Below are 72089 nucleotides of genomic sequence, written 5' to 3'. Positions count from 1 at the left end.
ATTTAATAAAATTATATTAATAATAAAAAATTGAGATTTTTTTTAAACATAATTTAATAAAGATACATTAGTGCAAAAATAAATTTAGATATTTTTTCTTAAACATAATTTTATAATTAATTTAATAAAAATATATTAGTAGTAAAAAAATAAATTTTTGAGGTTTTTTCTTTAAACCTAAAAAAATATTTTACTTGCTTCGACCTTTAGCTGTCCTGACTATGATATATGATCAGATTATGCAAAATATGATATTTGAAAGAATAAAATCAAAGAAAAAAAAAAGAGAAAAGTTATCTAAAGGAAGAGAAATAGAAAAAAGAATTTTACACAACACCTTAAAAAAATAAAGAGACTGTTTCCGAGATTGTGACATGAAAAGTGCTTTTTCTATCAATAAGTGAAGAAAAATTACCATACTATACTTTAGTTATGAATTATGACCCTTACGAATATGTGTTTTTTTTAATGGTAGTAAAAACTAAACTATAATTCAAAAATACTATTAAAATATATTAAAGTTATAAAAAGTATTTTTTATAATATTATAATTATATAAAGAAGTATTTGTTGTTGTTGACTGATTATGGTATGAGGATGTGATGCATTGTTTTCCTCCATAACAAAAAAGATACCGTTGAGGATACCAAAACGTAGGGGTGGCAAAACGGGTTGGGCCCAACGGGCCAGCCCGCCAGCCCGTGCTAAAAGGAACGGGCTGGGTTGAAGATTTCAACCCGTCAGCCCGTTCTGGCCCGTCCCGTCCAGCCCGTCAATTTTACGGGCCAAAGTACGGGCCGGCCCGTCCTGACCCGTTGGCCCGTTTTAAAAAAATAAAATAAAATAAAAATAATTAAAAAGATTAACTTTTTAGATTATATATTTTAAATGTAGAAATATATAATAGTATTGTAATTTAAATCATCAACACCTACAAATTAAGTTTGAATTATTAGTTATAATTGAATAATTTAATATGTAAATTTAATAATTATTTTAACTTATCTAATTAAAAACATTAACTAATCAATTAAAATTTAAAATAATATTTTATTTGATTAAATATGACTTTAATAATAATTTATATGTATATATAAACAAATTTAAAAAATAAAACAAATTAAAAAATTTGAAAACTAATTAAAAAAAATAAAAAAATTAAAAAAAAAACTAGACGGGCCAGCCCGGCCCGGCCCGTTAGCCCGTCCTATACGGGACGAGTTGTGATTATTGGCCCGTTTCTATTTGACGGACTGGCCCGTCCCGGCCCGTTTTTTGACGGGCCACATACGGGCCGGGCCAAAACGGGCCGGGCTGGCCCGTATGCCACCCCTACCAAAACGTTTTAAAATATGAAAAACATAAATATAATAGTAGTGTGTGTGTTTTTTAATTATTTTCGCTTTCTCATTAAACAATCTACAAAAATTTCTTTCTTTTTTCTCCCGATCAATCACGTACTAGAAACCATATATTTTATTTTTCAGTTTCTTATATAACACGTTCTTCATAAACTATATTATCTTGACTAATCTATCTGTAATATTTTCTATTAACAAATTATACATATATATATATATATATATATATATATATATATATAATAAAATATCATATCTTCATTTTATGTTAAAAATATTATTAAGTAAATATATAAAATTAAAATATAAATATAAATAAATTTAATACATTTTTATAAAAAAATTTATTTATTTTATAGTAAGTAGTTATAATTGTAAAATTATTAAGTTTAAAATATGTCAAATTAAAAAAAAAAACTTAAAGAAACTTGAAATTGATAAAATGATTATTTTTATTTAGAAATTTTTTTATTTAAGAACTGTAAGCCTTTTTTTTCAGTGCTATAGAGTTTGGACCTGGCCTTTTCGGAGGCCCAAGGCCAGCCCTTCTGTAGGACCCCTATACCCTTCCAACTCACTCATTCTTCACCCTTCTATTTTCCAGAGCTGCCCTCTTCCTCAAACACTCTATCCTTCAGCAAGGCTCTGCTAGGGCACAGTCTTCTTCCATCCTGAGGTAGCAAAGATCGACCCTGTACTCCCTGGTAAGTCGAACTCTAGAGCCTTTGGTCTACTTTCTTCCCCTCCTTCCACTGTTTAAGCACATTGGTTAAGTTAGGGCTAAGTCTCTTAACTTCGTGTTGTACGAATCTTTCTGTTTCAGCTCTCTAATATAGTCCTTGGAGCCGTGGTATTTCTGTTGCGGGTCAGTGTCGTTTTGTTATCATCTAAGCAAGGTAAGGGAAGCTAGATTCATCGATCTTGAACTATTCTTGGCTGTTTTTGGTCGTTTTTATGCTTATATGCATGCATAGTGTGCTTTTGTTGAATGAAATGGAGTTGCATGTGTATTTGGGAGTGGATCTGAGCTGTTTCCGCCACTGCATGTGAGTTAACAGTGGTGAACTCTGCTATTCTCGCCCAAGCGAGCTCGTCTCGCCTAGGCGAGAGTATCAGAATGTTCACCCTGGTTCTGCCACGAGCACTCGCTCAGGCGAGGGGCTGCGTTTTGAGCGACAGGCCAGCTCGCTCAGGCGAGACAGCGTCGCCTGAGCAAGAGATCGTGAATCTTCCAATGACCCACTGTTGTAGGCTCGCCTAAGTGAGAGCCAGTCGCCTGAGCGAGACAACTTCTCTCGCCTGGGCGACGACTCCTAGCTTGAGCGAGGTTGCTACAGCGGGTGGTTCCAATTCTGTTTTTCCCTTTGTTCGATGGGTGAATTGTGTGATTTATTTATTTACCCCTTTTCTTTCAAAACCTAAAGCATGTGAATATATATATATATATATATATATATATATATATATATATATATATATATATATATATATATATATATATATATATATATATATATATATATATATATATATATATATATATGGTCGCTTGAATCTTATGAACTAAAAGTTGGTATGTTGGCATGATTAACACATGGATTTTATTTGGTTGGTTGGTTGAGAACTTGCATGAGAATTGGGTGTTTCGAGATAAAGGTGGTGGATATGGTATGGAACATGAATTTGGTGTGATAGGCGTAATTTCATGAGTCTCGTGGGAGACTTTATGGTGGCGTGTAGTGTATATATATTAAGATAATGATTCAAGTAAGGATCGCATCCCGAAACTTTAAAGGGTCAGTGAGTCTCAAGTAGAGCAAACTGACCCAAGTGGTGAGAGTAGCGGGAGGCCCTAGTCTTTGGCAGGATAATGGCCTTAGACGCTTAAAGGCTAACCTTGTGTGTGGTAGGGTGAAACCCATTGGCAATGGCTCTGCAGAGCAGTAGAGGCCACCACAAGTGCAAGCGTCCAGTGAATCCGATCTTAATATATTTATCCGGATAATTGAGTCATAGTGTCCTGCTTGGCTGCTATAACATGATTTTCTGTGCCCACTGTGTTACATGCTTGAACTGTTTAAATACTTGCCTGTTATACTATGTTGGTTCTAAGTTACACTAGCTTACCCTTGCATTTTGTGTTGTTTCTGTTATGTTTTCTCTTTTGCGATGATCACCTTCTGGTGGGAGCAGATGAGAGGGAGGTTCGAGATGGATCTGGGAGACGCAGCGGTGCGGCCTAGATTTCCTTGCTTGGATGTCTTAGGAGTAGTTCGTGGCCATGAGGCCTTTTTTGTATTAGTTGCCTTGAGGGCAACCCTTTTGCAAGACTGTTAAACTTTTAGAATTGTGTTTTCTTGTGGCATGGTTGTATGCCCAGGTTTTCCTCTAAGTACTCCTATGGATGACTGTAATAGTTACTTTTCGTACGTTTCATGTTAATCTGATTGGTTCTCGGTATCAAAATTTTGTGATGCTTTATTTGGTAGAGTAATCTATTAAAATGGGACGTCACAAGAACTGATCCTAGTGGATTCACTTCACCAATCTCCCTTTATTATATATATATATATATATATATATATATATATATATATATATATATATATATATATATATATATATATATATATATATATATACACACACGAAAACAGACATAATAGTGTGTGGGTCATATGTTTCTATTATATTATTATTTTCTAAGATAAAAATTAATATTTAAATTAATTTTAATTTTGTATATTTATTTAATAATCTTTTTAACATAAAATGAAGATATGATATTTTATTATATATATATATATATATATATATTAAATTTTATAAATGATTTATATTTAATTTTATTAATAATAATTTTATTATGTTTATTATTATAGAAAAGTGAGCTAGTATTTATAAATATTAATGGTGGATCACACTTCTTTGTTTCATACTCTATTCAAAGAAAACAAAATTTATTATTTTATAAAAAATCTTGACAAATCTTTGAATTTGTTTGATGTATTACAGATCAAAACGTAAATAATTGTGTCAGTTTAATAATTTATGGAAGATACTTGTTTCAAATATCGTGAATAAGTAATGTGTGTTTTTAAGATTGACAGATGAATAAGTATTAATATTTAATTGAAATATTACTTTTAAAATAATAATAAAATAATGTATTTATTATTTTTTTATATATTTTTTTATATATTCAATAAGTCTCACATCGTTAAAGAGTCGAAGTTAAGTACACTTTAAATACTTCTTTTTTTCTCCATCCTCCAAAGTATCTTTTAAGGACAAAACTGTGACGGAGCTATCGATGACTGTCTAGAGCAACCCTGTTTCTCTCCAATTTGAAACCAAGTTTATTATTTATATAAACCTCATACTGATTTTTTTTTTATTAAAAATGATTGTTTAACATATTACATTATTGTATATTATTAATCTATGTATTGTTATTTTTTTTAAATGGAATAATATTATGTTTCTCAAATTTGAAATCAAATTTATTATTTGTATAAATTTTATATTTATATTTTTTTATTAAAAATGACTTTTTAACATTTTACATTATTTGTGTATTATTAATCATATCTTTTACCACTAAATTTTAATATAAATATTATAACTTAATTTTTTAAAAGTATATACTTAATTAATTTTCATTTTATAAAAAAACATGGATTAAAAAAATATATTTTAATTATTAAAAATTTTGGAACAAAATTGAATCAAATATACAAATATAATAACTAAATTGAAATCAAAACAATGATATTTGACAGTGATACTTACACTTGCCATTATCCTGTCACGTGTCAGGACCATGAACTTGATACATGACAATAATTTTTTTTCAAAAAAGAATTGAAAATTAAAAAATAATAAAATTTAAAAATTTTCAAAAACCACATATTGACATGTGGATGTCGTTATCATCCTTATTAATTTTGTTTCTGAAAAAGACATAATTGAAATATTTTTACGCAATTGAATTTTTTTAAAAAGTTAACCAAATTGATACACTTTATTAAAATGAGACTATCTGACTAATTAAACCTAAAAATATCAAAATTTACAAGACTTATAATTTAATTTAATTTATAAATAAAATTTCATTAATTTTTAATAAATATTGACATTTATATATGTTAATAGCATAATTTCATTAAAATATTATATATATATATATATATATATATATATATATATATATATATATATATATATATATATATATATATATATATATATATATATATATATACTCGCGCACGTTGTTTTTTAATTTTTTAAAGAAAACAAAAGGTCATGGGCCAACCCCATTCCGAGAACGTGCGTCCGTCCTTGAGGGGAAGAAGAGGAACTGCATTTATTGAAGATTCATCATCGAGGGTCCGTTTCTTACCCCTTAAAAAACAAACTTTCAAATCGAATAATTTCTTGTGAAAGCTGCCGTATTAAGAAAAAATATAATAAATACAAATATAAATATTATACTAATATGAGAAAAACACAACTTCATTAATAAACACGCTTAGCATACAACTTCTAATTCAATCTTCATGAGTTTATTAGTACAAACTTCAAAAATACAACTATGAAATAGATGATTTTAATTTTAAAGACCTAATTAAAAATTAGAAAGTTCATAGGTCCAATTAAACCTTCTAAAAATTTAGCATACATATTTCAATATGATTTATATATAAACTCGGTCAATTTTAACGATATATGTGCGGATCAATTTATGAATTGAGTTAAGTTTGCGTTGTTTTTTCTTTAAAAAATTTGCAAATTAGAACACTAATATCAACATATTTATTACGTTATTGGCTCCGCTCCGATAATCCATTACCATACTCCATCATTGATTATGGAGGACCATTTTAAAATTTTCAATGTCTTGGCATGGCTGAAATAATGTCACTGCATGTGGAACAACAATAATAACAATATAATAATAATAATAATAATAATAAATTTAAAATTATTTTTTAATTTAGTTTTTCCCAACCAAACAACTTCCATTTTATTATATTCTTCCTTTATTTATTTTTTAAAGTTTTCTTTCTTTACTTTCTCTTCCTCTGTTTTGTTTTCTCTGCTTAAAACTACCAATAACTAGGTTGGTTATCTTCGCCATTTACCTTTTAAAAATAAACTACTACAAATGTTTTTTTTTTCTTGCGTCGTGTCATGGGGAAGAGTCCAGCGACAAAACTAACGTGAAAATTATTGTTATACAAATAAATTAAATAAAACAAACTTCCAAAATTTGTCGAAGTGGTCGTGGAAGCACCACAGTGACCCTTGAAACTTTTCTGCAACAAAAATATGGCTCCAATTTACTCTCCTTTTCGGCTTATTCATCCCTTTAAGTTTTGCTCCAATCTCCTTTTTCTCTTGTAGAAGCTGCATCGTGGTTATGTGATTTTTACTTTTCTCATTGTTAACCAACATTTACAGTTGCAATTCTTTCTCACAAAAGTTTACTTCTACATATGAAATATTAAGTAAATTCATTGAATATTGATTAAATATGGGTATGATTCCTATAATGTTTTAGTTTTAAATTATTTAAAAACCTTTTAATCAATTTTACCCTTTTATATTTATTTGATCGATTAATACTTTATACTTCTATTTGATATTTATGTAATTATAATTTCTTACTTTCAAGAAAGAATGTATATCATTTTATATTTAATACTTAATATATAATATTTTTTTGTAGTAACTTTTTTATGAAAAAAAAAAACATTTGATTAATGTCTAAAACTAGACAAGTCTAGTCATAAATATATAATTTTTTGGACAAAAAATGAAAATAAAACAAAAATTTTATACTTGAATTTAAAGATAAAAACAAATTTTTATTTTGCATTAGGATTCAATAATCCGCGTATATATACAATTAAAATTTTATATATATATATATATATATATATATATATATATATATAAAAGACTAAACCTAAACTAATCGCAATTATAGTTAATTTGAAGAATTATAAGATTTTACAATTTAATATAATATTTTCGATTTATATTTTTTATATACACAATAAAATAGTTAACAAAATCATAAACCTGTATGAATCACTATTTTTTTCTTAAATTGTTCGTTGCATCACTTGCTATTTTATTTTAGTGGATGAATTCAGTTCAAATAAAAGTTATATTTTTTACTGCACCCTTCTTCTTGACTAAATAAATTTTAATTAAAATAAAACTTAATATATATATATATATATATATATATATATATATATATATATATATATATATGAGTAACTTACTATTTGACAAAAAATACATTTAATGAATATGGCATAAAATTCTATAATCTATTACATCTATTTGTATTCCCATAATTCACAAGTTTATACATATAATAAGTGTCCTTTATATTTAGATGAGAAATATAGAAGCTTGTATCATATTTTTACATGTATTCTAAGTTGTCAAAGAATTTTGTGTTAAAATTTTGAATAATTGATAAAATTTTGACTAATTGATAACTGACATTATCATATTTTTTATTGATATTTTATTGTTATTTTTTTAAATAATTAAGGATTCATTTAATATTTTAAGAAAAGATAAGTATTTTATCTTTTATTAGATAATTAAGATTTTATTAGATAATATTAGAAAATATAAGTATTTTAAATTTTATTATATAATAAGATTTAATTAGATAATTTTGGAATAGATAAGTATTTAGATTTTATTTTTGAAATATTTTGTAGTTAAGTAAGTGAAAATCTCATAAGATTTTAATATATCAAAGATATGGAAATCCTAGAAGAACGACTCTTATATTAAAGATATGGAAATTCTAGAAGATTGAAGAATATATCAAAAATATAAGAATCTCATAAGATGAAAAAAAAAACATATTAATGATCATCAATTACAATTTTTTTAAGACCCAGTTTAGTTCTGAAAAGTCTATAAATAAAAAGTCTTACAAAGTAACAAAAGATCTAGAGGCTAGTTGGAGGCATTTAATATATTTTTTTTCTAGGGTTCGAAATATAGTAGTAACTAACTCTCGTCTTCACGGAAGTTAGACATAATGTATTTTAACTCTTTGTGATTTATGTTATTATTCAATATATTTCTTTTCCATACTCTCTTTTGTGTTTTATTCTCGATCTTAATTGCATGATAATTATTGATTGCATATTTATGGATATCTAATCATTAAACACGATATTAGAACCTAAACTATGATAGACAACTAATTGATTATGCATCTAGACATAGAGTACATTATTGATCATTCTTGGCATCCAAACTTAAGGCTTAATGTAAACTTTTAATAAGGAAATGTCTAAGATATTAAGGTTCTTATTAAAGTTTAGACTTGTCGCTAAGCTATTAGATCTTGTTACATGATGTGAATGCTAGAGTTAAGAATTAGAAATATATTGTCAAAGTTTTCATATTAATTTGATGCATGAAATTCTACCACATAAGAATTTATATTGATTTAATTCTTTTCTAGATTTTAAAATCTTTCGCACATTCAATATTTATTTTATCACTCAAAGTTTTTGTCTAAATTAATAAATAATCATGGTTTTCCAAACAACGCAAGTCTCTTTGAGATTATGATATCTGAATTTTCTATTTTATTACTTGAACGATTTAGTATGCTTGACAAAAAACACTTGTTAACTATAATAATCACTCTCAATTGAGAGTCTCTATTATCCTTTGTTAATAGAAAATTCTGCAACATGTATAACATCTAACACAGAAAGATGTATGTATATATGGATGAATCTTCTACATGACAAGGAGGAGCGAGAGTTCCACCAAAATTTTCTCTTTCATTATATATATTATATTTATAAATTATTATATTATTTATATTAATTTTATTTTTTTTTAAACCCATAAAAGTATGAATCCCCCTCTTTTTTTTCTTTTTTTAGTTTTTGTCTCTTGTACCTCGTATCTTTTTCACTTTTATCTTTTTATCTCAATTTTCACTCGTAGTCTCTAATTTTTTTTTTCAAAATCAAATTGCATTACAGTGAAATTAAGAAGTTAAAGAACATTTTTGACCTATCAATTTCTCTCTATGAGAAAGTTCATTTTCTACATTTTATTTGAAGCAATTAATTTTCTTTTTGGATGTGATAAGTTTATCTATTGGATATCATTAGACGATGATATAATTATTTTTTCTAAATAGGTGTGAGATGATAATTATATATATTTTTTATTCCATTGTCATATATGCTTGTTTTGAGTAAATGAAATAAATAAATAAAAGTTAATTATAAATAATAATTTATATATAAAAATTTAATTTCACATTACTACTTTGTCCTATGAATGTATACCATAATTAATATATATAACCCGGTAACATCTCTAAAATATCTCCACAAACTGCAAGACTTGTTCACATTTTACGACACCATTCTCATTGTATTATAGACAACAAAAAGACAACCAAATTACATGTACATGTAAGATAGAAGGTGTTGGACCATACTTGATAGATATGTTAAAAAGCATTATAATGGCACAAGCTACCGATTAAATTGACACCAAACTTCCTAATATATTTTATTTCGTATTCAAAGCAATATTATATATATATATATATATATATATATATATATATATATATATATATATGATTTATTTCATACATAAAAGCAATATATAAAAAATAAATAACTTTATTGAAGATCCAATATAAGATGTATTTGTCTCGATGTAAGAAGAATGCGTTGGAAATCTTACATCGATTAAAAATAAAACTAATTTATAATATGTGTGCAAACTTCATTATACAAACTGATTTTATAAGATTAACTTAAACTTAAAATGCACTTTTTACCACTGATATGTTAGAATACAATAGATTTTTTAGATATTAAGAAAACACATAAAAAATAAATTTCAGTATAAATTAAAGTTAGTTTATTTATAAATTAAGTTGTGAAATTTTTTCCATTTATTGTCTTAAACAATTTATCTTTTACTTTATTCATAAAAAATATTAGTTAACCTTCAAATTTATAAATTTTGAATAATTTTAATTAAATTTATATTAATTTTGTTTATTATCTTAAATCTTTTATCATTTTTTTTTAATTTGGTAGTGTTGGGAAAACGCATAATCAATTAAGAATATTATTATTTTTACTCCCAAGGATCACCCTATCAACAAAGAATTCAGATTAACACAAAAAATATAAGAACGTGAAAACTCCAAATACGGAGAAAAATAATCGTCATGTGCAAATTTATACAACATATAGAAAACACACAACTCTTTGATCCCAAATACACTTACACTCTCCTGAGCAAGAACTTAAGTGCACCTCACAACACTCTACCACACAAGAGAATAAGAAAAGCCAAACACTAGCTTAAAGTGTCATGGACTTGAGACAATAAACATCATGAACTGAGAGTCTATTATATAATCACTACCACTCACTCTTGAGTTATTTTATGTGACTTTTCAAGTCCTATAGGTAAATAATAAAATTCAACAAAATATTTTTTTGATATTTTTTATTAATTAAATACTTGCTAGACATTTTTAATTTAATTTAAAACAGATATAATTAAAATATAAATATATTAATTATCTGGTTGGTTGGTTGATTATTATTGATTGTAAAAATATATGATGTTCCCAAGTTTTTTATGCCCTGCTACAATATTTTTACCTACCAGCTCATCTGATTGGCCATAAATGACAAGTTAATTATGAAGGACACTCATTGGAGAGTCGCTGCCATAGTATTGGGAAACTTCACACTCCTTTCATTTTAATAGCTCCCCACGTTCGTGTTGCTGTCAAGGTGTTCAACGACACGACAAGACCCTACTGCCAACAATGATAATACAGCTGTTCTCTTGCAATTCACGTGCATCACAAATAACTATCACACCATAACACGTTAAATTATTATACAGGGACAATAAATAATAAAATACATCACTTAATATATTATATGTCCTACAAAATTTTTTGTATTATTTTCATTTATGAGATTTAAACGTATTCCCCAGATTTACCTAAAATTTGCTCGTGGTTTTTTTGTTAAGTGTTAATAATATAAGAACAGATGAAGAGATATTGAGTGAATGATGGTGCTAATGTGATGGTATGTCCAACTAAAATCACTTTTAATTTTAGAATTTACTTGTTAAGATAGTCACTTGTACTGTATCATTTAAATTGTAAAGAGATACAAGTTATAAGAAACTTCTTTAAATATGTATTTAATATATTTTAAATTCAATAGGATCATTTTACCCTTATAATTTTACATCTTATAAAATTCAAAATTTCAGTACATAAATATCTTTTAAAATTTTGGATATATCATTACACACCATATATCATAAAAGATGATTTCAATTTTAATTTAAATATCAGTAATGTAATTGATAATATGTTTTATAGAAGACACATTGATATTAAACATGATTATTTAATAATCATCTCACTCATAGAAAATCATAACTCTTTAATTTAAATATCTCTTTCCGTTATTCACTTAAATTTTTCATCATTATATGCATATAATTCAATAATATACATATAATACAATAATACTAACCTTATCATCATTATATATATATATATATATATATATATATATATATATATATATATATATATATATGTATATATATATATATATAATACAATAATACTATGATTCTCATTTTTTAACTCTCATCCTTTACTCATTGACGTGACTTAGTGTGGGTCATTGACTAATGTACCACTATTTTTTCCTTTGAAAGAATCAATGACCCACACCAAGTCACGTCAGGAAATAAAAGATGAGAGTCAAAAAATGGTAGTCACAGTATAATTTTTCCTAATTTATTAATATTTCATCAATTACTATTGTGACAATACATGCTTACAAACACACATGTGAACATTTTGTTGGAGTGAGTCCTCTAGTTTGAGCTCATCTTTATTCACATTTGTAATAAACATCCTCAAACATCACATTGTTTAATGTTCATAATGTTACTTGAATGGCATATATATATATATATATATATATATATATATATATATATATATATATATATATATATATATATATATATATATATATATATATATATATATATATATATTCTAGATTGTTCTAACAAATTATAGAACCTTCACCCATTTCAATATTAGTTCTTGAGTGACTAACTCTCACTTGTGCACCCTTAATACCGGTGGCGGGGCATTGTGGGGACTAGAGGGGCCATGACCCCCTCAAAAAGTGATTTTTTTTTATATTATAGGTAATATATTATAAATAATGATAATTAAATTAAATATTTTTATTTCTTTTATAAAACACACTATTTAATGTTAATAAATAATAAAATACAAAATCAAACATAATAAAAAAATCAAAAGACATTTATTTATTTTTCATTATGTATTGAGTTTCTTATAAATTGTTCTTATTTTTCGTTCTCACTTGCTTTCTTTTATTTCTGGAGAGAAAAAGATCTATTATTTTGGCTCAAATTTTACATTTGTTCTTTCTCATTCTCAAAGAAATAAAGAAGGTAATTCTCTCTCTTGTCTCACTTGATAGTGAAATATTAGTTTAATAATTTATTTAACGAGTCTCTTGTATATTAGTTTTTTATTTTATGACTATATACGAAAAAAATATTGTACGGTGTTTTTTTTTATAACTGTATTTCAGTGAGCAAGAGAAGATTAATTTAAAATTTCAACTTCAACATTTTATATTGATGCTCCTAACCATTCATATTTAAAGAATTTATCAACTATGCTTGAATTATGTCAATCTTTGGCAAGACCAAGAAAGTCAAGGATATTCTACTTGATTGATTTTTTGATTCGTCTTATTTTAACTCTTCCTATCTCTACAACTACAACATAAAGATCATTTTCTACAATCAAGATTATCAAAATAAGATTGCAGAATAAAATAAAATGGAAGATGAATTTCTTGCTGACAATATGATTATTTACATTGAAAAATAAATAGTAAAAAATTTTAGTTATAATTCAATTATTGATGAGTTATAGGATCTGAAGGAAACGAAGGACAATTAATCTTTTAGATATGTGTCATTTCTTTTTTAGTTATCGTTATATTAAATTATGTATTCATTTTGATTATATTAGTGACAATAATTAAATATATAATTTTGGATGTATTATTTTGATTCCCCAATAATATTGGTCAAGATCCACCACTACTTAACACACCACCTAGACCTCACTTAAGCTACATGCTTGTAAAAGATAAAGAATTGCATTGATATCTTTAACAACTTGGTTGACAGACTCCATTGATTAAAAGTTGAGAAAGTGTTTAAACAACATTCAACCTAAGAGCACCTAGCTTTCCAACAAACAAAGAAATAATAATAAAAAAACCCTGCTTACATCTTACTTCCAACGAAACTCTTAACTGCACTCATATTCCTTATCACAAATATTTTTTACATCACATATATCTCATTTATTTCATAAACATGCCAATTTATACTTATATTCATGATTATATATATATATATATATATATATATATATATATATATATATATATATATATATATATAATCATATATTTTGCATGGTTTATTATTTGTAGATTTATATTATCTATTCTTCACATTTTCTTTTTTGTTAGTCTGACATTTATATTTTTATAAGTAGAATGTACTCAATATCTTTTGTACGATGCATCTTTTTATTATTAAAAAATTTAACATTTATACTTTTCTATATTATTTAACCAACATTTCATTTAAAATTAAATTTAAATTATTAATTTTGATCAACTCAATCTTAATATATTATTTAAAATAATTATATACAATATATTTATTAAAAATATATATAAACAAATTAAATATATTTTCATTATAAAAATAATTAAATTATTATACTTCAATATACTCAAATTAATATACTAAATACATTATAATTTTTAAAATCCCGTGATAGGTACTCTAAAATTAATATTTACATTGTCCAAATTGAAACTCGAATTTGAAATTTGATACATATAGTAATAAACTTTTAGTTTAAAATTCAAAATCTCAAAAAAAAAAAACTCTAAAAATATGGTAACAAAATTAAAAATTAAAATTCAAAAAAAAATATTTATAAACATAATATCTTTTGAGTGAACTATTTTAATGTTTCTAAACAACTTTCACATATTTATAGACTATTAAATAATTCGCATTTAAGATTGAAACAAAATTTGGAAGATAAATAAATCAGAAAATTTGGTGAAAATATGTGAATAACCAAAATAATAATAATAATAATAATTAAAATATGATACAAAATAATAAATAAATAATTGAATAATGACATTATTAATAAATTAAATAATAAAATATTATAAATAATACTTGATTTCAAGTTGCAATACAATTTAAATAATAATTTTAAGAAAATCAATAATTGTATTATTAAAAAAGTATAAATTATAAATTCTTTGAACTTTTAAATTTAGGCTTAATTACTTAAATGATCCTCTTTTTGGTGGGAGATGGGAGTGTGTCAACTTGGACCTGCCATTAAAAAAATTTTAATTGCGTCCAAAAAATTTTCTAATGACGTTAATAGCATGTCACGTGTCACTCTGTAATTTTTTAATTTTTAAAATTATTATCATTATCATTTTATTTTTTAATATGTTTTTGAGAAAATTTTTTTTGCCACCTGTCAGGTCCCTACTGTGACATATGCCATTGTCACTACTAATGTCATCGTTTTGATTTTAATTTAGTCTATATCTTTGGTTCAATTTAGTCCCAAGATATGTCTCTTTCATTCAATTTTTTCTCAATTTTATTAATAATTAAAATATATTTATTTTAATCCATACCTTTACAAAATTAAGTACTAATATTTATATTAAAATTTAGTTGTAAAAGAAATGGTTAATAATACATGGGTTAATAATATACAATAATGTAATATGTTAAAAAATAATTTTTAATAAAAAAAATACAATTATAACATTTGATACAAATAATAAATTTCTTCCCAAATTGGAGAGACACAATATTGTTTTATTTTGAAAAAAAAAATTATTAACAAAACATGAGTTAGTAATATACAATAATGTAATATGTTAAACAATAATTTTTAATAAAAAAATACAATTATAACATTTGATACAAATAATAAATTTCTTCCCAAATTGGAGAGACACAATATTGTTTTATTTTGAAATAAAATTATTAACAAAACATGGGTTAGTAATATACAATAATGTAATATGTTAAAAAGTTATTTTTAATAAAAAAATAATAATATCAGTATGACATTTATATAAATAATAAATTTGGTCTCAAACCGGAGAGACAACATTGTTCTATTTAAAAAAATTGGGACAAAATTGAATCAAAAAGAGATAAGTAGGAACTAAATTGAACCAAAGAGACATATATATAAGGACTAAATTGGAATCAGGATAATAACAATTGGCAGTGACATTGACAATGTCCTGCCACTACCACGTAACATTGATAATGTCACATGTCATACCAGGAACCTAACACGTGACAATAAAAATGTTTGCAAATTTTTTTTTTAAAAAATTACAGAGTGACACATAACATGCTATCGTCGTCATTAGTATTGAAACTTTTTTTTTTTAAAGCGGACACAGTACTACCAAAGTTGGGATCATCTGAGTAATTAAGCTTATATAAAAGTAATATCGATATGAAACCATGGCTTTAACTTGCCTCTGATACCATGGTAAGAAATTGAACTTTAAGCTTAACTCAACCCCATAAAATTGGCTTGTAAGATAAGGTTTACACCTTATTTATATGTTATGAAATTGTCTTATCTCTAATCAATATGAAATTTTCAACACATTTCACATTCAAAATAAAAAATTGTAAAATAAAGCTTTTTGTAATGATTATGAACAACTTTCACATATTCTCGATCTGAAGAAGAATCACATTAGAAATAAGAAAAATTTCTACCATGATAAGATTTTAAAAGATTTGTCCATTATTAACGATATAATAAAAATTATAATAAATAATAATATTTAATTATAATGCAATAAAATAATATTACTAATATAATAATGATAAAATTTAAAATATTATATAAAACAATAAATACATAATTAAATGTTGACATCATAAAATATTTTATTTAAAATTACAATACATGTGAAAGTTATTGTTTCTTATTGAACTTTAACACTATCTAGTTAATACCTCTTTTAAAATCATATTTATTACCATTAATAAAAATATAATATCTACTTTTAACCTTTTGTTTTATTTCTTTATATAAGTTGAAGGTTGTATACAAGAAAATCTTCCTTTTGACAGTTTTAGAAATCTAAAAAGTCTAAATAAGTTTCAATTATTTTTCAAAAGAGAGTCTTGATTATTTTTCAAACTTAGAAATTTAGAAGATCTAAATTTTAAATAAAATAATAATGAATGTCTATTTTCTATTTTGTATCCATTTAACATATAATTCTTAAAATAAAACTTTAAGAAGAAACTAAATTGCAAAAAGAAAAGATCAAATACTTAATTAATTTAACAATAAATTATTTTTATAAATCAATTTTAAAAATTAATATAAAATTTAAATATTTGCGCTTATCATTATGTTATAATTATTATTATGATTATCATCAAAATATTATTATTATTTTAATGAAAAAATTATTTTTATTATGATTATTATCGAGAGTAACAAATAAATCCTTAACGAGCAAGAATATATGTGAATAAAATTTATGACAAATACTAAATAAAAAAATAGTCTTATTGAATATTTCCGTACAATAGGTACGAATATTTAACTACTACTTGTTAATAATGTGAGTATAAATATTATGATATCCAACATACAGATTTTTTCTATATGCTAATAATTACTAATAAAAATTATTTTAATATGTTTTTCTTTAATTCAAGTGACAAAAACAAAATTACTAATGAAAGAAATATTAATTATGGAATAAACATCTAAATTTTGAGTTCATATATATTTTTTATTTTTTATTTATACTTATAAAATTGAAGTTATTTTGTATACATTATTTTTTTTAAATCAATTTTTTGATGTAATTCATCTAAATTTATTTATTAAAAATACCAGATTAATTTGTATTAATATTTTATTGAGTAATTTGATTTTAATTTTACTTAGAATTTTTTTTTTGAATTTATATTTTAAAGATTTGATTTCAAATAATTTCATTTAAAATTTTAAAAAAATAAAATATAAAAATATCTACAGATATCCATATACATCTACATGTATTTTTTTTTTTTATCTACCTGAGAGATAACAGGATAAATTATTTTGAATGAGACGAGAGTAATGAAAAGACACTACCCAACCTTACCCGTTGCCATAACAATGATAATAATGAAATATTGATTATGTAAATGTATTTGTGATAATAGAATTAAGATAATTAAAAGTTTCATAATGTAAGGATCCTAATTAACAAGTATTATAATACTCATTATATCATTACATAACATTAACAATTACATACTAATAACTCAATACCACTAAATTACTAATGCACAAATATTCTCAGTGTACATATAAAAGTTTTTCTATAGAAATTAACTTGGTACAACCAAGATTTTTTAACACCAATAATACATTCTATTTAAATTTTTCACAACATAACTTAACATAAAACTCTACATCCTCAATGTTGCTCATATATATATATATATATATATATATATATATATATATATATATATATATATATATATATATATATATGATCATTGTATGTGAATGTCAAAACAATACATAAGAAAAAAAAAGGTAAGTTAGTGAAGATTTTTAAATAGTTTTTACAACAATATCTATCTCACTATATCATCATCACAGTACACCCTTATACATACATACATATACATATCAAAGATTAATACATATATTGTCATGTCTCTCAAGAGTTATAGTTATATATTTGAAGATTAAGATCCCCAATCTCATCATGAACATGACCAAGGTAAATTTATTTACAAGTTTAGTTCTTTTCATACTAATCTCTAGAGTATATAAACCTTCCTCGACTCTCACCACTAGAAATCATTATCTACTTGAGTTTGAAACAAACGGAGCCATAATAATTTCCACACGAAATTCCTTCTCAATACATAACCTATAACCTCATCACATCAAAGTAATACTTCCTCCCTAGGAACCGTAACATACACATCATTCACACAAAAATCATATTATTTTTTTATTATTTCAATTTGATTTAAAACACGATAGAAACAAACATAATTCTCTCAAATTCTCGCCTAGTGAGACCTCCCTTGCCCAACTAAAATATCAAAAGGACTCCCTAGAACAAAAATTATAGGTCGCGCCCAATGACACCTTTTTGTTGCCCAACGGTCCTAAGCATTGACGGACCATTGTAATGACATAGGAGAGCCACGGCTCTCCCAATTTTTTTTATATATGTTATATATATATATATATTAAATTATATTTATATTTTATTATTTTATTTATATTAAATTTAGTAAAAATTTCATAGTATTTTCTATTTTATTTATATATTAAAATTTATATATATATATTATTTAAAAAATAAAATAAAAATTAATTTAATGGATATTGGTTGATAAAAGGTAGTAGGATTCTATCACTAGTTATAAGGTTCTTTTACCATAAATGATTAAAAAAGAATGTGAGTTAAAAGAAATGTAAAGAAATAGATTAGGAAAGAAAAGATTAAAAAACACACGATATTTTTCATGTGGTTAGTATCTTATTATGATTTAGGTAATTATGATCATCTATTAACGATGTTTTTCTCAACTTAAATTTTTTCCAAATTAGTATGCCTAATTATGATTGTATGGATTCTTTTATAAAATTGGCATGGACCCTAATTATATTTTCTCAAAATTGGTATAACCTAAATTATGAAATTTAGAAATTTTGTGTTTTTCGCTGTAGATGGTAAAATTTGTAAAATTTTATAGATGTATGAATCACAAATTTTTATACACATAATGAATTAGTTGAATAACCTTGAAATGGAGTAAAAATTAGAATGTTCATGTTAAGTTAATTTAATAAATTAGAAAGATTATAAATTAAAAAATACATACAAAAATTACTTCATGAAAATGATTTAAACAGAAAAAATGAAGAGTTTTTTATTTAATTAAAAAATATAATTTATATATAAAAAATTTAATTTGATACCTTAAAAGTTTTGTTACTTCCGCCACCGGTTCTAAGGCCGTCTAACGCCACATAGAGAGTGCCTGAAGGTGACAAACCTGATGCTCTCTGAATGAACTTTCACCAAGCGATACTATTCTTGCCCAATGTTCTTCTATGTTCACCCAATAGTGTTTAGTTGTAGTCCAATGCTCAACCCCTTAAATTCTCTGGAATCCATTTTTAAGGTGTAGTTCGACAATTTTATGGGACACACACTACTAAGATTATAAAATTTTGAGTAAAATCTCAATTTAACTACAATTATTCTAACGATTATAGTAACCACAATTATATTTTTATAATCATGGTGACACTAATGATAGAAACCATAGAAATATTGATGATGATAATAAAAAAATTGTGATAGTGATAACGACGTATACTTAAGGATAAAATAATGATTTATAATAAATAAAAATATCATAGACTAATTATTTTTTAGATTTTAAATTTTAGAATTAATTTTAAAATTTTGATTTATGTCATATTCGATAAAAAAATATTTATGATTAAATTGTTTAAAAGTGATGTTTAATTTTTCTATATTTTTATTAAAAATATCACATTTTTCATTATTTCCGTGTGACATTATTAGTGAGCGGGAACATATAATAGACGTGTGGTCCTCTTAATAATTTGTTATAAAACACATGGGTTCCGTGGTCCAACGACTTCTACTGATGTCCTAGCATAACTACAAAATGCGGGTTAAGTAACTACACGACAAATACTTCAACTTGCACACTATCTTCTATGCATGCATCGTAAGTACATTTCTAATAATTTTTTTTTTTACTTATTCAGAACATGTAAAAACTAGTATAACAAGAAACTATTCCTGGCGTATTTACAAAATAACATAGTCGGGTATTCATAATTATTACTATTTAACAAATTAAAAACAGATATTTACATGTACTACCTTTTTCCTATCCACACTTGTACTCCTTCTTTGGTTTTATAGTATTTGCGTACCATAAATTCTTCTAATCACTTGTTTAAGAATAAAATAAAATAAACAGCTCCGATACACTTTTATACGATTGAAAAATTAAAATTACTTATTGACAACCAATAGTTTTTATAAGATACTACCATCATAATTATAATAAAAATAAACAAAGTAAACTAATGTTGTTTAATCAAGCACCATAATCAATCATATAAATTTTCATGTTAAATTATTTTTCATCTTTATATTTATTATATATCTTATACACATAGTCATAAATTTATGTTACAACTTTTCAATTATATGTATTGAACATAAAATCATTAGAAATATTTATAATAGGGATGACCTTTCATTGGAGGAAGAATAATTCTTTTAACATCTTCCCCGCTCAAACGTAATATTGATTTTTTAAGTAATGTAATTTATTGTTGGAACATTTTTACTTTGAGCAAAAATATTCCTAGAACACTGAAGTGATAATAATGTAAAAGAGAAAACATTGACATTGATTTTCCTTCGTTCAAGTGTTCAAATTGTTTGGACATTTGAATTATCAAATTAGGGTTTACTTGGATTTGAAGATAAATTTTGAATAGTAAGTTTTGAGAGGAAAATAAGATGAAGATGATATTATTTGGATTGGATTAAGAAAAAAATGGTGTGATCAAAATAGATTTAAAATTAAAATTTGTAAAAATTTATGTATGATATGATAATATGATAGATTCAAAAAAGTTTTAATAGATAAAATGAGATGATTATCATTTTATCTTTAAATGATAAACATAATATAAATTTAAATAATAAATAATATTAATTATTTATCAGGAAAGAGAATCGATTTGATAAAAAAGAATCGATTCTACATCTTTCATACTTTTATATAAAATAATGATATTTTAACTATTAAAATTTTACATACATACCCTCGTTTATAACGCGCTTTCTCTTCACCAACTCACTACACCACATTGGATCTCCTTCGCGTCCACTGTAGCAGTGCCAACATATCAACAACAGGCAACCCTAGAAGGTCATATATCATATTTGCTTTTGCTTACGTGGCTTTCCTTTCAAATCTTTTCATTTTTGCTTAATTTGCAAATCCCGCTCGCTTTTCCGTTCAAATATGTTGAGAACTTCAGAATCGAAGAAAAAAAATAAACTTATTTGAATAAAAAACCGGTTTACTTAAACTTTGTTGTCTTCTACAGAATAGTTTATGAAAGAGAACATGAAGAACAACTATTTCATAAACCTAAAGAGGAGACAAATATTTTCTTAAGTTTGATAATTTTTTTTTAAGAAATGAAAAATCATTTTACTTCATATTGTAACTTAAAGAAATTAAAACATTCATTTTTTACTTATTTTAAACCCTTTCTTTTATAATTATAAAAATAATATGATTTTTTTGAATATTAACAATTTGAATTTTTTTAAAAATAGTTAATGATCTAAATATATATGAATTTATTGTATGTTTAGACTTTTATTTATTTATTTATATTCTTACTTTGAATACAAATATATATATGAATTTGTTGTATATTTAGACTTTTATTAATTAATTAATTTTATTTTTACTTCAAATACCATCCCTTGTAATGTTAGAACTCTAGCCGTCATTTGCAATAACTAGACATTAATAATGTCTTTTTTACACGAGGAGTTGAAGGAAAATGTTTACATGATTTCTCCTTTTGGGTTGAATTATATTCAACCTTCATTTGTTCGTTCCAAAATATTTCATTCCTGGACTCTACTTATTGTGACATTAATGAATTTGTGGTGAGACAAGCTTCAATATTTATCTTGACAATTGTCTCAATTTCATCATTCTGCATGATATATTGCACTTAGTCCATTATTTCATAAACGCACAGACATATAAATAATGGACTAATATATGTACACAAAGCTTTTAGTCCATTTCATTTTAATTTTCACGGGTTAAGCCTTAGAAATATATATCTATCTCCAACTTACGGAGTCTTTTGACTCTAAATAAATATATATATATATATATATATATATATATATATATATATATATATATAAACTTTTCAAAACAAAAATGTAATTCAAATATCATATTTTATTATAAGAGAATAAAAAAAAAATCAATACAAGTTCAATGTGTTTTTAATTTGAGTCCAGAATTACTTTGAAGTTAGAATTTATTATATAATCAATATCATTCATTACGACGTAAAACTCTCTAACTTTTAAACGATGTAAAAATTTTCAAAAATGTATTCGTCTACACCTACATATAAAAGTTTACTACAAGGATCTTAATAAACCGTTCTTACATTTGCTAATTAACAAATTAACCACTGCCTTTTTTGTTGGCGCTCTGCCCTTTTATTAAGTTTTTTCTTTTTCTTGTATAACTACTATCCCCTTATATTCGATTAAAAAAGGAGTTTGTATGTATATAGATGATTTTTTTTACTCTGATAAAAGGAGAGAATGAATTTCCAGATCTTTTCCTTCCTGCAACCCCATATACTATATTTTTCTATTTTTTATTATTATAATAACATATTTGGAATTTGATTCCAAACTCATTTTGAAAATAAAAAAACCGAGATTTTTTTATGTCAAAAGGAAATGATATTTGACCGATTACTACTAAAATTTTTTATGAAGTGACGTATGCCGTCATCTAATTTGAATATAAAATTTATTATTCCGCACGTGATATGAAGTCCGCTATATAGGTATGAAGTTAGGTGGTCTTAAAACGCAATTCATGTCATGTTTTTGTCTAATCTTAAAATAAGACATGATTAAAATTTTAAATAAAATAATTAATAATATTTAGTTGTGCTTTGGTATATAAACTAATCATCACTAGAAGTAATAAAATAACATTAAATGGATATTTTGCTCGGTAATAGTAATAAAGACAAACATGTATTACTGATTCTATCATTCTTGGGTTAACTAAGATGGGTTTGGTTGTTGATAAATGAGGGACCACTAATAATTCAATAATTTACATCATGCAAAATGTGCATCTTTGAAACTGTTATGAATTTATGATGTATCTATAAATTGCCCATTCCATTGAGGACCCTGCAAGACCACACCTTCCCAAGCACCACCAAGTGCCTCTCTAATTGTGTGCCATTTTTTCTCTCCTCACCACATAACAAAACATTTCTTTCCACTTTCCACATTTTACAAATCTACCAACTTATAACATGTCTTCCTTTGTTCTTGGAACTAGTTTCCTTCCTTTCTTACATTCTCATGATAAACACTGCGGCTCCCCAAGTATTTCAAACATCACCACCAAAATCTCAGTCGCCATTCCACAAAGAGTATGGTTAACATATTAGCATCATTAAATTTCAAAAGGTGAACAAGTAGTGGAGTCTAGGGTGGTAACACTAACTGTTATTTCATTCTCATTTTCAGATAAACCAAGTGATAGCTGCTGGAGGAGACAATGTTTGTGAGGAGGTGGACAACACAGTGGTGAAGAAAAGCTATGAACCAAACCAACCGTTGCGGAGATCTCTGAATTTCTCGGGAGAGAAGCCATCCACGCCAGTACTGGACACCGTTAATTATCCAATCCACATGAAAAATCTATCCATTCAGGTACCTACACAGTTATATTAAAATAGGTTATTGCAATGTCATCCAATGCTTAAATAATGAAACTATTTGCTCTAGCATGCAAATTTTAATATCGTTTCGATTTCTCTTGATATTTGTAATTGAGTACAATAATTGTAGCATTATTGTATGATAATCAGGAACTTGAAGAGCTAGCTGATGAACTCCGGGAAGAGATTGTTTACACAGTGTCGAAGACCGGAGGGCATTTAAGTTCAAGCTTAGGTGTGGCAGATTTAACTGTGGCACTTCATCATGTATTCAACACTCCCCAAGACAAGATCATTTGGGACGTTGGTCATCAGGTGGGTACCCAAAAGTACTAAATATACGAATCTGGAGGACCATTAAATAATTGTTATTTATGATATATCATAGTTTTCATGTGTCTAACCAGTGACCAATTTGGATGATTGGCAGACCTATGCTCATAAGATTTTAACGGGAAGAAGATCCAAAATGCACACAATTAGACAGACTGGTGGGCTTGCAGGATTTCCCAAGAGGGATGAGAGTGTCCATGATGCCTTTGGTGTTGGTCATAGTTCCACTAGCATTTCAGCTGGCTTAGGTAACAAACAATATGTAACACTTTTCTTCGGCATAATTGACTATTAAGACACTTATTAGGTCGTGTATAATTTTAAATGTGTTACAAGATGTACAATTTATTTAAACATGAGTAATCATAAGAAATATTCTGCGAAAGCGATGTCACGCAAGAATTATTATTGCCTGCGTATGAGTGCGACATCCATGAAGTTGATATGTATTGTCTTTATTATAGTAGGCCATATTTATTTGTGGCCACTAAAAGTGACGTACTTTTCATTTTTTTTTTAATGATGAATTTTCACGTGAGTTTCAGGGATGGCAGTGGCTAGAGACTTGAATGGAAGGGATAACCATGTGATTTCAGTGATTGGTGACGGAGCCATGACAGGAGGACAAGCTTACGAGGCAATGAACAATGCTGGCTTTCTTGATACCAATCTTATTATAATCTTAAATGAAAACGAACAAGTTTCCCTTCCCACTGCCACCGTTGATGGCCCAGCTCCACCAGTTGGAGCTCTTAGTAAGGCTCTCGCGAGGCTACACACCAGTTCTAAGTTCCATCAACTACGTGAAGTCGCAAAGGTATTGAACTATCAAGCATGTTTTAACCACGGACGATAATAATTATGTTAAAAAATTATTGTAAGCAAGATAAAAATCAGGCATAAAATTATACTTGTACTGGGACTGATATTTAGTGAGAATTGAACAGAGCACGAAGCAAATTGAAAGCGAAGCACGTGAATTTGCATCTCAATTGGATACCTACGTTAGAGGGATGGTAGGTGGAGCTAGTGCTTGTTTATTTGAAGAGCTTGGGCTCTTCTACATTGGTCCAGTAGATGGGCATGACATGGAAGACCTTGTACACATCCTTAAAAGTGTGAAGGGCATGCCAACACTTGGACCTGTTCTCATTCATGTAATCACCGAGAAAGGGAAAGGTTATCATCCAGCTGAAGTTGCTGCTGACAAGATGCACGGTAATTAAGTGACTAAATATCTATATTCTATACTTTCGTAATTATGAACTAAATGTACTTCATTGCGTCCTCTATAGCTTTTACACGGTGTAATGGCGTGATGTGTTTTATTATTTATTTGTGTAGGTGTTGTGAAATTTGATCCTAAGTCAGGGAAGCAGTTGAAATCCAAAACTAGCACCCTGTCTTACACACAGTATTTTGCTGAGTCTTTAATAGCAGAAGCTGAAGTTGATGAGAAAATTGTTGCCATCCATGCTGCAATGGGAGGGGGGTACCGGCCTTAACCTGTTTCAAAAGCGCTTTCCAGAGAGATGTTTCGATGTTGGGATCGCAGAACAACACGCTGTAACCTTTGCTGCTGGCCTAGCCGCTGAGGGCTGTAAACCCTTCTGCGCAATTTACTCTTCCTTCCTGCAAAGAGGTTATGATCAGGTCAGGACTCATGAAACTTTGTACAACTGATCCGAGCTATCTTTTTTTCTTTCTTTAAATTGTTTGCATGGTTGAAATTATTAGTGGAATCAACCCTTTGACAGTTTGGCCTTGTGGTGTTCGATGTGGTCCATGCAGGTAGCACATGATGTGGACCTACAAAAGCTTCCTGTTAGATTTGCGTTGGACAGAGCTGGGTTAGTTGGTGCTGATGGTCCAACTCATTGTGGAGCATTTGACACAACATTCATGGCTTGTTTGCCAAACATGGTGGTCATGGCTCCGTCAGACGAGACTGAACTCATGCACATGATAGCCACTGCTGCGGCCATAGATGATAGACCCAGTTGCTTTAGGTACCCAAGAGGGAATGGTGTAGGTTCCATTCTTCCCCCAAACAATAAGGGCACACCACTGGAGGTGCTTATTTCAACTAGTTCTTTTAAATCTCATAAATTTTCTTGTTTTTTCTCCCTAGATTGCTTGGTTTTTTCTAATTGAGAAATGAAATGTAGGTGGGTAAAGGAAGGGTGTTAAAGGAGGGAAGTAGAGTGGCTCTTGTTGGTTATGGAACAATGGTACAGAGTTGCATGGAAGCGGCTAAGGTTCTTGAAGCTCATGGCATCTCAACAACTGTGGTTGATGCACGATTTTGTAAGCCTCTGGATGGAGATTTGATGAGGCAACTGGGTAGAGAGCATGAGATTCTTATCACAGTGGAAGAGGGATCTGTGGGAGGATTTGGTTCTCATGTTTCTCATTTTCTGGGATTAAATGGTCTTCTTGATGGTAATCTCAAGGTGAGGCTTTTTTTCTGTCCTTCTTTTGTATGTAAATTAGATTGTGTATGGTGTATTAATTAAGCAATGGGTTTTTGATATGATACAGTGGCGAGCGATGACGTTGCCTGATATGTATATAAACCATGGATCTCAGAAAGATCAAATTGCAATGGCAGGGCTGAGTTCAAACCACATTGCAGCAACTGCTTTGTCATTAACCAATGTGAATTGGGATAGTCGTTTGCTTCTCAGCCTACAGATATGAATCTTAACACAAGTTGTGGGCTGAGTCCCCTAAATACATGTACATTAGTAGCTATCGTATTGCCAACAGTATCACAATAAAGTGATAATAATGGTTGGTGTAAACAAACAAGAGATACAGGATATATTTTGTACAATTGTGAAAGTATCAAAGTAATTATGAGATGATTTCTAATTGAGATTTCTAAATTTTAAAAGTTTAACGCGTACATAAAATTAATTTCAATTTTCAGATATAATAATTTAATAGGTAAAATTTAATATATGTACATAATTTCATACTTAGATAAATAAAATGGTATATATATATATATATATATATATATATATATATATATATATATATATATATATATATATATATATATATATATATATATATATAATCTAACCGTGTTAGTTAGATCCTTACCATGCAATAGTAATTTAATACTATCTAGTTTTAAAAGTCTTGTCTCAATTTTAGAGTTACTAACTCCAGCTGCACTTACTGTTGTCACGGATAATCCTAGATCATCGCATAAAAAAGAAAACAAACAACACACCAATAATAAATAACAGGGTAAGTTAATGCATTTAAAGAAAAGTAATGAAAAGTTAATTCACAAATGAAGAATGTATATAAATTTGTAGGGGCGTCATTTATGAAATCAACCATTCTTTTATATATTTTCATATATTTACTTGTCAATTACTCATTCAGTGGACATTATCTTTAGTCTAACATAAAAATTCACAAAGTTCACATTCAGTAAACATATACTATCCAACGTTAAACCACACTACTTTATTCAAACATCTTAAAAAAATTAACCTCAAACAATTCACATTCATCAAATCATATACTAGGTGTTAGTACACGTGACTCAACCTAATGAGTGAAACAACTATTAGCCCAATACTACTCAAACAACAAAAATAATTTTAGATTATGTTCTCGAAAGACTAGTGCATTGAATGGACTTGTGAAACTTTGCACGCACCTCTGAAGGAGTCCAGATTCTCTACTGATTTTTTTGATGCTGTCCTCTGCTGAGCATTCAAAATACACTGTACTGATATTTTAAATATCTTTTTAATATATTTTAAAACGTCAAAATGAGTGGTAATCAGTATATTATGAAGGCACAGTAGAGGAACAACACAAAAAAACCAGCAGAGAATCCAAATTGCCTTTGAAGCTTGCTACCAAATCCTCCAATTAATGTTGCATCACTCATGACCAATGTTCCTAAACCAAGTCATGACAGAGTTAACTCCACTAACTTCTTAAGTATGATCATTTTTCGTATCATATTACCTATCCTGTGTAACCTCCTTCGACTCACACCACCTAGATATTACACCTTATGTGAGTGTGATACTAGTTAAGTTAGGATAGTCTCACCCTAAATATCCCCTTTCAATACACTTTGACATATTAAACAATAATATTTTTCCTTAATAATAGTCACTGAACACCAAACCTTTCATTCTAAGCTAAACAAAACATAATCAATTTAAACAAACAAAAATTAAAGTTTTTTTTTTTACCAGAATATCATACTCAACTTATCAACTATATTCCTTACAAGAATATCAATCTCTCAAATTTACTCATTTCGACCATTTCAACATCACCTTTCTATAACAATTGATCATAACTAAACACAATAACCCATAATAGCTCAACATTTGAGTTTGTATTATCTCAATATCTCTCATTCTATAACAAACAAATAAAAAAATTCATACATTTATTCCTTTTACTAACAATAATTTTCTTCAAGATATATAGCCCCAGATTTTTGTTAAAATTGCAGTCCACCAACATTATAACCACTATATACAGTAACACAAATTCAGTAATCATCAAATAAATTCCTAATCATTATTAATATATAATTTATTATTAATAAAATACACACCCATCTCTAAACATAACACATATCACCAAAAACTTCACAATTTTACTCAATCAAACTTCACCAAATTATTTATAATTTTGTAGTTATCAATTATAATTCTAAAATAATTTTAAATTTTCATCTTCAATTAACTCAATGCAGATTCTTAAAACAGGCTACTCCCTACACACTACACAACTTTTCCTTTTTGAATCTCTCTATTTCAAACAACGATTAGAACGTGATTCTAAAATTGCAAATAGATAGAATATCATCTTGAAGACAAAAAACATAATCTAAGTGAAATAATACTATATAAAAAAAGGGAAAACATATTGTTTAAAAAAAAAAGTGTAAATTGAACTTACTTTATTTCAAAATTCAACTAACTGGTTCAATCTAATCCTTAACCCTTTAACTGTTCAGTGATGCTATCAACTTTTGAAATGGATGAACATAAAGAGAAAATTGAGGGCAGTAAATTGAGGAAGGAGAATTTGATTGAGAATATGACTTCAAAGGAAAAAAAAAAAAGGAGGTGCAACTCCTTTTGTTCACTTTCTCTTCGTCTCTCTTTTAAAAATTATAAAGCTATTTTTTTTATCATATTTTTTTTTCATTGTATTTTCTCTCTTATTTATTAGCCATGTTAGATATATTATAACTATTATTTTTAAACCGTATGTTGATCCAATTTAAAACTATTTGAATTAAAAGTTGAACTGATACATAAAAATCCACCAACTTCAGGTGTAGCTTAATCTATTTTATTAACAAAATAACTAATCATATATTAGGGTACCATGCATTTCTTTACACCAATTTTACTATGTGATTTTTCCCCACTCTGATTCTTTTTTATATTTTGCCAGTAGTTGTTAATCTGCACTAGGCATATGGCAACGGATAAGTGTGGGTAGTAATTGTCCATTACCCCTCATTGGAGATGGCAATGGCAACAGATATATTCATTTAAAAAAAATGATTAATATTCCTTAAATTTCATTTCATATCTCGTTGTTCTTTATAATTTTTTAAGTATAATTAATATGCAGATGCAAGATATATGAGATAGATCTCACAAGTCCACCTTGTAATTGGCTAATAAAATAACTTATAATTAATAGGTATATATAAGCCTTCAAAACTATTATTTACACTAATCTTTTTGCTCATTGCATTTTAATTTTTTTAACAACAACTCTCAATTATTTTCAGTTTATTATCATTAAAAGAAAAAAAAATAAAAAACTAATTTGTGCGAAAGGTATTTTCTTAAATAAATAAATAAATAAAACACTGGTAAGCGGAGTGAAGGGGAAAAAATGAGGTGAAATAGCAGCCCGTGACTTTAATATCGAATCTACGATCAAGGGCCAAAAAATTGAAAACCTGGATTTCTCTTAAAGTACTCTGGGATTTCTTTCACTGGGCCTGCCATCAGTTGTGCCATAACATAAAGGTTATTGTTTTCTGTTACCCCACCATTAATAACTACACCATCACAACATTAGAAAAAAAAAAAAACCTCAAACATTCTCCATTACTGCATCACTCCAACACTGCCGTTGTCACTGTTGCACCACTGCTTGAGAGAAAGAAAAAGAAAGGGATAACGTTGTAGAAGAAGAAAAAAAGGAGACAATGCAGAGAAAAAAAAAACTCATTCCAAAAAGTTTTTTAGACCATATTTCTTATGCTCTGTAAAGCTTTTTCCAGAATATATTTCATGTATGGATATTCCAGAGCACTCATTCTGAAAGGCATTGTCTTTCGGAAAATTTATTTCAGAAATCTCATTCTTAAAAACCTTATTCTGGAATATATTTCATGTTGTCCAAAAATTTTGTTTCAGAAATCTCATTTTGATAATTTTGTTTCGGAAATTTCAGAAAGCTTGTTTCTGAAAGTTTTTAAAATATGTAATTTGAAAATTATTTTATGAAGAGTTAAATGATCATTTTGAAAATTGGAAAGGGTGTGTAAAGAGGTTGTGGAGGTGCAGCAAGTAAAATCCTAAAATAAAACTAAAAGAGGCACAATGAGTGAAAGATTTAGATGGTTAAAACTCAACTACTAATACTAAGTGACCAACTCCAGTCGATAATCAAATTTAATATTAAAAATAATTACTAATTATGTGTGTGTTTTGAAAAGTTATACTTATTTTTCTTAACAGTGTAATATTAACAACACCTGGAAATATACAAAACCCTACCTTTTTTACTATATATTGTCTAAATTTAACTATATATAAATATAATATATGTAATATCTTTAAACCGTGTTATGTGTTACAAATAAACCTTTCTATGGTTAGAGTTAGATTTATTTCCATGGGGTTTATGCAGTCCCAAGAGAGCCTTTATCAGGGACGATATCAAGTATTTTAGTTATTTGGATAGATTCTTCCTTACTGCAAATTAATACAAATATATATATATATATATATATATATATATATATATATATTGATATAATGTTTGAAATATAAATATCCAAAATTGATTATTGTCTTAATCGGTTTTTAATGGCACCGACATGTCTAACTCTTGATCTTTCACTGAAGTTTATGATGATATGATTTGATTTGCTATGGGTGTGTGGTCCTAGTTAACTTGTTATTTATTTATTTTTAAAAATTTAATTAAGTTTTAAATTTAAACATTTTTAACTGAGTTTCTACAAATTTTATATTGAATATTTCAATTTTGCATATTTTGAATTGGGTATTTATCGTTTGAAGTTACTATTATGCGGAATAATGTGACTATATTTATTTATATAGTTACTTGTGATGTGTTTTATATGAAAAATTAAAAAAATAACAGTTAAAATTGAAACTTTTGAACCTTAATATATTTATAAAAAATGACATTGTTTCATTTTAAAAATTAAATATAAAATTAAAAAACAAATCAACCATGTAGGAGAAGATACCAAACATTAGTCCTTGCTAAAAATAATTAAGATGGTATATCTTTAATTTTTTTTTTTCAATTGTTCAAGTTCGTCATATTTTTGTTTGATATTTAAAATCAAATGGCTACGAAACTCTCATTCACACTAAAGACTTCATTATAAAGTATATTGATAATGATTATGGACATTCATTAATAAATTTTTTAATATGAATTTAATTGGAGATACTCAAAATTATATGAAATTAAGACGACACATAAGTAATAAGACGACACATAAGTAATGACGGTATAAAATAACAAGCAAACTTATTATAAATTTATTTTTTATTCACTTTAATTGATGGCAAAATCAACGAAACTTATCTTTTAAAGAAATCTAGTTAAAAATACTCAAACTTATTATGAACTTAAAATTTTACTTAACCTTTTCTTAATTTTAAGAGATTCTTTATAGGCTGCCACAGGACTTTTGTAAAATGTTATTTGGAATAGAACATGCTCCGTTACTCACTAGAAATATTTTTTATTCAATAAAATGATAAAAAATTGTTTTCCAAAATTTATGTAAATTTATTTTTCATGTGTTTTGAATTTAAAAGTTTGATAGTTAATAATTAAAAAATATTCCATAAAAAATTTCTTTAGATTAGAAGGTAAATAAAGTCTATGGACCAAATTAAGAAAGTCTTTTAAATAATTTGCATTTGTTTCCAACTCACTTTTCAATATAGGTGCACCATATGTTTTGTTAACGTACGATAACAAATTACACTTTTAGATATATTTAGATTTTAATACTTGATTGTTAAGTTTTGGGGAATTATACTTTTTAATATTAAAAGCACTACTTTTCGATTTACCTTTTTAATTTTTTAAATAGATTTAATTTGCATAAACTTTGAAGTTTTAGAAGATTTCTATTATCACTTTCTTATACGTTAGAAGCATTTATTATCACCAATGCATCTTAATTTATTTGCGGTATAAAAATTGCCAAACACATATAAATAATGGAGTATTGTGTGAAAAAAGAAAGCAACATAAGGTTTCACAATGAAACAAAAATATCGACAAAGACGTGGATATAGGTTTATTAGGATGTTATTTAATAAACTATAACCTCGTATTTGATAAAGGATTTCAACGATTCGAAAAATTGAAACACCTACTAATTATTGATTTTTTTTTATTTCTTAAATAATTTGTTTGAGTAAATTAATTAAAATATTTTAATTTTTAATTTTTTTATTTAGATAAAATAATTTAATTTTTATTTTATGATGAATTCAGTTCTATTTTTAACTATAATTAATTTATCTTAACCTTCAATTCGATACGACTTGTCTTAATTTTATATTCAAGTCGACTTTTGGTCCAACCTGTCTTGACCTGATCTGATTCGACCTTTGGCCTAGTTTAACCTTCAGCCAAGGGTGGTCCAACTTGACTTTTGGTTCAGTCTGGCTCAACCTTCGACCTGACTCGACTCAATCTTTGACCCGACTTGACCTTTGACCTGGTTTAGCTCGGTTTGACTTTCAACTTAGCTCAGTCTTTAATCCAATCCGACCTAATTTGACCTTTGATCTGATCCAACTCGACCTTCGACCAATTCAACCTTCAAACCAAGTCAACTCAGTTCGACCTTTGATCCGATTCCGTTCAACCTTTGGTCCGAACCAACTTATTAATTACGCATATACTTATTATTTCACATATAAATTATGACAATCATACCATAAAAAAAATGATGTCTAAACTCAATAGAGGAAGAAAATTTAATCAAAATAAATAAAAATACATGTTGATTTGTTGGAAGACTCTCTTACAAAAGCGGGTAGTGTTGAGAAAAATCTTTTGGGAATCTTGAAAACACATTGATGGTCAAATCTTGAAACGTTATTCAGAGATTGGTCATTAATTATTGGAAGTAATGCCGAAAGGGTAATGTGTTTGCCCTTTGGGGCAGGGAAGAGCAAAGCTTGAGGGAATGATGAAGAAAGGTAAAATAGAACATAAATTTACACACAAACATAATAGATTAGTAGAGTCAGAAGAAGACGAAGGTAGCCTTTTATTTAGAAGTATGGGAAGACAATAATTAATGTTATGTTATGTTGGTGGCTTTACCCAAGTTTCTTCTGTCTCTGTCGTAGTGTACGCCATGCCACCGCCCAAGAAAGTGACCTAAAAAAAAAAAAGCTTTGGTGTGCCACCATTATTGCTCTCTCTACTTTCTTTCTTTATAATCCTTAACTTAGAAGTGAGTACAGTAGATTAAGATAGCATAGCATCGCACAACCGACTTTCCATTTAACTAGTTTATCTATTTCTGGACCATTCTTTTTCATCACCTATTTTCTATTACTCTTCCTTAAAATAAGAGTTGACTCCCACTATTTCTAGCAAGTGTTTTGCTTTATCTTTCAAATATTATTAAGTTTTTTTTTTTCTTTAAGGAAAATGTTTTCATTACATCCTTGCACCATTTTTAAAAGTATTTTTATTATTAAAAAAGTAATTTTTATATTTATGAAGAGAGATATTAAAAGATAAAATAATGTAACGTTTTTTCAAAATGAAGATATATTAAACGATTTAAACAAGCTATTCGAAAGTTAGAGACTAACATTTTTTTTTTTAAGTTTAGTTAAGTTTTTTCAAATTTTAGAAGTAGAAGATTACGTAATATTTTAAGCGTTATAAATGTTGTTGACTAATCATAGTTTAATTTTTATCTTTGCAATATTTACTTTATTTATATTACATATAGTCAAAATAAAATTTTATATATTTTTATTTTATAATATTGAATATGCCTCTTCTTCTTTTAAAACACTTACAGTTTGTTCATTAGGTCAAATTCTTTACCCACCACATGGAGGCCATTTTCCCCGCCCCAAACCGATTGTCTTTCTAAATTGAGAAAATATTCATCGTTTGTGGCCCGATTTAAAACGGAAACATATATAATCAAAGAGAGTAAAAGATAAGGCCTAAATACTTTTTTGGTCCTCAATTTCGTAGTGTTTGTTGCGGATGATCCTCATTTTGACAAAATGTTTAAAATGGTCATCATTTTCACAATTCGTGTTTTATTTGATCTTTTACTGGTGGCACGGTTTGTATTAGAGTGTGTTATGTGTACTGTACATACAAACCGTGCCACCTGTACAATGCTCTGTTAATGATTTAAACGGCGTTACAGAAAAGAACCAAATAAAACACAAATTGCGAAAATGGGGGCCATTTTAAACATTTGGTAAAGATGTCAAGACCATTTTAAACATTCTGTTAAAATGAGGATCATCAGCAACAAACACTACGAAAATGAGGACTAAAAAGATATTTAAACTAAAAGATAATATATATATATATATATATATATATATATATATATATATATATATATATATATATATATATATCTTTTTAATTTAGGAGTGAAACTCGTTTGTGCATTTTAACTTTTTACATAGAGCTTTTAAATTAGAGATATTATTTTTATTCCATAGATTTGTTGTTTGAAGACTAAAATCAAATTCAAAAAATTATTTTAATCTTTTAGTGTTTAGGAATAAAAAGTACAATTTTAAAATTTGAGAGATTAATACAATTTTAAAATTTAAGAGATTAAAGTAAACATATAATTAAATATATATATATATATATATATATATATATATATGATAATATATTATTGAGAAATTAAGTATGACTTTCATTCTCCTCATATTTTAACTAATTGATGCTTTCATACCATTTAGTTAAGAAACTCTCTCAAACATCTTAAATTAATTTTCCAAATATTGTGATAACTAAAAGTTATGACTCCGAATCGATCATCCCCTTTTGAATTTGATTAATATTTGCATTAATAACCCAGTTCGGCAAAGGGTGTTTTGTGCCCATACGTTCCATTTATAGCTCTGACCTGAGCAGACAAGCCCCATCATTCGTTGAAAAAAATATTTTTTAGTTAATATTTATTACCTAAACACTTTAAATGTTTTATTTAATTTTCAAATTATCAATATAGTAAGTAAATAATTTTTTTTTTTGCACGAGACATGTTAATAGTATTATAGCGTAAATACAAAATTAAAACTTACGAAAGAGCATAATAAACTCATTTTACTTTAGTATAAATATATAATAAAACTTCGTATTATAATGTAAAATATAAACACACAAAATTTAATCTGGTAAGTCAATTTTTACATCTCTCTAAAGAGCAGTATAAAATAAAAAACGACACAAATAGCATAAGAAACTCATTGGTGAATATAGAAGGAAGATTAACATTAAATAGTCATTATGATTAGGTTCGTTTTTCTCCTTGACATTGTGTATTAATTAAGATTCATTTGTTCTGATCTTTATTGGTCACACCGTGTCCTTCTCTCCACTCGTGTTTCTCCTCGCTCAATGTTTCGGTCATTATTTTCTCTTCTCACAACAATTCTCTGGATTAATAGCTCTGTTATGCTCGTAGTGTTTTCCTATTCTGTTAATGACTCTAACAATTTATTTTCCAACTATACAAAAACTAATAATTATATAATATAATATTAAGTTATAATTGAAAATTGAAAGGACAGGTCAAAGTCAATTAAGTTTGTAGAAAATTAGATTTTAATTTTTATAAAATGATTAATGGTAAAATAAAATTTATTTATTTTATTAATGTTAATTTTGAATTATATTAAAATTAAGAATTTAATCCATAACAATATATAAAAAGGATTTCCTCTTTTTGTTCACATTTCATAATACCAATTCTACCCTTTACAATATAATTATTTATTAATTTTTTTAAAATTAATGGTTATTTTTACCTATTTTATATAAAACTGTTTATTTATTTTTTATTTATCAACAATTAATTTATCTATTCATTTCACTTTATTTTTAATAAATATAAATTTATTTTATATATTAACTTAATAACATTACAATATTATCATCTATTAATATATTATCATTCATATTAAAATTGTGTGTACACATGCGTGATAGTGCTGTGTGTATGCTAGTAATAATAATACTGACAATAATATAATATAATATAATATAATATAATATTTAATCAAATATTTTACTTTTGTTATATTTATGAAAATATCAATTTTTGTAATGATATTTATTATTATTATTATTATTATTATTAATTTGATTTATATTTAGGTTCATACAATAATAAAATTAAATTCATTAATTAATTATAATACAAAATATATTTTAAGTTATATTACACAAAATGATTAATTTCTCAAAATTTTGTATTTAAACAATGTTATCCTTATATTTTAACAATTTCATACCAAAGTTAATAAGTTTAGTGGTGAATTAAATATTTTACATTTATTAACTTTATGTAAACATATTTTCTTTTATAATAACTACATTTCATTCAATTTGTTTTCAAGTTTTTTAAATTATATATATATATATATATATATATATATATATATAAATTAATATTAAAAACATATTTCATCATATAAAATATTTTTTAAACTTTCAGTTAATTAATTAATTTTTTAATTAGATAAATTAAAATAATTATTACATTTACATGTTATATTACTCTATTATAACTAATAATTGATACTTGATTTGTGAGTCTTAAGGATTTAAATTACAATACCATTGTATATTTACATATTTTTTAAAAACATAATATAAAAAATGAATCCTTTTTACAAAAAAAAAAATTGTAAAAATGAATCCTTTGGATGTATAAAATAAAAATCAGCCAAGCATAAAACTAAAGAGTAATATCTAGACTCGGCCTTCCGAAAGAAAGGCTAGTGTATTGAATGGACTCATGTGACTTTGCATATGTCATATTGTACTTATCTCTTCCTTCTTTACAACTTTTTATCATGAATAACTTTACTAGTTCCATAAGTATGATTCTCTTTCATATCATATCATCTATCAAGTGAAGCCTCATTTGACTCTCACCACCTAGTTATCTTCCTATGTGTGAGTTAGATACTAATAGAGATAGAATAATCTCACATAACAAATCTCTTTCAATACACTTGGACTCACCTTATACTAGCATTTTCCTTTAAAAATAACTAATTTGACAACCCAAACACACTAAATCTTCACAATTACTCATACAATATCAACCATAATTCAACATAATCATAAACATAATTGATGGCATACAAAGAAACTATTTAGTAAAATGTAAAATAAAAATAATTTCAGAGCATTATAACAATCACATAAATTTACTACTTTCTTTAATATATATATATATATATATATATATATATATATATATATATATATATATATATATATATATATATATATATATATATATATATATATATAACAGCATGTCACCATAATTCAATGCATTCTACCATCTCTACTTTTTACACACCATAAAGATTATCAGTTTAATCATATATCTAATTAATTCATTAATTTTATAAGAATCACTATACCACATAAAATACATTTAATCTTTCAAATACCAACAATATTGTCACTATAACATCATCAAGGTTACACTCATTCATCACTTCTCTTATAGGTTAGTTCTTCTTTAACTCATTCATCTTTTTGCTTGCAAGGGGAAAAAAGGTTGCTCTCAGAGAATTGGTAGAATTTTCAAACTTACCATTAGGAGAGATTGATTGAGGATTTTGATATAGTTCTTCACATAAATAAATAGATTACTCCGGTGTTGAATCTTCAAAAGAGATGAAAGTTGATTAAAAATTTTAGAAGAGAAAAGAAGTTTTTTTCTTTTTTAGAACTATGTTTACAGATAAGTAAATGATTTTCTGATGAAGGAATTTTTGGATTGTCACACTAACATATAACAAAATTCTATTATATGTTATAATATATAGAGTCATTCTCATCTTATATAATAATAAAAAATAGAGTTAAATATGTTTTTGTTCTCTCAAGTTTCAGGGAATTTCGGAATTAGTTCCTCTTTGAAACTGTATACCAATTTAGTCATTCATCTTTAGAAATGCATGGATTTAGTCATTCTCATCCAATTTTGTTAAGTTTATTTGACATTTTGAACGTATTTTATGATAAAATTTGAGTTAACATTGAAGCAAAAATGTGTCAAACTGCGTAAACAATTCAAATATTATCATGAAATACGCTTGAAATGTCAGATAAACTTAACAAAATTTGATTATAATGACTAAATTCGCACATTTTTAAAGACGAAGGACTAAATTGGTCAAAATTTTTAAAGAGGGACTAATTCAAAATTTCACTGAAACTTGAGGAAAAAAACATATTTAATCCTAATATATATATATATATATATATATAGTAATAATATATAATATAACAATTATTATAATTATTTATAATTGTAATTATAATACTTAAAATTATAATATATAAATTATTACTTAACACAATTTATCTCAATTTTATTTCTATCGATATAATTTTATTTTAGCATAATTTTATCAATTTTAAATAATTCACATTTTATTTTAACATAATTTACACTAATTACATTTTTATTTTAATTATTCTTATGAGCAAGAATAAAATGCTAATCATCTTATTTTATTTTTTAATTTATCAAACATATCACATAAACTCGCTAATTTTGATAATTTTTTATCTTTAATTCTTTTATTTATCATAAGTTTTTTCTATTTAAACGATCCCATCTCTTTCTCAAATTCAGTCAAATGGATCTTCTGAAATAAACACACCCTTATCTGTAACTGTTTCTCTTAGCCAACTACAACCCAGGGATAGGGATAGATCAGGTAGGGTAAACCTTGTCCTCTTATATTTTCAGCTTAAAAGAGTTTCAAAAATGGTCCATTTAGGTAACTTCTTTTTCTTTTACCGATAACTTCAAGAGCAAAAGAATGTTTTTGTATAGTATAGAAAATATTGGCACCTTATCCCATTATCCTTTCTATCATTGCTTAAGGCTAACACTGTTTATTCTTTCATTTTCCCCTCTCCAAACAAAAATATAAAGCGTCCCCACCAGATGATAATTTCTAACATCCTCGCATTGTTTGACTTTGCTCATAATGTCTTTGATGCAATGATTCTGACTCCCACTATACCATATTCGCTTTCTACCTCTTCCAAATTATATCTTATACCTTCCACTCTATAAAACACGCATATATATATATATATATATATATATACACACACACACACGTTTATCTCTTAATTTTGCGGTATGCAGATTTGTTTTTTAAAATGATAAAAAGACAGTTTCAAATAAAACATAAACTAATAACCAAATGTCATAAAAATAAGAATTGCTTTTTTTTGGTGCCCAGCAGTATGACACAACAAAAGAGACAAAGATATGTTTATTAAGATTTTTATTTGTGAATGCTGGGTGGATTACCTATTCAGGTAGTCTACATGGAGCACTATTTAGAAACTTTAGAGTAATATAAAGTATATGATATTATTTTATATTTTTTCATATAAAATATTTTCTCTCGTTGTCTATGGCCATGCTCACCATCTTCGGTGACATCCACATGCATTGTGTGCCCACATAGCACCACACCAGATTTAGACACCATTAAATAATATGAACAACCACCCTCCAATGCTACAATTTTACTATTTATCACTAGACTAAAAATTATATTTGATTGTGACCGATCTCAAAAGATAATTGATACCACATGCAACAATTATTCACTTATCAATTGTTAGAATCAAACATTTACTACCAGGGCAAAAATTATATGTTGAAAAAAACACATCATCAATTAAGAACATTACTGTCTTTATCCCCCAGAATTACCCTATTAATAGAGAAATAAGATTAACCTAGAGAACACATGAATATAACGTAGAAACTGCAAATACGAAGAAAAACCACGACCACAAAGAATAATTACTATGTGCAAATTTGTATAACACAGAGAGAACACTCTCAACCCTTTAACCCCAAGTACACCAACACCCTTCAGAGCAAGAATTTAGTTGCACCTTACAACACTCTATTACAAGAGAATATAAGAAAAGTCAAACACTAGTTCAAAGTGTCTTTGACTTGGGGCAAGGAACATCATGAATTTAGAGTTCTATAGTCACTAACACACACCTCCTTGGTTATCCTATGCGACTTGGAACTTTTCAAGACATATTATTTTCATCAACACAACATATAATTCATTGGATTTGAATTATTTTAGCATGTCAAATGAATATAAAAAGGCTTTCGTCACATTGTTGTTTGAACAATATCCCTACATATGAATGACATGAATGAGTTTGAGATTATAATGTTATGTTGATGTACAGTTTTAAGTAGTTAAATATGAGTTATATTATTAAAAACTAATAATGTGAAAATCTCGTGACTGCAGCTTGTTATGATTTTGCTATAAGACTCAATATTATTATAGTATTAATTAAACTATAAATGCATCAAAAACGCTTGTATAAAGATTACATCAAAATAAAATATAACTTAAATTCATATAAAAAGTATATAAATATGAATATTTATAAAAGATAATTTAAAACATTTTTTTTATTATTTCCCAAACGTTTATTTTCACCTATTGTACATATATCTATTTGTGTATACAGTACTCTCACATCACATCATATCAATACATATAGGTTTAATTAATCGGATGACACTCACTTTAATAATAAGGGTGTGTTAATTTAGTAATCGATCTTAAAAAAATGTCAATTATGTCCCAACTTTTGGAAAGTACCTATTAGGTCCCTTTTAGAAAAAAAATTATTAACGCCATTAATAGCACGTCATATGTTAACCTCTATTTTTTTTTGTAATTTTTTTTTGTTGCCATGTGTCAAGTCTTTTGTGTGTGACATTCCATTTAAATAGCATAATTCTACTAAACAAAAAGTCGCATAGTTATAGTATTTTAGAGCATGAGACAAACAATATATACAGAATCCACTAATCATAGTCACCCATAAATATACTTAGAAATGAAGACAAAGGCACACAACGATGCCATGAATTAAAACAAAAAAAAATTAGAGTTTGACAGTTGTCCAAAAGGCTTGCTCATAGAGCACTGAAATTCAAAGGCAACGGTGTCCCTAAAGATGCTTCATAGAGCAAGATCCAACCCGTGCATACTACACTGCAGCATTTCCATCATCACTACGATCACCAGGGGCTCCCATATCTGTTCACACCAAGAACTTGGTGATCATTACAAAAAGGAATGTCAAATAGAGAACATGCAACAAACAAAAATGGTAAACTAGAGTAAAAAAATAATTTTCAACATGGCAATGAGCAAGCAATATTAAACATTTTTCAAAACAGGCAACATTGTAGGCATTTAAACATGTGATGATAAACAATGCAAGACTCTATGACTCAATTATCCGGATACATATAAAGAGATCAGATTCACTGGATGCTTGCACTTGTGGTGGCCTCTACTGCTCTACAGAACCATTGCCAATGGGTTTCACCATACCACGCACAAGGTTAGCCTTCAATCATCTAGGGCCATTATCCTGTCAAAGACTAAGACCTCCTGCTACTCTCACCACTTAAATCAATCTGCTTTACGTGAGATTAATTGGTTCTTTAGAGTTTCAAGATGCAACCTTACTTGAATCCTTATCTAATTATATACATTACAACACCACCATGAAATCTCACCAAGAGATTCATGGAATTACGTCTATCTCATACCACATTCATGTTTCTCACACCAGAACCACAATTTTATCTCAAGCATTATAATTTCATGTCAATGCTCAACCAACCAATCAATTTGTGATTCATTCCATATCTAGTACAGCAAAGTCTCAGCCTTATTTAATCTCATAAACCATACATGACATCATACTTCATGCCCTTAAGGTAAATCACTCAATCATGCAATCAAACAACCAAAACATAAAAGAGAACAATGCTAGAGCATGTTCCTGCACCAGTCTCGCTCAAGCTATGAGCCCTCGCTAAAGCGAAACGGGCCCTTCGCTCAAGCTAAAGGCTCTCGCCTAGGTGAGATTGCAACATAAAGCACTGCAAGATTTCGCGAGTTCTCGCTTAGGTGAGATCTCCTCACCTGAGCGAGATTGCTCTCGCTCAAAGCGGGAGCTCGTCGCTTGAGCGAGGGTTCGAGCAAAACCAGGGACGAGCTTCTACTATCCTCGTTTAGGCGAGAGCTTCTAGTTTGGCCGACTAACCACTCGCCTAGGCGAGCTTAGCGGATCTCACATGCTCTCACGCATGCAAAACCAGAAATTTATCTAAAAAGAACACACAATTCATATTCACACAATCAAAGACATCAACACAACCTTTTAAGCACGATTCAGAACCAGAAATACCAACATGCAAGACTTTTCTTAAAAACTGCAAAACTCTAGCTTCCATTACCTGAACAGATGCTAGCAAAACAAAACAGGGACCCAACAGATGAGCACCACAGCTCCAAGACGAACTAAAGAGCTGTAAAGCATGAACATAAGGACGAGAGTAAATTTCTAGGGGAAAACCCAAGACAGAACCAAAGCAACAAAGTTTTGAAAGAGTAAAGGAAAAAGCTCAACTAACTAGGAGAAGGATGTGGCTCAAGCCCTAATAGAGCTTCTATTTTCAAAAAGGGTGAAAGGTGAGTGAATGTTGCAAAGTGAGAAGACAAAAAGCTTAGTGGAAAAGTTATAGAGTTTTTCTGAAATAGCTAAAAGATAATGGGTTGACTTGGGCCCCTTACTTACTAAAGTTGGGCCCATCAGTTTAAGACAAAAAAGGGAGCTTACATAGTGTGACACATGACAATGTCAGTGTCATGTGGCAAGATAATTGTCTTGATTTTAATTTAGTCCTCATGTATGTCTCTCTAATTTAATATAGTCATCACTTTTGTGTCTTTGATTCAATTTTTTCCAATATTTTTTAATAATTGAAATATATTTTTATAATATTTTTTATAAGATTAAAACTAATTAAAATAAATATTTTTATAAAATTAAGAGCGAATATCTAAAACATAACAAAAATTGAGTATATGATCAAACAAGCTGAGATTATTACTTTTCTAAAATTAATGATACAAACATAAAGAAAAAGAACAAAAATCTTTAAATCAAATACAAAATTACTTTGTTTCAAAATCTAACCGGATGGAAATGTTCCTTAAATCCTGAACTACGAAAAAATGTGATCAAATTTTGTAAAAGATAAATTATATAAGAAGCAAATTAGAGAGAAAAAAGTAAAATGTTTGAGAGAAACAAAAAATGGAAAACCAGAAAAAGGAAACAATGGCATTACATTTGAAACAATAATGACGTTGAATAGAGATGTAACAATATCTTAAAATAGTTAATTAAAGTGATTTAGAAAAGCACGAGGTAAACATGATATTAGGGGTATTTGGTAAAATAAATTTTCACATTTAACAATCACAACTTTTTAATTAGTATCATATAATTTATGGAAATCATAATTACTATAATGGTTTTACTTGAGTATAAATGGTTGGGAATCGTTGTTTTTTTTATAAAAAATTAAAGATATATTAAGATATATAATATTGTTGTTTTGAAAAATTATTATTTTAAATAAATTGTTTTATTATGTACAATCCATAAAAATATTATTTAAAGTTTTAAATACGTTTTAGTCATCATATAAAAAAATAGTTGTTTTAAATTAAATTGCATTAATTTTAAATAAATATAATTTATAAGATTAAGTTTTTAACTTGAGAACGTGATTTTTCTAAATAAAATTACATAACTTAAATATCATTTTAGTGAGACTACGTAAGCTTAAATGGCTATCATAAATTAATATGTGCTATTTTAAACAATCCAAAAATTCAAAAGAAATTTGAGTAATTATTAACTATAATATGTCTTTGTAGCAAGGTATTTCAAAATAAATTTACATTTATAGTTTTTTTATTAAAAAAATAACTCATGATTACTTTAAAATATAAACAAGTAACAAAATACAGTTTTTTCTTAAACTACAATTTAATGTCCCTATAATATTTTTATCTTAATTAGGAATGGCAAAAATAATCGCATCCGCAGGTATTTACAGATAAAATCTGCGACAGATAATTAATATTCGTGGGTAATTATTACCAGCGGATAGTGGATAATACTCGCTTATAAATGGATCGGGTACAGATATCATACTACTCGTATCTGCACGTATCCATTACCCACAAAAAAAATTAAAATTAAAATTATATTTTGTTAAGTTAAATTTAATTAAAATTAAAAATAAATTTTATTAGGTTAAATTTAATTGAAAATTAAAATTTTATTTATATTATGTTATAATTTTATTTAAAAAATCTATAAAATATACATCTTTTTTAAATATTTGTGGGTATGTAGGTATCCACAGAGACCCACAAGTTTTAAAAGTGAGTATCGTGTGGATTTTTTTTTGCAGGTAGACATTATCCGTGTCCGACCCGACTTGTTATCATCCCTAATCCTAATCATTCATTTCTCCATCACAACTAGTGTCACTTTAACCATCAACTCTTATATATGTTCACGTATATATAAACAATATATATACAAAATATACAATCATCGCAAAAGAAAGGAAAACAAGGGAACAAACAAAATACAAGGGTAAGCTAATTTTTACAAGAATAAATATCAATATAAATATATTATATCTTTTTAAAAATGTTGTATAATTAATTATTTGAAATATACAAAATATCAAATAAGATACTAAAGATCAAACTTAGAACTACCATAATACATTTAAACTCTTGCTTCAGGAAGACTAGTGTATTGAATAGACTCTGCACTTGTCATATTGTCCCTCTTCTCCTCTTTCTCAACAATAATAACTCAAGTGGAACAACCATATAAGTCATCAAGTACTGACAGGGTTAACTTCGTTAACTCACTGAGTATGATCCTCTTTTATATCATATTACTGCTATGTGAAACCTCCTTTGACTCTCGCCACCTAGTTATCATCCTGAGTCAGATACTAATAGAGTTAGGATTGTCTCACATCACAAGTGCCTTCAATACACTTGGACTCATCTTAGATTAGCATTTCCCATCGGAAATAACTAATTTGACAACCCAACACTAAAACCCTTTACACATTATACATGCATTATCAAACATATGGTAATACATTCATAATCACACAGAAAGCACACAAGAAAAACCATTTAGAAAGATATAACCCATTCCTTCACACAAGATAAATGTCATAAGTAAAATCACCTTACTGCATCAAAGTCATTCAAGCAAACAGACCCACAAGAACAATTGAATCATACAATTCATAAAAGTCATAGTCATTTCCCAAAATTTCTACTATAACAACTTTTCCAACATTAGTTTTTCAAATTTCATAACACCAATAGTAGCAACCATAAATTAATTTATCTCATCCAGCAATGTCACTCACACTTAATAATTACAAATCACAAACCAAATTCTATTCTTCTTACAATAGTCTTAACTTTCTCTACACAAAAGAAAATCATCACTATTGCGAACATCATTCATTATAACTTTGTTTCTCTTGGAAAATTGTTTAAGCTTTATCAACATTCACACACTAAAATCAAACCATATTTTATACTTCAACAATAAAGCATTAATTTTGCAAAGAAAATAGTTTCCCTTACCATAAAGTCTTGACCTAGCATTGTTCTTTTCTCCCTAAATAGCTTCACATATCAAAGCACTCTATCTACACAGCAAAAGACCCAAATGACGATCAAAACACAACATTAGGATCTCAACCAAAGAAGAAAATTTCATTAAAGACGAATGGAAGTAACATGCAAAGCAAAAAGGAACTTGAGAAACCATATTGTTACATGTAAAGAATGGACAAAATTTTGAACTCACCGTTAAAAGAAATTGAATGGGGTTTGGTAGAACTCTTTGTATGGATTACTCTAAGGATAGTAAATCTTCAAAAAAATTAAAATTGAATTAGAATTTTATTGTAGAAAAAGAAGAATTTTTGAGAGAAAATAAGGCTAGAGAGAAGAAAGGGGCTTTCTAAGAGAGAATAAGATACAAATTTATAAAAAGGTATAATTACTGATTTGGTACCCCCAATTTTTATGTTAAGTTCAATTTGGTCCCATACTTTTGGTTTGTTCAATTTAGTACTCAAATTATCTAAAAAGATTCAATTTGGTCCTCTCCGATAAGTTGGAGTTAGCACCGTGTACAAGACATGTGTCAAGCCCTGATATTTTTAATTTTTTAAAAAATTTTAATTTTTTTTCAAAAAAATTTAAAAATTGTCACGTGTCAGTTTACCATTGTGCCACGTGGTAGCTTACAATCATGACACGTGGCAGTGATAATAGTTATTTTCAATTTAGTCATCTATTTAAATTTTTTGTCAATTTAGTATCCCAATTTTTTAAAATGATCCAATTTCATCCTCTCTAATTTGAGACCAAATTAGTAACTAAGTTTAATTATAACTTATATATACATGTTAAAATAATTGTTTTGAATTTATACATCAAATCACTACATCTCAATATTTAAATTGTTTTATTTTTTACAAGTGTAAAAAATTTCATGTGTAAAAAGTTACAAAAATAAAAAATGTAAAAAATAAAATAATTTAAGTATTTAGGTGAAATGATTTTATGTATATATTAGAAAACGTTATTGTAACATGTATATATAAATTGTAATTAAGCTTATTTATAATTTGGTCTCAAATTGGAGAGGACAAAATTGAATCATTTTAAAAAATTGGGTACTAAATTGAACCAAAAATTTAAATAGAGGACTAAATTGAAAATAACTATTACCACTGTCACGTGTCATGATTGTAAGCTGCCACGTGACACGATGGTAAATTAACACGTGGCAGTTTTTAAATTTTTTGAAAAAAAATTAGAAAATTGAAAAAAAATTAAAAGTTTCACGGCTTGATACATGTTCTGTACGGACACGGACCAAATTGAATCTTTTTAGATAATTAGGGTACTAAATGGAACAAACGAAAAGTATGAGGATCAAATTGAACTTAACCAAAAAATTGGGGTATCAAATCAGTTATTATACCTTTATAAAACAAAGGATTAATCAACAGGCATAATTAAATATTTTTAAAAAACATAAAGTTTTAACTATATGGTTGGATAAGAATTAAATTTAAAAATGTTGTTAGTAATCACTAATTTATAAGAAAACAATATTTTAATAAGATAATAACTAAACTATTATATATAAATTAAATTAAAAGGTTATAAAAACTATACAAGTTCATTCTTATGTAATTTTTTGTGTAAATAATTTAATATTACTATATCATTCTAAGCAGTCTTTAGGAAAAAATATATATACAAAAAATATGGAAATAATGTTGGAGATTCTCCTATTAATAAGATTAATTCACCATATATTATGGAAATAAAAAGACCCAAATGATGATTAAGACACAACATTAGGATCTAAACTAAAAGAAATTTCATTAAGGACGAATGGAAGTAACTTGCGCAGCAAAAAGAAACTTGCATGTAGAAGAAAACATATTGTTATATATAAAGAATGGACAAAATTTTGAACTCACCGTTAAAAGAAATTGAATGGGTTTTGGTAGAACTCTTCGTATGGATTACTCTAACGGTAGTGACTATTCAAATGGATTAGAATTGAATCAGAATTTTATGGTAGGAAAAGAAGATTTTTTGAGAGAAAATAGGACTAGAGAGAAGAAGTGGCTTTCTGAAAGTGAATGAGATACAAATTTATAAAACAAAGGATTAATCAACCAGCATAATTAAATATTTTAAAAAATATCAAGTTTTAACTATATGGCTGGATAAGAATTAAATTTAAAATTGTTAGTAATTACTAATTTATAAGAAAAAAACATTTTAATAAGACAATAACTAAACTATTATATATAAATTAAATTAAAAGGTTATAAAAACTATACAAGTTCATTATTATGTAAATTTTTTTTTGTGTGTAAATAATTTAATATTACTATATCATTCTAAGTACTCTTTAGGAAAATATATATACAAAAATCATGGAAATAATGTTGGAGATTCTCCTATTAATAAGATTAATTTACCATATTTATATATAATTTTATTTTTTTTATCGTCATTTATTTTATAGATCATTCAAACTTTTCTTCCAAATTTTAACTGTAAATGTTAACATTTTTTCTCTGCTAAGCGAAATACTTAAATTTGTTAGGTAAACTTTATCTTCACTTATTTTTATCCCATGTAATAAGTTATTCATATAGCACAAGATGTGGAGTATGATTGACTAAAGGGATTGTGTTGGAAAAAATAGTTGTAGGACAAGAAATATATGTCCTCACTTTAGGTTAGAAGAAGTTGAACTAGAATAACTAAATGCGTGTTAACTTTCTTATTGATGATCATTTCAAGAAAATCTATATGATATTTGAAGATCAATTAGAGGGAGCAAGAAGTTATGTCATCGTTCCACGATATTAGCATATTATCACAAGGACATGCTGGCATGATAAAAAACATGCTTATGTTGGTATGATGTTGTCTTTATATGAACATCTTGATCGACTTGTAGGGTACATAACCCTCCAGATTTAAACTCTAAGGACACATAGACTTTAATAATGTCACACAATTCATTATTACTTAATAATATCAACATTTGAGCAAGTGATTAGTCTTTTTTTTTCTTTATATTTTATTTTCACTTTCTAAATTAATATTTTAAAGGCATCGGTTAACAACTCCACCAATACACATAATTTATATCCGATGTTTGCGAACAATTTCAGTTAAAATAAGTGCTTAATTATGTAGAACATTCGATTCCTATTTCTATATAAAAGTAAAGGCCGCATCTTACGTTAATGTTTGACTACTACATTTGTTTCTCTATTCTTTACGGTTTAGAAAGCAAGTTCCATAATTCACATAAGATGAATACATCTATTATGGGCTATTGTCTGTTTCCAAAGCTCAAAGTATTTTATTTCTATAATAGAGTCTAAAAGTGTCAGCTCAAAATTCTGTCAATAATCGTATGAAGGTATAAGACACAAATTAAAATCTACTTAAAGTAATTAGCATCTGCTTAAATATCTGTAGGAGATGACCGGAAGTTTACAACTCGACGAAATATTTTTCATTTGGTATAATGTGAGCCACCAATTAATTTCTATTAGTAGTTAATTAGCATCAGTTTAGAAGAAAATTGATATATAACATCCTAAACAAAATACCAATTAAGTCAACAATACCTTAAAATTGTTCCATTTTCTTTTCTCTCTCATATATCCTGTTTTACCCACGTGGGTTTGCTGTTGGCTATTCGTGCCAACTTTAACATGTCTCCCCTTCCCAATTGTGTCTCCTGATATTTCGATTGTTGGATATGAGGCTCTCATTAACTATAGAAGGAGAAACATAATATATGTTTAAAGATTTTACTTTCCATACATTTATCATGAAATAAATATGAATATTTTATATCATTAAAATAATTATGATGAAATAAAAAATAAATTATATTTTGATGATGTAAAATAATTTCACACAATTATTTAATCATTACCATACATGGCAAATCTTTATTATCTCAAAAACTATATTGTTAACATTTTCTGTTAATCGATGATGTAAAAGTAGTCAAAATTATGCAATAGAAAATAGTTTTATCTTTTTTCCGTTTTCTCGAGAGATAACAGGGGTTGCTTGAAAAAGAAAATGATCCTCTTGACTCCTCTGCGTTGTTTTAGTAAGTAATAAAAATGTTAAAAAAGCATAGTGATTGCATCTAATGTCCGTGACGGGCCCACGTCGGCACAGACACAACACGATGACAACTACTACTCCGCAATACATATCTATTCTAATATTGTTGGTCTGAGCGAACCATTTATGTGGCCAAGAGAGAACCACGTGTCCCGCATTGATTCGTCATCACCTAGATTTCCTCTCTGCGACCAGTGACTAATATAGATAATAGAAAAACCGCACCCAAAGAAATCAACTTACTCACTCGTCTCCGCGTGTAGGTGGCTCTAACTCTATTCCATTCCACTCCTCTTTGGGAACAAGAGAGAGTAGTACCGTTAGATTAGCCGCGTTTTTCAAAAGTACTTTTTTCTGTTCAGACCATGGGAATTGAAAGAGGAGGCTTGAAGGGGTTCAGGAGCGGCTGGACCGTGCCGCCAAAGCCATGTGACTCCTGCAAACTGGCTTCGGCGGCGCTTTTCTGCCGCCCCGATTCCGCTTTTCTCTGCATCGCTTGCGACTCCAAGATTCACTGCGCCAACAAGCTGGCGTCGCGCCACGAGCGCGTCTGGATGTGCGAGGTCTGCGAGCAGGCCCCCGCGGCTGTCACGTGCAAGGCTGACGCCGCCGCTCTCTGTATCACGTGCGACTCAGACATCCACTCTGCCAACCCCCTCGCGCGCCGCCACGACCGCGTCCCCGTTGAGCCTTTCTTCGACTCCGCCGACTCCATCGTCAAGGCCTCCGCCGCTGCCTCCTTCGGCTTCATCGTCCCCTCCGACGACGCCACCGCTGCCTCCGATGCCTTCGCCCCCGACGACACTGACGCAGCCGCCTGGCTCATCCCTAACCCCAATTTCGGGTCGAAACTCATGGACGCCCCTGACATCAAGTCCAAGGAGATCTTCTACTCAGAAATGGACCCCTTCCTCGACTTCGATTACTCAAACTCCTTCCACAACAGCGCCGGAAACGACAGCGTCGTTCCGGTTCAAACCAAACCTTCCCTCGCTCCTTCCCTCATCAATAACCACCACCAATCAGAAAGCTGCTTCGACATCGATTTTTGCCGCACCAAGCTCTCCTCCTTTAACTACCCATCCCAGTCTCTCAGCCAAAGCGTGAGTACTACCACCTAGTAACAAATTTTAAATCATATATAAATTTTTGGTCTTCCAGTGAGTTGACTTGAGAATTAAATTATGTAACAGGTTTCGTCGTCATCGCTTGATGTTGGAGTGGTGCCGGACGGGAACACCGTGTCGGAGATGTCGTACTCGTTCGGGCGGAACAGTTCGGAATCGAGTGGGATTGGTTTGTCCGGAGTAAGTGGAGGGCAAGGGGCGACGCAGTTGTGTGGGATGGACCGTGAAGCGAGGGTGCTGCGATACAGAGAGAAGAGGAAGAACCGAAAGTTCGAGAAAACCATTCGATACGCTTCGCGGAAGGCTTATGCGGAAACCCGGCCCAGGATAAAAGGGCGGTTCGCGAAGCGAGCCGAAATTGACTCGGATGTGGAGCGTCTGTACAGCCCTGGCGCTGCGTCGCTGATGCTGGACAGTCCATACGGCGTCGTACCGTCGTTTTAGTCTGTATAAAAGAGGGAACGATGGCGGGATGGTGCATGAATCTAGTGTCGGGAAATCTTAGAATAATGATTAGTGATTCTGTGGGATTGATTATTAGGGAAAAAGGTGAAGAATCGGTACGAACGTGATTCTTACCTGGAACGCGATGGGGAAGGTTGTTTCATTAGGATGGAGGAGAAAAGCCCGTTTACTTTTTTTTAAAGAACTTTAAAGGGGCTGCATCTTCATCTTCAGCTCGTGTAGAATTAGAATCTGTACTGTAAACTCTTTTCACTGCCTTACCTTCCCTGCTGTCTTTTTTAGTATAAAAGTCTGTTTTTTCTATCACCCCGATCACGGATCTCTTTCCCCCTTCTTATTGGCTGCCATTTCCAACTCTATATATATAAATCACTTCTTCTTTATTTTATTTCATTGTCATCAAACCCTTTCTTCTTTTAACGCCTCATACGCCCTCAGCTTTTGATTCCCTAATATTCCTTTCCCAACTACTCCTGCTTTAATCTCTTACGTAAATATTGTTTCACCATTTTCATTTCAAGACTATCATATCTTCTTTTGCTTTCTTCATTATCTTTTACTTTATATATTACCAAATCATAAATTTAACAATAATACATTTTTAAATCATAGATCAACAATCAAAACATACGATTAACAATACATTATTTTTAAATGAAAATTATAATCAAATAAATAAAAAATATATATAAACTTATAGGTACTGGTTGTGGCTAACCTAGTGATGGGTGTTTAAGTGGTTGATACAATTATCAACGATATTTACGTTAATACAAGTTAAATGTTGTTGTTATCGTTGTATAAATAAAATCAGGGGAGGACTCAGTGATATCAGATCCTTAATTTTTTTAACATAAAAGGTTTTTCTTTACTCTCCCACTCGAACCAAAAAAACAGTTTTGGTCCCCTGTTGTCTAACTCCACCTCTATCAGTGAATATAATTTATCTTATCAACAAGAAATCAAAACAAATTTATCTAATCAACGAGAAATGAAAATAAATTATGTGATCAAAACAAAGGAGATGAAGGAGGAATAATCATAAGAGAAGAAAAATATTATTTATATTTGATTTTTTTTTTTAACACGAAAAAAGATGTCAATGATATTACGAATTCAATATTTTTAAACTTTTTTTATAGAGTAATTATATTATTTTCATAATTGTAGTGCTATTTAAAAAAATTGTTTAAGAAATTACCTTTTCTTTTAATTTAAAATATTTAATTACATGTTTTCATTTGCGATGATAATACTTTTAATGTTTTTTTTTTTCTAACTTATACCTAAGTTGATTGTGATCAAAGTTTTGTTGTGTAAATTGAAATAGTAAAATAAAATAAAATACATTAATTAATAAGGAATTTGAAGTAATCATTCACGGAAGCTAATTAAAGTTTTATAATTTATATGATTTGTAATGTATTATGATTATAACTTTTATTTTGATAAAATGGATATTTTCTTTATTTATTTGGAACTAGTTGTCTATTTTATTATGCATATAGTTTACCTATTCATCATCATTTGGGTGAAAATGCAAAATACATGCAAAAGATAATATTTAACAAATATTTTATGATATGTACTACCTCAACAACTATAAATAAACAAATATATATATATATATATATATATATATATATATATATATATATATATATATATATATAATGAAATTCTAGGTAATTTTCTAAAAGTTAATATTTCTTTCACCAATAATTTTTTTTAATCACTTTTTTAAATATTTACTTCAAATTCAATAAGAATAATAAGTGGTTAATGTGTATTTAAGAGTTGAATAATTAAAATATCATACTAAGCTCATTAATCATCATATCTAATTAGGGATGACAAAACAGGTTGGATCCCAAGGGCTAACCCATCAGTCCGTGTTAGAAGAGACGAGTTATAGGTGAAGATTTCAACTCATTAGCCCATTCTGATTTGACTTGTCCAGCCTGTCAATTTAACATACCAAAATACGGGTTAGTCCGGTCCGGCTCGACCAGTTGGCCCGCTTTAAAAAAATAAAGAATAATTAAAAATATATTTTTTAATATTATATTTTTTAAAGATGTAAGTATATAATAGTATTGTAACACTTACAAATTAAGTTTCAATTATTAGTTATAATAAAGTAATTTAAAATTTTAATATAATAATCATTTTAATTAATCTAATTAAAAACATTGACTAATCAATTAAATTTTAGAAAATATTTTATATGATTAAATATATTTTTAATATTCATGTATATATAAAAAAATTAGAAAATAAAAAATTTGAAAAATAATTAAAATAATTAAAAAAATGACAGGCCAGCTCGACCCATTAGCCCGTCCTATACGGGCCGAGCTATCATTATTGGTTTATTTCTGTTTAACAGGCTAGTCTAATTCGACCCGTTTTTTATGGGCCATTGACGAGTCTGGCCAAAATGGACCAGACTGATCCATTTTGTCACCCATATATTCAATAAAATAATTTGTATAATATTTATTACATATCTTATACTCAAATATCTATCTGCATGCATTTTTTTATCACTAAACACAAGAGATCAACAAATCACACCATAATGTACTTATTAAATTGATTCGTCTTTAAATATATACCAACATCAAGAGTAATATGTTGGTCTATCTAGTTTTCAATCATGTTAATTGTTTTGACATAGGGATTATTGCATAACTTACCTCAATAATCCTCATTCATACAAATTTCTTGTGCATATAATATTTTTTTCGCCTTATTCAAAATTTTCTCTTTGATCAAATATATTTGTGTCATCTTTGGCAACATCATACCCATTATGTAATGTGGTGTTATTCATGGAATGTTTTTAGCCCACACTTCCCGCATAAAAGAGTAATGATATAACTGGTAGGGAGAAAAAATAAAAACAACAACAATGATCAACTGAGTCAACTTTGAAGGGAATTTCAAATCATTACACTAAGTATTCCACCATCATGTGAGTTTTACCATGAAATTCATTAGTAAACATTCGTCGGTAATTACTAATAGGTTTTGGTTGTCAATAAAATTTATCGATAAATGTTGTGATTTAGTCTTTTTATTCCTTCTTCTTTTCCTCTTAATTTTCTTTCTTGTCTTTCTTCTTCTTCCTCTTTCTCTTTTTCCTTCCCCTCCACCCTCATCGTCGTCCCATTGTTGTTGTCAACTGAATCTACCAATGAAGTCATTATCAACGAAAATATCTATCAATAATATAAATTTTAAAATTCATCAAGAAATTTGGATTTATCTACATATTTATTTTCAATAGTAAAATTTTATTAGTACATACAGAATTTTTGTAGTGTAAATGCGTTCATAAATCAACAAATTAAGATTTTCACTCTTATATTAGACAAAATTTCTTTAGAAACTAGTTTGAGACTCCGGATACAAGTTTTCTATCATAAGTTTTACTTTGTCTTTTGTTTGTATTTGTTTTTATTTTTATTCTTTTTTCTTTAATAATATCATTCTCTTTAAGAATAGATGATTTTTTAGCCATCGAAAGATAATCTAAAATGTCTTAATTTAATACAAATCTATAGAAGAAAATAATATTTCGCTAAAGAGAATTAAGTATAAATTAAACAATTTCATTAAAAGATGTATATTAACGACGTTGTTACACAACGTCTTTTGCATATTATATGAAGAAGAATATTAACAATGTCTTTTATATATAAAAATTAAATTGAGTTAAGTATATTTTTAGTCTCTAAATTTTGATGTGAATTTGAAATTTGTCCATGTCTAAAACCTTGATACACTTTAATTTTTAAACTTAAAAATTGAATATATATATATATATATATATATAGTCTTTTTTTAACTCAATTATGTTTGTTTACGTGTAAAAACATGCTTTCCAACAAATATTGAAGCGGAAACATATTAAATGGTGTAAACAACTCGAATATTAACATGAAACGTGTTTGACACGCCAAAATAATTTAATGTACTTTGATTAAAATGACTATATTCACTAATTTTAAGTTTGAGGACAAAAATGTATCAAAGTTTTGAATAGAGACAAAGTTCAAATTCGTTAAGTATGTTTCTAGTTATTGAACTTTGACACAAAATAATGTGACATCTAACATAAAAAATAAATAATTACAAAAGATAATCCTAAAGACCAACAATTATCTATAACAATATATAAAGAAGATTTCTTCTTTTGTGTCTACTTTTTGTTTTCCAATTATACCCTTAATTATTATTTTAAAAATTAATTATTTTATAATTAGTTTATCTTTAACCATTTTTTTAAATCTCTTTTATTTTGAGTATTATTCTAAAAAACTTTTCTAAGAATTATTTTATTTAACAACTATTTTAAAATTTATTATATATATTTTAAAAATAAATATTATTAATTTTGTCAAAATTAAAAAATCAAACACACGTGACAACTCCTGTCTTTTCGCTAATATCTAATAATTGTCATTATTTTTTGAATTGTGATAATGTAATGAAAGCCGAATCTTACACATATTTACTACCTAATGTAGTAATTAGCCATTAACGAAAATATATGCACTATGTGGTCGAGCGTTCACTTTTTTTTTTATGATAACAAAAGATAAAAATAATTAAGGTTAAGCAATCAAATGGAAAGAAATTATTAAATTTAAAAAATAATCACTAAAATAATAAAATATTTGAATCCTATGTATTAACTTCTCTTTTATAGGAGATGGTTTGATCCGCAAAAGATTAAAATTCTCGATAGAGAAATTGATCGATTGACAGGTCAAATATTTTTAAAAGGCGATGCAAATAAAATTAAACATATTTTGTAGAATCGATAGTAAATTCAAATTCAAATTAAATATTTCGAATCAAAAAATAATATGTGAATATTTGAATTAGTAGAACTAAATAAAATAAAAATTTGGATGAATTAGGAAGTCAATCATCCCTTACCCATGTTCAACCCATTTTTAAGCGGGCTAATAAATTTTAAAATTAAAAATAAACTTAACAAAGATCAAAATTCACTCGTGACATGTAATCAATCATCCCTAAAGAAATAGTCTACGTATCAATTGATCTAACATTTACATAAATGATTACTTGTAATAACTCATAACATGTAATAATTCAACTGTTCTCACTACTATTTCTCAAACATAACATAATTTATATATATATATATATATATATATATATATATATATATATATATAAAATTTATTTATTTATATAATTCAGTACTTAGACTTATTTTTTGTATTGTGTATACCACTGAGAGTATATTCAAATATTATGTGTAAGCTTTATCCTAAATATAAGTTTAATGAGTTTTAATAAGTATGTATTGACTTATAAACTATTCTAAAATGAAATTTTGATTCAGAAAATAAAATGATGTTTTTTTGAAGAAATACTCAAAGCACATTTAACAGCCTACCAAAAACACTGTTGAAACATATTTGCACATAAAAAACGTGATTCTTGTGCGTTAGCAGAGGAGACAGTTAAATTATAAATATGTAATGTGTAAGTAACAGGTCAGACGAAGGTCGGTGTTGTTACCTTCCACCTTGACAAAGTTTGGAAAGGTGCATAGAACCAATACTTATTCTTCTCTTCATTATTTATCTTTACAAACAATCATTTCCTACTCAAACTAAAGATATGAGAATGGAATAATAACATATCTTCAAACCACATTAAATATTTAGCATTATTCAATATGTCAATTTGGAGTTCTAGATCAAAATATGAAATTTTAAAAGTTGCATTGCTAACATTAGAATAAAAAGTTTTTAATTATTTTTTACTGATATTTATTTAATGTAAGACTAATAAAAATGATAAAAATATACTTAATTGTATAGGTTAATGCGATTCCAGTTAGTAACCAAACTAAATTAATAATTCTAAGTCGCGTTTTGAAGACTTTTCAAGTCAACTATCGAAGCTCCCGATCTTTTTACTTAAATAGTTGGTATTGCTACTTTCTTTTGTAGGTTGATAGTTGAAGATTAGGTTCAGAATATTAACAAAACTAATTGAAGAAAAAAAATGTTAAAATTGAGTATGAGTATTTATTTCTTAATTATAAATTGGGGGAAATGTGGTGTTTTGTATATTATGCTCAAAGTTGATTTTAATTGATTTATTTAGTATTAAAAATTGGAAAATTGGTGAGCTTTATTATTGTCCCTTGGTAGAGTTAGCACGGGAAACAGACTACAAGTTGCAAAGATTTAAAATGCACTTTTTCTAGTGGTGTACTTACCACTTGTGCGTCTTATCCCCGACTTGAAATGAAGGGGAAAAAAAAAAGGTGAAAAAATAAAAAGGGAGAAAAAAAGGAATATGCAACAGGAAAAGAAGTTGGAAATGAGGTCAGTGTGTAATATATCACCAATCAAACAAACACATACTTCAATTAATGACTCGCTGTGGAGAAAAGTGTTGATCCAAATCGCATTCAATTAAATCGTTTCCAATTATTTAAATTTCAAAAAACAAACCTTTACTTGAATATAATATAGCGATAAAATAATATTTCATTGATCCATATTTTTTTCAAAAATTTCAAATAGATCTTAAGATTTTTTTTTTTAGTTTTAATTAGGTTTATATTTTTTAAAATACGTAATAATTAGGTCTATTTTGTTAATATGACATCAACGGTGTTAAAGATATACAACATGTTAGCTCCTATTTTTTAAATTTTTTTTATGTTTTTGAATTTTATTAAGTTTGTTTTTGAAAATTATTCATGTCACTTGTCACGTTAATATTGTATCAAGTCAATAAGGTGAAACGTGACACATCCTTAACACCGTTAACACAATAGTAACTGGATGAACCTAATTATTATAATTTTTTAAAATATGAATTTAATTAAGACTAAAAAAATCTTAAGACCTCTTTAAGATTTAAAAAAAAAACATGGACCAATAAAAAATTTTAACTACAAAATAATAGAATGCGTGTGGTGTAACCTGTAATTTCAATATAAACACATATTTTATGAAGTTTCACAAATATTAAGAAAACATTTTAAAAATCACTACAAAAAATATACCTCTACTAACGAATTAAAGTCTACTACAAAAAATATCACTTAATAATTTTAAAGATTATTAAACAAAAAAGTACACTGATCATATCTTATCTTGTTTATATAAAAACATTAAATGTGCACAGTATAATATAAATATAAAGATAAATAGGTTGAAAGATTTATATAAAAAATATCCTTGATTAAATAGAGTCCCCACAAACTCTTGGTCTGGATTCATGCCTGTAGTTGGGCGTTGATTGATCAATCTAACTGCCACTGTTTCCTTATTTTGATTTTTTGGATTTGACTCTTAATACGAAAGCAACAGTGACCACATCACCTTCACACTACGGTCAATGTTATTATTTGTTACTCTAAGAACAAATGCAACACGGTTTTCAATTAAAATATACGACTTTAAATTTTATTTTAATTACAAACCAATTGTGTACATAATTAACCTCAATCTAAATATTTATTACTTTTCACAACCTAATCTGGTAACTTTACCGTTGGGCTTGATTCTTCTTAACACGGTTTAACAGGATAATTAAACACTTTTATGTAGTAGATTTGTTGAAAATTTAAATATAAATCTAAGTCTCTTTAATACAAATAAAAAAGTTGAACAAATATATAAAAATAAATATTTACGGAATCTATTGTCATAATATTTTTAGTGGTGTTGTATATTTCCGATGATTTCTCTTCCGTAGAAACTCACCAAAATTCAATAACAATTTGACATGTCTTAAACTTGTGGGAAATTCATTTTTATTCGTTAGATTTAACTTCGTATGTTTTGAATATTATGAATGGATCTTGGCTATGATTTTAAGGAACTTTTGAAGTAAATGATTAAATTACTTTTTAAAGTAGTTTTAAAGAAAATGACCATTGTTTTTTCCAAAGTGTGAGATATTGACTGTTAGTCTCTAAAAATAGAAATTTGTATAAGGTTCTTTATATTCCATGACATAATTTTTTTTTTAGTTTTTATTATTTATTTATTTACTTTGTTTAGTTTCGTTATTATTAAAATTTTTAATTAAGATTCTTAACTTTTAAAGGTGTAATGTAACTATAGTTACTTCTCATTTAACAAATGGTAACATTATATAATAAACAATGAAATTTAAAGTTACGTACAATATAATTTAAGCGCAGAATTGATTAGTTTTACATTTTTTAAAACTGAATTATTTAACTAAACTTTTTAATGATAGAAATATTAAAATGAAAAAAAAATAATCAAAACATTTATTAATCCTAATTTTAATTAATAGCTATTTTAAAGGATAACAATACCAGGTTGGATATCTGTGTCACTCTCACATACTCTTTAATCAAATTAAAATGAGATTTTTGTCTCTTTATAGTTCCTCCAATTTAAATTTGATATTTATATCATATGGAAACTAAATTGAAACTCTTAAGAGTATAGTTTTTTTTGTCCTTTTATAGTTATTCCAATTTAAATTTGATATTTATCCATATAGCAGTCTATAGAAACTAAATTGAAACTATAAAAGAATATATTTGTTTTTGTCTCTTTATCCCAATACTCTTGAAAGCTCAAGTATATTATTTCTTAGAGAAGTTATATCATTTTTTATTCTCTACTTTTAGTTACAACCATTTGTTCACAAATTAATTAATTCAGTGAAAAGCGACGACGAATTTCAGCATTTTTAAGAGTAGTTTTAGAATGAAATGTCGTTTTCCGTTATTAATTAACATATTTAAAAACATTATTGGTTTAATTTGAGACAAATTTACTTGAGAACAACATTGTTGACGTGGAATTGAAGACGAAAATGTGATTCTTGGAGAACTGGTTACAACGGGGATCCATTCAAATTATTAGCATCAAAACATTTTTATTTTTATTTTTATTCAATTTGATGTTGGAAAAACTGAGAAGTGATACGGACAGTGGGAGGCTGCGTTTTATATGAATAAATAATAATATAGGGATGGAACAATGAAGACGAAAAGGTGTCGGTTACTTGTTTCACGTGGGGTCACTGTCAAATGGGCTAAAGAGTGGGCCCGGCCCATACCCCCTTCACGTGCGCCACTCGTCCAAACCACCCCCTTGTGGGCTCACTTGTCTGGTTGCAGCACCACTGTCCCGTGTGGTCCATTCAACTCATGTTCATCATCACCCCCACTAAACTCCTCTGCAGAGGACCCCACAGTGCTACCGTATGTATGCATAGTCAACACGACACAGCACAACACAACACTTATCGTATCATTCACCAACACTACTGCAATGAAGCACGCAAAAACATGTAAAGCAAATTGGTATGCATAGTAAGTAATTAATTTCCGACAGCAACATGTAACATATGCAGATGTTGATTTGGGGTTAGGACTCCACAAATCTAGTAAGAGATGGCATGTTAGGGTTTGGTCTCTAACTGTTTCTTCTCCTTTTAGAATCGTTATTTTGCCATCACATAGAAAGTTACCACCAACCAGAAAAATGAGATTGGATAAACCCGTTCCTTCATTTTCAACCTTTTATAATTATTTTACTATTCAGCATTAGTTGATAGTGCTCTCAATTCGGTTCCCGATGGAAGAAGAAATGGTAGGCTAGAATCCAACCTAGGCTACATCTTATGTTCGATGTGGTCCTGTCCTTTCTTTGTTTTATGCACTCTTCCATTTTTTTTTTTATTTGCAGGATTGGCCTTAAGTTGGCACCAGTTATTTTCATTTACAAGTACACTGACAAATATCTCGTACGCGGACAGAAAAAAAAATCTTATTTATTTTTAGATTGAAATTATATACGGAATATATATTTGCATATTTTAGATTCTAAGTTAATTATTCCAATAAAATTTTAGTTATGGTTGAAGATATCCGTAACAGTGTAAAGTGGATCAATTTTAATTGGAAAATGAATTAAAGGGTAAAAACTAAGGTTTAAATATATATATTTTTTTAAATACTCTAATTTGATATAAAGTGGATTATATCAAACTAATATTTCATTTTTTTAAATAATTATTTAATGTTATTACGCCGAAGCATTAATTGAATTGAAATAATTATGTGTCAATTCATCGTACCTCTCGTTTGAATAGTATTTTTTATTAGAACTCGGAATCAACAATAAGAAGTTCTTAAAATATAGTTAAATTAAGGTGTTTGAAAAAGAAATGTATGATTAAATATAATAAACTTAGTTAAGACTTATTGCACTTCTATTTGAATATAGGTTTTAGATTTTGGGAAACACATTCGACAATTTTAAGTACGTTAACAAAATGTTAAGAACCTCCACAATTTCGTACATAGGTAAAAATATTAAACATGATAGAGATGATTGAATAACAATTTGTTTTTTGAATTTGATAAGTGTGCTCTCCTTACTTCTTAAATTTAACAGCACAAATAAAGTTATTAACTTTGTAATTTATTAATCTATTTAGTCCTTTGTTAGATCATCAATGTTAACATTAACGAAGCATAAGTGCGAACATCCTACATACATTACACGTTTGTAAGATTTAGTGTACATATTTAAGCTATAATGTGATTGGTACCTATATTTAATATGTCCCATTAGTTAGTCCTTTGTGGTTGTAAGAAGAGACACGAGGAATATGGAAATGTACGACGTCAATTTTGCTGAAATTTGTATGCATTTTTGTGAAATTGAGTCCAATAAAGTATAAGATTTATATGCATTTGCATCAAAATAGTTTAACTAGACGACCATTTAACATTTAATTAAAAAAATAAATTATAACAATAATTTTTACAACAAAGTTTAACTAGACAATCATTTAACATTTCACTTTTACTTTATTTCTCACTTACTCTCACTTTTCACCAATTTTTATTCTCTACATAACAGAATATTAGAAAATAAAAATAACAATCAAACCCATATATGAAAATGGAACGTTTTACTCGGCCGAAACTTGAAAGAACCCAAATAAATTACTTGCCTATTTTCATTTTGTGATGGGCTTTCAACTTCCACACCGTTACCTAAAATGAATGACTTTCAAAGCCCAAAGATGCAAAACTTAAAGTTGTTTACTGGATGGTTCTTTCTGCACCTCCTTAATTTCATTACACCCCATAATACATGAAAATTTCAATTTTATCCTCTAATTTAGGATTTTCATCTTGAGTTCAATAAAGCACAATATAAAGACCAAAATGTATCATCCAGAATATAAAATTAATATTTTAAATTATATATATTCCAAAATAAAAATATTGTATTGTGGAATACAAAATAAAAATATATTCCATATTACAAAGTGGGGGATGGGGAAGAAGAAGAAGAGGAGTGGGGAAGGAAAAAAATGGAGAGAAGAAAATAAAGATAAATGGATTATTTCATAAATGAGTTAGAGGTTGAAATGTAGAGGTATGGGAAGAAGCTGTCTCGTTTATTTATTTTACGTTCAGATTCTGCTTTTGGGCCATCCCTTGATTGAGCCCAAGTAATGATCGCATGACTGGACGCAAACAAGAAATCTATCCAAAAGAAATAAGTAACTTTCTCTCAAATGAGAGAAACAAGTAATGATTTCAAATTCATGAATTTAAATTATATACCGACTGTGAGAGTGTGAAAATATTTTTATATTGTCGTCTAATAATTGAATGTTTTGTATGTTGCTTTTATTAAATTTTATTTAAATCTTAAATTTAAAAACATGTAAAATTTCTTTTGTAGGAAAAAAATATAAAAAAAACATTTTCAATATAGAATAAGTCATAAAAAATATTTCATTCTAATTTATATATACCAGTAGAGATTATCTTAAAAAACCACTTCTAATATTTAATTAAATAGCAGTACGCTTGAGAGTTAAACTGTTATAGACTTTAAAATTATATGTATAAATTATAGACTTTTAAAGTGTAGCAACAATCATTGACATATTGTCAAAGACAATTCGTATTTGATAACATATTCGCTTTTCTTGTTCTGAAAAACCATATATTTCAAAAACATCACATTCACCTGTTTGATCGATCGTATAAACAGGATCTAAGATTGAAGTGATCCTGTTTTTATCATAAATAAATAGGATGACAGCTGCATATTTATCGAAATGCTAGATATTAGGAAAATTATGTGATCCCGTTTCATTTGCCTATCTATTCGAATCGAACCTTCTCTGAATGTTTTTCTCTGGCAAATACCTTATATCAAAACAAAGACAAACTACACTTTTATATACCAAAACTGGGCACAGACGAGAATGTCTCTGGTATTATCAGTATTTCCCTAAAATCTTCTGAAATAATAATATTCTTACCCTCTATTCAATCAATCCCCTATTCAATCCCAAAAAAAAAAAAACGTATTTTCTCAACCAATTCAAACTGGACTAAGGGGTACAAAAAAACAAACTAAAGAAAATAATCGTATGATAAATTACACAAATAAAAAACCAACCTTTACTTGACCCCTACAACCAGAAACCTAAAATATAGTGTATGATGGAAAGAAAATAGAAACTGAAGCGTGCATTTCATCCTCACAAAAAATCCTCCAAAGATAGGTCTGAGGGTACATCGTAGCCGAAAACCATAGAGTAATCGTCCAATTCATCAGAGGTGAACTTTGGGATCCTCCAGCTTTTTCCAACCTCACTGTCTTCTCCACTGGTTAGCAGCTCCAACACCTGTGTAAAACCAAAAACAAGGAAAAAAACATAAAATAAGTGTGATCATGTTGAGACCTCGACAAACTCAAACATGGCCTTTATTCTTCCCTCACCTCGCTCATTGGAGGACGCCACGTGGCAGTTTGTCTCACACAGTATGAAGCCGCCAGCACTACCCTGTACAGTTGCTCTCCATCATATTTACCTTCCATTCTTGGATCAGCAAGCTCGGTAATGTTCCCTGATTCCATTAAAGGCTTTGCCTATATGTAGTTATAAAACTTTATAAATTTCTTGCTTAACCAAATTTATAGATGCATGCATGTCTGGTGATAAATTCCTTATAACTTTACCATGGAACATACCCATAAGAGAAGGTTTTGTTTTGACGAATCAACAGGTCTCCGTCCAGTTACAATCTCCAAAAGTAGAATTCCAAATGCGAAAACATCTGTTTTCTCATCCACGATTCCGTGCATAAAGTACTCTGGCGCTAGGTATCCAAATGTGCCCTCTACGGGGATCACAGCATGGTGAGTCCACTTGTTAGGAAGCCACTTTGCAAGCCCGAAATCAGCAATCTAAATTGAGGTTGAAAATTTTAAAATGTAAGTTGATTGACTTGAACCACGACAAAACAATGCTGTTTTTCCAGTTCCAAAATGTTTGTATTTGATTATAATTCTATTTCTACCTGTGGTTCATAGTCAGGACCAAGAAGAACATTAGAGGCTTTAATGTCACGGTGAATTATTCGGTGTTTGCAACATTTATGAAGATAATGGAGACCCCTTGCAACACCAATGGCAATTTTGTACCTGATTGGCCAGTCAAGTGAATCTCCTCCTTTGCCTGATAATGATTCCAATGCATTTAATCTCAAATGACATAACAACCAATTCTTGCTGAAAAAATAAAATAAAACTTTGGAATACGAGGTTGTTTTTTACCATGCAATGAAGTTGCCAGATTTCCATTTTGAGAGTAATTGAAAATCAGATATAGCCCATTTTCAATGCAGCAGCCCACTAAAGTTGCAGTATTTGGATGACAGACATGTCCAATAACACCCAATTCCATAAGGAACTCTTTTTCCTTGTTAGGATCCTTGTTGTCCTTGGCCAACCTCTTCACAGCAATGGTTCGTCCATCTGAAAGATCACCTTTGTATACTTCCGAATAACCACCTCGTCCAACCAAATTATCTGTTGTTTTCATAAAAGAAAAAGGAAAAAAATTCCCATCAACACCTATTATTTTATATTATCTATCCTACCTTCATTTTTCTCTATTTTTTCTTTATTTAACTAGGCTCCCAGAAGCATATAAGATTGTCCAAAAATCATTTTGAAAGAAATCAAGAGTCCACAATAACATACCTTGGTGGAAGTCGTTGGTAGCATTGGATATCTGTTCGTAGCTGAAGCACTTTAACAAAGGCTGACGCTTTTCACTTCTGTAAATGTTCAAGTTTTTCCTTCTAAATGGTGAAGCAAGGAATGAGACTATGAACCTAAAGGAGAACTGTGGTTTTATCTTGGATCGGCTCTTGATCTTAGAATCCATCGATGGGGTATAAGTGGTGCTTGAGACCCTAGTGCTAAAGGTATCATCTTCTGTGCTGTTTGATTGTCCCTCTAGACCATTCAGTACTGTTCTTGGTGAACGGTTCTGAGCCTTGATTCCTGAGATATAATCCTCCAGAACAGGGGAGACACCCTTTTCACATTGTTTTCCCTTCTTAAACCATCTTGAATTTTGTTGTCTGTTATCTACTAGTGAAAAGATACAAGTTACCATATTTAAGGGACTTGTCCACCATTGTAATTTCTATTTTGTTAAATTATTTCTGAGAACTGAATTACCTTGAAAAGGAGCTGAATTTGGTTTGACACTTTGATCTGTCTTATCACGTCTTCGGACTGAGACCATTGTGCACCCTTCATGTGCATGCTCAAAGCAATACCTGGTAATTCCTTTAGAAGTTCCATTTCTAAGAAATAACAAAAAAAAAAAAACATGAATTTGGTCTGTCTTGCATGATTTTCATACAGAAAATTGACAACTGTTACTATATCATTCAGTTCATACTTATTAGTTTGGTTTCTTGAGCCACGAATAAGAAGAAAGTCAGCGTTGATGGACTTGGTTTCCTCCACTAAACCTTCACCAACTGTGGAATTGAGTGCCACCCTTGCCTCCAAATTAACCTGATAATGATGTTTTCATGATAATTCATTTGATTCTAGACTTAACAAGCATGGTGTACTCTAATGGCTATATAAGATTATTAAAAGATTGACCGATTTTAAAGATTATAATCGTATATTTGATCCTGGCGAATTTACCTGCTTAGACCAACAGGTCTGTGCAAATTCTCCAAGCACAGATATAACATATGCTTTTGCTTGTCTAAGTTGTGATTGTCTTTTTCTGACGGAGACTCGCTTCTTCTTGTCAACAGTAACTGAAATTTAACAGATTCGCTGGCTATTACAACACTAAACATTCACAATATGAACAAATGTATCAAAAAATCGTCAATCATTCATGCTAGAATCTTAAGTTTAGTGAACTTCATCAAAACACCATTGAATACGTGATAACTTGATAATGCAGGAATTAGTAATAAGTAATACAAGGTTAAATGGTTCAAACTTTTCAATTGGGGTGGAAAAATAGTGACTAACCAAGCACATGAACAGCCACAATGGTGTCATTTGGATTGGCCAGAACTGTTATTGCCCATGAGAGAAGGTCCTTGCTGTCCTCCGGGTTTAAGGAGAGGCCAATGAGTATTTTGGCAGGGGAGGGAAGTACCATTTTGAAATGAAAATTGAACAACAGGTTCAGTCACTGTTGTGAATGTGTGCAGAGAAATGAAATTATTTTCTCTGCTAGTTCTTGTCACACACAGATGAATGCACTGTGAGCTTAAGAATAAGTAGCGTAAGGAAGAGCATGATTAAATTCAGTTAGGGGTGTGAGGCCAACGGCCAACCTCATGTCCAATTCTTGTTGGAGAAGCATGAAAAGAAAAGCCTTTAATAGTGGCAATAGGAAAACTGATTAAACTCTATTTCTCTCTCTGGTGACAATTAAGTGTTGTAGTAGTTGGGTGCTTTGGGGTATAAGCAAAGGTGGTGGGCACATATTTGATTTATCTTGCTATGTAAGCCACAAATGAAGCTCCCCTTCAATTTTAGTAAGCAAAGTACCTTTTTCTTCTTTTATTTTATTCTTCTTTCTTTTTTACTTCCATTTGGTGTGAAACACTGTGTGGCTATTTGCCACTCTCTTAAAAAAAGAACTTCACTCATCACTTCAACATCAATGAAACTTCGAGAGGACACTAACTATCTTCTCTTTTCTGATGGATGAAGTGGCAACATTTCTGATAGAATTTTAGCAATAAAAGTTTGAGCCAAAATCTATTACAAATATACTAGTTGGTTCTCATAACATGGAAATTCTCAGAACCGATGGCCCTTCCAGTGTGCTCTGAAAGAGTGGATTCCTTTATAATTTTCTCCCTTCCAAGGAACACAAGGTCATTCTACATCCCAATTATTGCTTTTTTCTGAACAAGAATTTTCCCCTTCTGAATAAGCATGTGCGACTTTCACTTCAAGATTCGTTAAATAATAATGCCGATGTTACACAACTCAGAAGTATAAAAAACTGGAACATGTGATGCTCTTCTAGCTCTCATTTGGATTGCTACAAAAACAAAAAAGAAAACTGGACTTTACATGGTACAAGTAACATTATTTTATACATGAATCAATTAATACGTTCACACAATATACACAACCTTAAAGTAAATGTGGCATATAAAATTGCATTATTTGGTGCTGAATTATTTGATGCGACACTAGAATGTGCTAATGCAGGTTTGGATCACAGACTCAAAATGAAAGTGGTAATGTTTTGATGAATTGACAAAACTTTAAATTCTAAGCTAAAATGACAGAAATTTTGCAATTGTGCTAGCATCCAAAAATGGTGCATAAGACTTGACAACGGATTGCCATACCTAACGTTGGAGTTGTGAAGGCAAGGGATTGGGATTATGGAACTGTCGAGACATGGATAAGCCATCTTTCAAACCCCACACCTCGAAAGTTTAACGACAGTTTCACCTTACTCTTAAGCTCTATGCGCTTCACTTTTTCGGAAAAAACAAAATTAAATTGGAAACATATGAAGAATGCCTTAATTTAAAGCAAAAGAATATACGGTTCAAGTTCGTTAATATATCTTCGTTTCAAAAATCCATCAACAATTCAACGGTTAACATTGTTATTCTGATTTAACATTATCAGGACATTAGTTACAATTCTGGTTGAGTTTATGGTTTCAAAGTACTGCAAAGAAAAACTTAATTGAAAGAGTAAGTTGTTGGTATAAACAAAGAACAAACCATAATACAAGTTTGAACTAAATTTAAAGCATTTTAAGATTGTTTTGTCACTATTTGTGTTTGCCACAATTTACTGATTTACGGTCGTTGTTTTTTGTATTAAATAAAATTCAATAAAGTTTACCTTATCTCAACTTAAAAAAAGATAGTTTCTTTTATGTTTAATTATTATTTTGCTTGCTTTTGATATTATTTTATAATAATAATTTTCTTAATTTAGTCCAAATTTTATTTAAAAGATTTTAATAAATTTTTTCATTAAATTGATATTAACAATTTGGAAGGTCATTTCTGTTTTTTTTTTCTCTCTCTTTACCTTTCATCTATGAATAGCAACATAAATCATTATTCAATATCATAAAATTGTTCTTTTCAATTTTACAAACTATATATATCTTTTTATTCTACAATGGGTGTCTTGTAATTTATGATATTTCACGATTACTTGTGTAAGACCCCTTTTTGTTTTAAAAAAGTTTGAGCTGATTTTATTAAAGGATTCAGGGTCAGCCCACTTGTTATCTCCAAAATTTCTCTTCTAGCCACTTACTTTCATATGTCTCATTTTCAAAAATAGTTCCCCTTCTCCCTCACAGTTCTCAAGCAGAAAGCTCTGCTACGACATAAGCTTTTTCCTCCTCCGAACTTATTAAACGTTCTTCCTCCACGTAAGTCAATCCCTACTTCTGTTCCACTTCCGGTTTTTTTTGTTCCAAAGCTTTGGTCCCATTTTGTCTTTGTCTTAGTCTTATTTTCGCCAGTTTTCCAGCTCTGTAAGTTGTAGTCGTGCCGTGGTGCTCTTCTTTCGGGGTCTGTTGTTGGGTTAGCATCTTTCAAGGTAAGGGAAGCTAGAACTCTTTCTTTTTCTTTGAAATAGATTGTACTTATTTTCGTTATGGAGTGTACTGAGTATGTTCGATTGATAATTGCATTGAATGAGGATGAATTTCATGTTTGGGTATCTATGGGTTAGAGAATTTTAGGTAGTTTAGAATGCAATTGGAATGATAGATATCGATTGTTGCAATTGTTTAGTTTGTTATCATTTATAAACCACTTTCAAATGAGTTTGAGAAGATAAAAGTGCAAGATACAAAAGTGTGCAGTGGAACAAGTCAAAATCTCACAACCAAGAAGCATAGGGTGTGGCACTACTCATTTTCCTACACTGCACACCTTTCGTAAAATGAAGGATCACACTTCGCTAACCGTTAGATCAAGCTGAAATTTTAACAGCTGATCCTAGACACATAGTTCTTGACTTTGACCAGTCAAATTTTGAATCGGTAGTCTGTAGTGAGAGCAGATTTTATCGAAAGGTCCCTGTAGTTTTGGTTGTTGACAACATTGACCTTTGGTGTTTGTTTGATGCATTAATTTCTCTATAGTTATTCAATTAAGTTGGTTCTTTTTGCATTTGGTTCTTGATTCAACCATCTTTAATTTGAATATAAATACAAAATTTTTAGATCTTTACACAAGCTGCAGTTTTATTTCTAAAATCCCAAATTGTTTGCATAATGTGTTGTTAAGTTGGAATGGATAAAAGTTATAAGAATTAGTTATTTTCTAAGAGAGACATATGTTGTATGGTTTTTAATATGTGTTTTAAAATTCTTGTGTGAGAATATAGGAGATTCAATAGGGGAAATCCTATTTGATTTAAGGCTTAATTATCATTTTGGTCCCCTAATTTGTTGGGTTAGTTCATTTTGGTCCCCTTATTATTTTTTGGTTCAATTTAGTCCTCTAATTCTTTAAAAGGTTCAATTTGGTCTCTGCCGTTAAGTATACGTTAACACCGTCCCCGTACATGCCACATGTCATTTTGTGGAATTTTCATTTTTTTTTAATTTTTTTTTAGTTTTTTATTTAAAAAATAAACTGCCACGTGTCACCTTATGGTTGTGATCATTGATGTAAGGAGTTAGTACTGGAGGTTTATCTTAATACTCGAATGTTCATTCAAGACTCATGTAGAGTGGAATGAGTAATGTGGTGAGAGGGTAGGAGGTCCTGTCTTTAATAACAGTCTCAGAGTTCTTATGACGGTTAAAGGAACCAACCTTGTGTGGTAGGGTAAAACTCATTGACGGTGATTCTATAAGTAGTAGATGTCACCACAAGTGCAAACCACCAAAAATCATATATCAATGTCTAGATCCGGATAATTGAATCTAGAGTGTCATGTGTGTGTAATTCACTTGAATATCTCTAATTTTTTTTAAACTAATTGTAATTACATGATAATATCTAGTTATTGAAAAAGAGGAAAGAGGACTTATTTTTTCACAAAACCTTTGGTTGTAAGGATGAGTGATAATGGAAGCAAGATCAAGTGTTTTGGTGGGTAAAAATGATAAAAATAATTAAAAAAAATGAGAGTGATTATGAACTAACTCTCTGCGTGAGTAGATTATGATCTTGAATCTGTTAATATTTATGAATTATGCATGTATTTAATTATTGTTCTTGGAGAATAATTGAGTCATTGATTTGAGTTTATTCGATTCCTGAGATCATATATGAATATAAGAATTTGAGGGAAAAGTTAATTTATAACTA

The 72089-nt window shown here is 28.2% G+C and overlaps 2 protein-coding genes, 1 long non-coding RNA gene and 1 pseudogene across 5 annotated transcripts; 3 read left to right on the top strand and 1 right to left on the bottom strand.

Moving 5' to 3' along the window:
• The first annotated feature begins 1879 nt into the window (after nt 1–1879).
• On the top strand, nt 1880–3904 carry LOC146888007 (uncharacterized). The gene is made up of 3 exons (XR_014993418.1): nt 1880–2065; nt 2185–2257; nt 3555–3904. It is a non-coding gene; the product is annotated as an uncharacterized LOC146888007 (long non-coding RNA).
• Nucleotides 3905–23672: 19768 nt separating this feature from the next.
• LOC114176963 (1-deoxy-D-xylulose-5-phosphate synthase 2, chloroplastic-like) lies at nt 23673–27420 on the top strand (annotated as a pseudogene). The gene is made up of 10 exons (XR_014993954.1): nt 23673–23922; nt 24020–24205; nt 24364–24528; nt 24644–24794; nt 25092–25363; nt 25494–25764; nt 25891–26199; nt 26338–26619; nt 26715–26999; nt 27088–27420. The product of XR_014993954.1 is annotated as a 1-deoxy-D-xylulose-5-phosphate synthase 2, chloroplastic-like (transcript).
• A 23615-nt stretch (nt 27421–51035) lies between these two features.
• COL5 (CONSTANS-like 5) lies at nt 51036–52787 on the top strand. Its single transcript, XM_028064907.2, has 2 exons — nt 51036–51910; nt 52001–52787. Exons 1-2 carry the CDS (start codon nt 51173–51175, stop codon nt 52376–52378), a joined length of 1116 nt encoding a protein of 371 aa, XP_027920708.1. The 5' UTR covers nt 51036–51172; the 3' UTR covers nt 52379–52787.
• An 11848-nt stretch (nt 52788–64635) lies between these two features.
• Nucleotides 64636–68158, bottom strand: LOC114176975 (Protein kinase superfamily protein). Of its 2 annotated transcripts, none has more exons than XM_028062178.2 (10): nt 67792–68158; nt 67450–67568; nt 67193–67311; nt 66967–67094; nt 66481–66876; nt 66052–66306; nt 65796–65953; nt 65467–65682; nt 65215–65364; nt 64636–65119 (listed from the first exon to the last, which is right to left on the bottom strand). In XM_028062178.2, exons 1-10 carry the CDS (start codon nt 67922–67924, stop codon nt 64973–64975), a joined length of 1821 nt encoding a protein of 606 aa, XP_027917979.1. In that variant the 5' UTR covers nt 67925–68158; the 3' UTR covers nt 64636–64972. The 2 variants fall into 2 exon arrangements, with proteins under 2 accessions (XP_027917979.1, XP_027917980.1); XM_028062179.2 differs by having other exon boundaries at nt 66481–66873; nt 67792–68156.
• Between the last annotated feature and the right edge of the window lie 3931 nt (nt 68159–72089).

The sequence above is a fragment of the Vigna unguiculata genome, chromosome 3, assembly GCF_037176805.1.
Source record: "Vigna unguiculata cultivar grain cowpea cultivar isolate G323 ecotype 2 chromosome 3, ASM3717680v1, whole genome shotgun sequence".
Lineage (NCBI taxonomy): Eukaryota > Viridiplantae > Streptophyta > Magnoliopsida > Fabales > Fabaceae > Vigna > Vigna unguiculata.
Note: the sequence above shows the minus strand (reverse complement) of the source record. Positions and strands in the feature narration are given on the sequence as shown.

Excerpts from the sequence above, each read along its gene's own strand:
- LOC114176975 (XM_028062178.2), bottom strand. The coding sequence starts at position 67,924 with ATGGTACTTCCCTCCCCTGCCAAAATACTCATTGGCCTCTCCTTAAAC. Across the intron at positions 67,095-67,192 it reads TCAAGAAACCAAACTAATAA|AAATGGAACTTCTAAAGGAA; the intron begins GTATGAACTGAA and ends GTTATTTCTTAG. Across the intron at positions 65,365-65,466 it reads AACAAAACCTTCTCTTATGG|GCAAAGCCTTTAATGGAATC; the intron begins GTATGTTCCATG and ends AACTACATATAG.
- COL5 (XM_028064907.2), top strand. The coding sequence starts at position 51,173 with ATGGGAATTGAAAGAGGAGGCTTGAAGGGGTTCAGGAGCGGCTGGACC. Across the intron at positions 51,911-52,000 it reads CCCAGTCTCTCAGCCAAAGC|GTTTCGTCGTCATCGCTTGA; the intron begins GTGAGTACTACC and ends ATTATGTAACAG.